The sequence below is a fragment of the Dendrobium catenatum genome, unplaced genomic scaffold (genome assembly GCF_001605985.2).
Source record: "Dendrobium catenatum unplaced genomic scaffold, ASM160598v2 fragScaff_scaffold_716, whole genome shotgun sequence".
NCBI lineage: Eukaryota > Viridiplantae > Streptophyta > Magnoliopsida > Asparagales > Orchidaceae > Dendrobium > Dendrobium catenatum.
The window spans coordinates 6444806-6500172 of NW_021319178.1; the positions used below are offsets into that span (position 1 = coordinate 6444806).

The 55367-nt window shown below is 32.4% G+C and overlaps 1 protein-coding gene across 7 annotated transcripts; it reads left to right on the top strand.

The window, feature by feature from the left end:
* The first annotated feature begins 29227 nt into the window (after positions 1–29227).
* On the top strand, positions 29228–44162 carry LOC110109624 (probable E3 ubiquitin-protein ligase ZFP1). 7 transcript variants are annotated; one of them, XM_028696046.1, is made up of 10 exons: positions 29228–29448; positions 29791–29855; positions 35512–37027; positions 41867–42008; positions 42134–42763; positions 42841–43008; positions 43090–43220; positions 43302–43400; positions 43489–43635; positions 43718–44162. In XM_028696046.1, the coding sequence occupies exons 3-10, from the start codon at positions 36938–36940 to the stop codon at positions 43877–43879; spliced, it is 1569 nt and encodes a 522-aa protein (XP_028551879.1). In that variant the 5' UTR covers positions 29228–29448; positions 29791–29855; positions 35512–36937; the 3' UTR covers positions 43880–44162. The 7 variants fall into 7 exon arrangements, with proteins under 7 accessions (XP_028551879.1, XP_028551880.1, XP_028551877.1 ...); XM_028696047.1 differs by having other exon boundaries at positions 29229–29448; positions 42134–42419; positions 42531–42763; positions 42841–43220; XM_028696044.1 differs by having other exon boundaries at positions 29229–29448; positions 42841–43220.
* The last annotated feature ends 11205 nt before the right edge of the window (positions 44163–55367 follow it).

A 55367-nucleotide genomic window follows, 5' to 3' on the forward strand; every position in this document is an offset into this window, starting at 1 on the left:
AGTTCATATTGGATGATGCCAGACTTTCTAAATGTCCGCTAAACATTCCCTAAGACGGGTCGATCCTCTCCTATTCAAAAATTTGTTATGATTCTCGTGCCTATGCTCAAGCACAACTTTAAAATCTTTTCTGTTAAAAAAATATAAGCATAACAAATAATATTAATATGTAATTTAATTAAAATATTTTAATTCATGCCATAATAAGTATACTTTGAAATTCTCTAAATCATATATTCCCTAACTTCTTTTGGGATCTTTTTCCATGATAGGTAAGGCAGCATCATATTTACTCCTTATGCATATCTTGAATCTTGGGGTAGGTGGACTTGAAGGCATTGAAGCCCAGCAGCGCCGTTAAAAATTTTCTGCGAATAACAGATAAAGATATCAAATCTATATAAACTTATTAAAAATAAATTGAACGTTATGTATCGGCCCTCAGCTCAATGTATTGACGCTTATCTGCTGCCCAACTGCTCAAATAAAATAATATAATAAATTATAGAAAATCACAATACAGTGAGATTATAAACATAAAGAATAATACATTAATAATCCAAACATAATTAATTATAGAATACACAATAAATAATGATTAACATCAGAATAGATTTGAAAGAGATAGTTACCATTGAATTGATAACTTTCAAAAAATATAATTCTACTACCTACAAAAACTACTAGAAATATTTAAAAACTATAATTTCTATAATTATAAAATATACAAAATCAATCTTAATTTCTAAATAAAACTATTCAGAATAGAAAATTTTATTGCTTCTTCAGGGTATCTTTTATTCATTCTTCGTTCTCACTTGCTAGCTAGTTAACTAATTCAATCTCTAACTGGCACATTCAATACTCAACTTAATTCTCGTCATCTTGAGTGCAGACTGCCACAATGTATTGGGCATGATAATTTCCGTGCTCTTTCATGCTTTTTTATAGATGCTAAGCAATTGTTTATCCTTATGCATTGAGATATTTGCTGAAATAAATTGTATTAATAGTCTTGACTGCTAACATAAAATGGATCAAACTGCCCATATCTTTACTACATTTTACATATACTAACCATACACAGGATGAACCCTTATGCCTCTATTATAGTATGTTTGATCATACCATTTGACATTTATAAACAAGCATTAAAAGTTTCATCTTTGTATGGGTACTCCACGAGTCAAGTAATCTCATTCAAAAATATAATATCATCATTATCTTCTTCATGGTTTTTCTCTAACCGTTACTCCATATTTTTTAGTTTTTCTCCTTCACTCCATACTTGCTATGAAATTGAACCCATTCACTTATATATATTGGTCAGATCTTTAGTCTTTCATATTGGGCCCCATGCTAGTGCTGTGCAAACCTTTATCGAAATAATGTTAATCGATTATGCACCTAATTTTTTTTAAAGTTTAGGGTTTTAATTATTAAATAGATTGTATTCAAATAATATTTTAAAATTTATGAACTCACATAGATAAAGCCAAGCTGGGAATTTCATTTGCCAATAACTTGCTCAATGATCCGTAGAATCTATAGAGACAAATTATTTTGAAATAACTGAACGACAAATCATTAAATATTACTTTGATATGTTCAAATTAAAATTTACCTACATTATGACCATTATGGAAATTACTCTAAATGATTGTAATTCTTCACAGTTCAGTATACATATAAATTTTGCGTTATTTTGATTTCTAATCGTTTGAAAAATCTTTCAAACACATTTGCCTGACTTTCCATGATTTTAAATGATTTATAGTGTGACAATTATGTGATTGATTCTTCTATATCAAAGTCCATGTTACGACAGTCTCTTGTTGTGTACTCCCTCTACATGGATCTCAAGTAGCAGAGCAGAAGGAGTGATTTCTTGCGACAAATATGCTCACGAGTCACATCTTGATTGTGCTTTATTCTTAACATATTTGTTTTAACTTGTATTAAAATACATATAAATAATTAACATATTATCAGGTAATAAAAAATATTTTTCAACTTTTTCAAAAATGAATAAAAACTTAATATAAAAACAGTTTTGACCCTTCGGAAAGGATACAGTCCAACGAATTCGTACAAGGTCCACCGAACTATAGCTGTCATAAGGGTAGTAGGACTGAAAAGATGTTCCAGAATCAAAATCTCGAAGCAAAGATTTGTGTTTTACTGTAGAGGATGATTGAACGATGTTGTCCTCGCTCCTCCGTTTAAAGCATCTTTGTTAGTATTAGATAAACATAGGTTTTAAGAAAATGCTAAGCCTGTCAACATATTGATATGTAAATTCTGTTGTTGAGACATAAATACTATGATCGTGAAGGAGACCTCATTAATTATGTGACAATCAGGACTTTTTAGTTTCAAATAACCTCGCAGATTTCAACTGTACGTGTTTTTACTTCGAATAAGTGTACTTTACTTAATGGAATTGCATTTCCATCAACCATCCAATAAATACACAAGACAATATAAATAAATTTATGTGTACAAAATGAAAACTAAATGGCTAATGACTACCTATTGCATGGAATTATTAGTTTTATTAGTTTTATTAGAAAGGAAGGGATGAAATAGGAAAATAAAAAAATGCATGAATTAAATTTATATTCCCTTATTCTATGTTAAAAAAAATGAGAAGATGTACACGAATAACTAAAAAAATATAAAACTAATTAAGAGAAAGAACAAATTGGAAACCAATCCTCCACTCTAGAATAAAAAGTAACTACACGGCCAAACATGGAATGCCGATCACCGCTAATTGCTTGATTGTTGTGGTGGAAAGTATTCCATAATTATTGAAGTGTGGATGAAGCTTGTGACTTATAGATCTTGCATTGTTGTAGTGTGAAAGTTTAGGATTATTTAGATTATTCTCTCAAAGCTGTGTTAAATAGTTGACATGTTTATAACTTGTTACTATTTTACCAAATAGATTCATAGATAAAACTATGGTGAAGAATTTGCAGTTGAAAGATTTGTTTAAAACATAATTTAGTTGGCTAGATGCATTTTTTATGAGATAGAATGTAATTACCTCAATATTTATTGTCATCCGACAAAATAGAATTAAATAGTGCATATTACTAGTAGCAGTAGTTGTCATAATACACCAGTTTCAGAATTTTTCCCTGATAATTATTTCTAACGAAATATTTTTAAGCCACATTCATTGCAAAATTAAGTGCATCATTGCCCTATCTTCAAATTATAAACACTACTTTTTTCCACAACATTATCTTACTTCTCTATGCAACAATTTTCACTACATAAATACACTACCAAAGGTGGTCCACTAGCTTCTAACTTGCATCTCCAACCCAATCATTCATCTATAAATTTAAATTCCTTTTTAGAAGAACTTTTAGATATAGCCAAGCTTTTCTTGAGTGTCAATCTTTGGGATGCCTCAGGATGTTGACACTAACTTCCATTGCGTTTTGCAGTAGTTCGTGTTATGCATTGGCTTACAATAATAAACATGAAAACTCAATGCCAAACAAGTGAGAAAGAGAGATGTTTCCTATAAGCAGTAGATCTTGACCTTATCAATAAGCATTCTTGGTAGTTATCACCTTTTTTTGTTGTTGGGTTCATGGATTTTTTGAGGCTGTATATCCAAACATTAATATTTTTTGGAACTAGATCAATAATATAATTTCTTTGGAAAAAAAACTATTTTATTTGCCACTTTCATACCAATGAAATTACCTTATCATCAAGCCATTGATCTTCAAATATTCTTTGATAGAAAAAATTCTAATCTGCATTAGCTATTACCTCAGAACTAATATATAGTATTAGAATCGTAAGAATTATTTTCCAATGACTAAGGATCAATTAATTTCTTTTTATTTTTTTACCGTGAGTAATGATAAAAAAGTTGCTACCTAAGATTGACACTAAAAGGATAATACCGTACCAAATTTTCAATTATTTAATAAATTCTCGAAACCAAAGACTGAAATATTACTCGAAGCCAATTATCGATTTTCTATGTTCGGCAGTAATGTTCGTATGAAGTGTCTTCTAATTTTTCACTAATAAATGAGATCATCATGTATATTTTTTCAACAATGACACCATTAAGAAAATCAATTTATGATTATAGAGATTCGAATTCCAAATTTGACCACAGAGAGAGAGAGAAAGAAAACTTGAATTATGTTGATTTGGAAACGGTAGAGAGTTTATAAAACAAGAAGGAACACATACATCAGCAAAAAACATACACTAGGTTAGTCAACGATTTTAAAATGTTAGTTGAGAATTTCATGACTAAATAAAAAAGCATATGGCTTAAGTCCCCCCCCCCCCCCCACATCCCGTTATGTAATCCACTGAAATTAAATGCAAAACTTAGATAAAAACTACCTAGCATTTTAACTAACAAAAGGATTTTACTACAGCGAGAGATCGGAATTAGCGAAGAGAGGTGAATGCAAGTCCGACGACTGGAGAAAGTTTGGGGCTAGCACTCAATGAGACCGGAGAGAGAAGGTTCGCTTTGGTGGTTAGAGTCTTCAGCGGAGGCGAGGTTGTCAGGCATCGGATTCCTGCATAGAGAGGCGTGCATCAGCGAGAAGGTTTTGGAGTTTTTGGGTAAATTCTGCAGTAGGTGAGAGCAAAACCAAAGAAGTGAGGAGGAAAGGCATGTGTGTGTGGTGATGTGTTAAGTTGTGAAGGTCTTTTCTGGTTGTGTATCTGAACAATTTAGACTGCCGAAAACTAAATACTTATTACCGCGAAGTATTAAAAGCAGCAGTTTAAGCACCTAAAGAGGTATTGAAGATTGAACAACCAGCGCCACAGCCAGCAGTTATTAAAAACGCATAATTTCGGTGGTGAAATGCTGGGTGTGTGTTTACCGGTGGTGCAAAACTGTGGCGGGTTTATTATCGGCGGGTCACCACACTGCCGGTGTAGCCGCGGTAATACTGACAGCTATAAGGACCGCCGGTGTTACTTTGACAGCCCTATAGGATACCTTGCCAGGAATACAGCCACGCGTAATAGGACTGAATTTCCTATAGTAAGAATAAATACATAAATATGTAATCTGGATTTAACCAATCTATTATGAAGCCACTCGCCAGCCTAAAGACTGACTTAACCAGCTCAGAGCGAAGCTTCAGGAGAAAATAGGTTCGATCATCACAACACTATTGTACGGATATAAGACAGTCCTCCTTGTAAATATCTAAAGGCTTTCCATACTCAATTGTCTTGACTGTTCATCCGCTGTTAACATGGGCATAGCATGCGGCCAAGCTTTCATCCAAGCGTGTCGGCTACTTCATTCAATGGAGAGCATCCAAAGAGGTGACCTTAGAATAATAGATCTTGGACACCCTAACATAAATTGAACTTATGTATCGCCCTCAAGCTCAATGTATTGACGCTTATCTGTTGCAACTGCAGGATCCCCAACACCAACCTTTGCTGGTGTAGATGGTCCACCATGTTATGGTTGCACTAGATATGGGTAATAATATGGGTAGAGTGGGGTAAGGAGAGTAAGGGATGGTTGATGGACCAGTTTGTGACATTGGTGGGGGATAATATGGATTGAATGGAGCTACATGTACCTGATTTAGAGAGGGAAAATAAGGATTGGTTGGTGGAGGAGGGAATAAAGTACCCAGAAAAGGGTTGTGGTACACCAACAACAGGTGGATCTGACTGGCCCTAACCCTACTCAATACTCAGGGACTGCTGCTGCTCCTAGGTGGTGGTGGTGATGATATAACTGGTGGAACTGATTTCTTCTCCGCACTATCATCAGGATGTGTAGGTCTGCTAGGTCCAATAGTCAACTTTTTTCGAGAAAACTTTGAGGAGAAGTATATACGAGGAGGATCGTCTCCTGAAGCCATCTGCATTAAAAAAATAATTAGTAAAGCATTATAACATATACACAATATAAATAATAATAAAATTATAGAAATCACAATAATGAATTATAAACATAAAGAATTACATAATACATTATAATTATAGAATACACAATAATATAATGATTAACATTCAGAATAGATTTGACAAGAGATATTACATGAATGATAAATTTCAAAAAATATAATCCTATAAGTACAAAAACTACTCAGAAATATTATAAAAACTATAATTTTATAATTATAAAATACAAAAACTATAATTCTAAATTATAAAAACTATTCAAAATCAGAAATATTTTTATTGCTCTTCAGGGTATCTTTACTTTCATTCTCGTTCTCACTTGCTGAGCTAGTTAACTATTCACATCTTCTAACTGCATTTCAATACTCAACTTAACATCTCATCATCTTGATGTGCAGATGCCACAATGTATTGTTGATCAATTATCCCCTGTGCTTTTATTTTTATGATAGCTAGCCAATCTTGTTTATCCTTATGACCATTGAGATATTTGCTGAAATAAACTTAAATAGCTTGACTTGCTAACATAAATGGATCAAACTTCCCATATCTTTTACTATGTTTTACATATACTAAACCTTACACAGGATGAACCCTTATGCCTCTATTATGTATTTGATCATACCATTGACATTTAAACAAGCATAAAAAGTTCTCATCTTTGTCTGGGTACTCCAGGTCAAGAATCTCATTCAAAATAACATAATAATCACACTCATATTCTTCATGAGTTTTTCCTCTAACACGTACTCCATATTTTTTAGTTTTTCTTCCTTCACTCCATGACTTGGTATGAAATTTGAACCCATTCACTATATATATTGGTCAGATCTTTACTTTTCATATTGGGCCCCATGCTAGTGCTTGCAAACCTTTATCGAAATAATTGTTATCAGGATTATGTACCTAATTTTTTTTTAAATGTTAGGGTTTTAATTATTAAATAAGATGTAATTCAAATAAATATTTTAAAATTTATGAACTCACATAAGATCAAAGCCAAGCTGGGAATTCATTTGCAATAACTTGCTAAATATCCATAGAATCTATAAGAGACAAATTATTTATTACCTGAAGACAAATCATTTAAATAATACTTTGATATTTCAAATAAATATTACTCATTATGCACATTATGGAAGAACTTACTCTAAGATTGATTGTACTTCTTCACAATTCAGTATTACATATAAATTTGCTATTTTGATTTCTAAATCATTAAAAAATCTTTCAACACATTTGCCACTGGTCTTTCCATGGCTTTTAATGATTGATAGTGAAATTTGTGATTGTTCTTCTATATCAAAGTCCATGTTACGACCAATCTTTGTTTGTGTACTCCTTACATGGAGCTCGAAGTAGCAGGAGCAGAAGTGAGTGGTTTCTTGCGACAAATATGCCTCACAGATCGATCATTTTGATTATGCTTTATTCTTAACATATTTTTTTTAACTTGTTTAAATATCTATTAAATAATTACAATTATCAGGTTAATAAACATATATTTTCAACTTATTCAAAATATTGAAAACTTAATAAAAACATGTTTTACCTCTCGAAAGAATACATCCAACGATATTGTACATGTCCACCAACTATAGCTTCATAAGGTAGATGGAATGAAAGATGTTTCATAGAATCAAAAAATCTCGGGGAAGATTTTTTTCTAACTTGTAGAGGATGATTGATATGTTGTCCTCGCTCCTCCGTAAAGCATCTTTGCTTAGTTTAGATAAACACAGGTCTTTGAAGAAAATGCTAAGCTCAGTCAACATATTTGATATGTAATACTATGATCGGAAGGAGAACCTTCATAATTATGTGACAATCATGACTTTTTAGTTCAAATAATCTTGCAGATTTCAAGTGTACGTGTTTTACTTTCGAACAAGCGTACTTTGCTTGAATTGGAATGCATTCATCAACCATCCAATAAATACAACAAGACAATATAAATAATTTATGTGACAAAATGAAAAACTTGGCTAATGACTACCTATTGCATGGGAATTATTATTATTATTATTATTATTATTAGAAAGAGAAGGGTTGAAATAGAAAATAAAAAATGCATGACTAAATTATATTCCCTTATTCTATGTTAAAAATAAGATGAGAAGATGTACACAAAAAACTAAAAAAATATAAAACTAATAAGGAAAGAAACAAAATTTGGAAACCAATCCTCTACTCTAGAATAAAAAAGTAACTACACAGCAAACATGGAATGCGATCACCCACTAATTGCTTGATTGTTGTGGTGGAAAGTTGATGTCCACTAAGTATTGGAATGTGTGATGAGAAGCTGCTGACTATAGATTATTGCATTGTTGTAGATAGAAAGGTTTTGGATGTGAATTTAGGATTATTCTCTCAAGCTGTGTTAAATGTTGACCACGTTTAACTTGTTACTTATTTTACCAAAATAGATTCTAGATAAAACTATGGTGAAAATATTTGCAGTTAGAAAGATTGTTAAAACATAATTTAGTTGGCTAGCGCATTTTTTATGAGATTAAATGTTAATATACCTCAATTTATTTATTATCATGACAAATAGAATTTTATGCAATATTTATAGCAGCATAGTTGTCATAATACACTTTACAAGAATTTTTCCCTTGATAATTTATTTCTAAAAATATTTTTAAGCACATTCATTTGCAAATATAAAGTGTCATTGCCCTATCTTCAATTTAAACACTACTTTTTTCATATACAATTTCTTACTTCTCTATGTAACTAAATTTTCACATACATAAATACAATAACCAAAGGTGGATCACTAGTCTAATGCATCTCCAACCCAATCATCATCTATGAAAATTTAAATTTCCTTTTTAGAAGACTTTTTATATAGCAAGCCTTTTCTTGGTGTCATTTTGGGATGCCTCAGGATGTTGACACTAACTTCCATATGGTTTTGAGTAGGTTCGTTTATGCATTGGCTTACAATACTAACATGAAACTCAATGCCAAGACAAGTGAGAAAGAGAGATGTTTTCCTATAAGGCTGTAGATCTTGACCTTATCAATAAGCATCTTGTAGTAGTTATCCCCTTTTTTTTGTTGTTGGGTTCATTGGATTTTTGAGGGCTTATATCCAAACATTAATATTTTTTTGACTAGATCAATAACATAATTTCTTTGGAAAAAAAAAACTATTTTGATTATGCCACTTTCATACCAAGAAATTACCTTACAATTCCCAAGCCATTGATCTCAAATTCTCTTGATTGAAAAACTTCTAATCTGATTAGCTATTACTCAAAGTAATATGTAAAAATAACATTTATGCATATACAACAAGAATTTCTTTTTATTTTTTACGTGAGTAATTGATAAAAAAAGTGTGATAAGATTGACACTAAGTATACCTACACTTTTCAATATATTTAAACAATTTCTCAAACCAAAGACGAAAAATTTACTCAAGGCCATATAGATTTTTCTATGTCGGCATATGTTATTGATGTTCTCTAATTTTTCACTATAAATGGGATCTTCATGTATATTTTTTCAACAAAGACACCATTAAGAAAATCATTCTTGATATAGAATTCAATCCAAATTTACCACAAGAGAGAGAGAGAGAGAGAGAAAAACTTGAATTATGTTGGGATTGGAAACTGGTGAGAGTTTATAAACAAGAAGAATACATCAGCAAAAAGCATACACTAGGTTACAACGTTTTAAAACGTCTAGTGAGAATATCAATGACTAAAATAAAAAAGATATGGGCTTAAGATCATGTAATCCAACTGAAATAAGAAAATACATAGTAAAACTACCTAGCATTTGAACACAAGGATTTTACCTACAAGAGGAGATCCAGTGATTAGCGAAGAGGAGGTGGACGAGTCCGACGACTGGAGAAAAAGTTTGGGGCGTGCGACTCAAGGAGACCGGAGAGGAGAAGGGTTCGGCTTGGGGTTGAGATCTTTAGCCGGAGGGAGGTTGTCGGCATCGGATTCCTGCATAGGAGGCGTGATCGCGAGAAGGGGTGAGTGTCTGCAGCAGTGAGAGGAAATGCAAAGAAGTGAGGAGGAAGGCATGAGATGGGTAATTTTAGGTCTTTTTCTGGTGGTGTTCTAGAAATTTAGACTGCCGAAAACTAAATACTTATTACTGGAAGTCTAAGCACCCGCTTAAGGCACCGATATTAAGTTAAACCAGCGCCACAACCCGCGGTTATTAAAACGCCACTAATTTCGGTGGTGAAATGCTGGTTATTACCGGCGGTCAAACTGTTAGTTATTACCGGCAGTCAAACTGCCGGTTTAGCCACTGGTAATACTGACAGCTATAGGACCGCCGGTAATAGCCACCGGAAATAGCTGAATTTCCTATAGTGAAATAAATCATAATATATGTAATCAGGACTTAACAATCTATTATGAAGCACTCGTCAGCCTAAAACTGACTTAACCACAATGACTTTAGAAGAAAATAAGTTGTCATCAACACTATTTGTACTCTAGCACCTCCTTGTGAAATATCTAAGCTTTCCATCTCAATGTCTTTGATTCATCCCTTAGCATGGCATAGGCACGGGCAAGCTCTTCATCCAAGGTGTGTACTCATTCAATGAGAGCATCCAAAGAAGGTGAACTTAGAATAAAGATCTCGACACCCTAACCACTTATACCAGGAGATGTCTCATAATTTGTTTCATAATTAATTGAGCTTTGAGGTTAGGCTGAGCAAAGATGTTATGCCTGACGCTTATGGGGTCGCTTCTATGGTACAGAGGGGAATGATTATAAAGGATTAATTATTTATTTAGGAGATTAAATTGAATCTCATATATCTTATTAAAAAGATTTATAGTTCTCATATACAAGCATAATGCTAATTTTGTCAGCACCAATTCTTTAAACTTGTTTGGGGGTAATCTAGAAGCTCGATTGACATTTGATGGACTGTTGGTTTGCTCAAGGACAGAGAACTCAACTTCTAGACTTAATTCTCTAAAAAAATGAATTGTTCTTACTATCACAGCCTGACTTAATAAGACCCACAAACTAGTCAGGCCATATTATGTATGTTTTCAATAGGCAAATCCCAATATCTAAGTTTTATAAATTATTGAAAAATTTCATCCAATTTTAACTTTAAAATAATAATAAACACATGACTATTAATAACATCCAATACAATGAAATTAAACTCATCCATAAAATTCTCTTTTCATTAATCATCAAAATGTTTGTATAACTAAAATGCATGACTATAGACTAAGCTGCAGAATATAATAATAAAAACTAACTATGATTATACATAATCAAAAGAAAGAAATACCTCTATAGACATAGATCATATCCTAATATTGCTACTTAACTAGCCTTTCCCCCTCTCAGATCCTCAAAATAGAAGGTGAAATAACTATGAGCTAACACAACTTAGTATGCCACAATTATCAATCTGAATTTTCAAATGAATACATTATTAAATATTTAATTGAGTGCTAAAAGTAATATATAGTAAATCACTATATAGAAAAATAGTAATTTGAGTTATCAAGAATTCAAATTTTGGTACTAGAAAAATAAATAAACAAGCACTTCTTATCAGAAAGAATTCAAAGAATCTGACATTATTCCTCCCAACAAGAAGAATTCAAAGATTTCTAACCCTTATGCCTCTCAATAGATTGAATTCAAAGAATTTTGACTATTATGCCTCCCAAAAGATAAAATTTAAATAATTTTGAGAACAGAATATGCTTATAGTACTAGAATGTGCCCTTGGCACAATAATAGAACTTCCTCCTTCCACCCCAGGACTCTTTAGAATCACATATTTCAACCAATTAAGTGCATAATATTCATTACATTATAGTAATTAAAATATAAATAAACTTATTTCAGATTTTCACAATATGTTATAATGGTAGGCAGCTAAATGTACTACTATATATAAATGTATTATTACATAACATAACCAAATTCTTAAAGATTATTCAGAACATTATCTTGAAGCTTTAACTATGATACAATATTAATTTTTAGTATCAAAATTATTTTTTAATAAATTAAAATAGCATAATTTTCAAATCCTTAGTGTGAAAATTTCAAAAAAAAAAACCTAAATATCTAGATTCATTGTTTCTATAATATAAAAAAAATTTACGCAATGAAAGTTTTTGTCGATACCAAGTTTTCCCCATTTTTTTCTAGCAAAGTTATTGTAACATCAATCTGCTCCAGGGTGTGTCTGTTTTTGTGAGTAATGTTTGGAAGAAAGTTCTGAAACAAATTCCAAAGCCAGATCCTGGAATCAGTTCAGTCAGTCTGAAAGTTCAGGCCCCACGACCCGATGCGAGCGGGACCCGTCCCGGCCGGGTTGGGTCGTGACAGTTATAATTTAAATAAGAAAAATACATAAACTTTTATATTTTTGAAAATTGAGATAGGCAAAATATCTCCTACATTGATTCCAGCAACTTCCTAAACTAGGTCAATAGCTAAAAAATATTTAAAGTAGCACAAAATAGACTTTCTATCTTTAAAAATCTCTCTCTATCTCCCTCTAGCTCACTGCCTTGAGTGACAAATAATATTTTAATAAAAATTTTGCTTAAGTGACACGGTGCTAAACCATGCCAGCACTATAATGCTAACTTTGGGTGCTTATAGAACATCGATGCCAAACCCCATGTTACTGCGCTAGTTTATTTTTTTAAAATTTAATAAAGCTTAGTGCCAGGGCCCCACCTTTCCTAGCATTGCGACAACCCGAGGGAAAAATTTTAGATCTTCATAACATGCAAACAAACTCATGTGAGCCACTTTAAAATACATGTAGACTCTCATATGCATATATTACATTCCCAAACAAATGTAGAAGAATTTAAATGAAGAAATTTAATGGATTGCCTTGAATTTAGCCTAGTCAAAATGAATTAAGCAGTACTACGATCCTAGAGGTGTCCCACTTACCTCGATCTAATAGTAGCTTATGATTTCCATAGTTGCTCTATCATGAGCTTTGGCTACCTATAGGCTCAACTAAGGATTGCATTACTGTCAAGGTAGAATGAAGAGCCACCTACAAGATGGTGAATAACACCATCGACACTTGGCAAGCACCCTGTTATATGGATAGCCATAGGGTATGCCTTGTGGTAAGTGGCATATTTTTAGAGCTTGAAAGGAGAAGAACTCTCTCCTAACTCTTTCTATCCATCATCTTCATACTCAGTTCAACTTTCATGGCCCTTTTAGGCACAACTACTATCACCTTGCTCGACTTCACAATGGGCCCACTGTCCTTAGTAGACACCACCTTCTTCTTACTCATGAGTGGGCAAGATTTATGCTCTTCACCTTCCATCAACTTATGTTTACCGATGAGAACCTTCTTTATCTTCTTTTTTGCCCATGTTAGGACACTTAGAAGGACTTAGATTGGCCATCTCAAGCCAATAAATAGCTAGCACTTGAGGTAGAAGGAAAGTAGTGAAACTTCAACATCACCGCTTCTATTTTCTATTTATAGCTAGAGTTAATGCAGGGGTCAAATCAATGATAAAATAAGAATCTTGAGGGACAGAGCATTGCTCAAGTAAATAGTAATAACAAGTTAATAATTCTTATTTACTCTCTCATTTACTATTTGGTAAAGATGATAAATGCTTATTGCCTTAAATTCACTTTTCTATTTTCATTGCTTTCCCTCAAAGGAACAAGTAAATTTAGGCATTAAATGTATACTCATACATGCTTACATAGGTAACTTGCACAAGATTTCAACTAGTGAGAATGCATGATTGAACATCACTCACCCAAAGGAAGCTTTATTGTATAAAGAAGTATCTAGCACTTGCTTGTGGGTAAGCAACCATTATCCATTGTGAAGATCACAATATCAATACTTTCCATCAATGATTAAACTACTGATGCAATCATCCATGACATGTTCCTCTAAAGGACTCACCCAAGTAGTTCTTTTCTCTAAGGGGAACTCGCCCAAATAGAACATGTTGTCTCATAACAATTGTCTGCAATTAAGGTCACCCACATATTGCAAATGTCCCTGATTAAGCCATGTAAACGTACACCTATGAAGCCTATGGACACAACTTCATTGATTGAACTTGTCCTTCACTTATAGCCACTTCCACTTAGAAGACCCGTCTCTCATTTTTAGGGACTTGTCTCTTGTTTATGGGGACTGACTTTCCCTGAATCACCCTACAGCTAGGTTTCGAAGAGCCGCCCAAGGCACTTGCCCTTAAAGACTTGCCTAAAAGTAGGGGACCACGCTAGAGACAAGGGTCCATATGCACATCATTTAGCTAGTCTATATATATTTGTGTGAGCATGTATTATTCACATCATGTAATTTTTTTTTCTATTTATTATAGATTTAATCTTTCCTATGACCCTCTTCATCTTATAAATAAGGGATAAAGAGGTCATATTTTGGACTACATGTTGTTAGGATTACTTATAGAGATATTATAGGTTCCCCCACACCCAAATAGCCCAAATAGAGCTTTTGTCGACACAATACATTCTTTAAGCTCTTTTTAGATGCTGGTAATTTGTATAATTACTTAAGGAAAACTTTCAAGTCATGCTATGTTAATTTAAACATAATCAGGACTATTGTTCTAATTATTAAATTCTTTTTTATTTGAATATAATATTATAATTTTTATATTAAATCATATATATATAACACTCATATTAAATTTGCGATGGCAAAGCCCATGTGGTCAAATAAATAAGAGGACCCATTCGTCCACCGGGCTTCTCCTGGTGTCACTATCCATGGTCAGGACATTTGACCAGTAAGTATTCAAAGGTTTTTTGAAGCTACTTATGCTTGGAATCTGTCGTCGATTCAGGCCAGCAAACTTGGGACGTTTCACCTGTTTTTAAGTTAATGCTGCTCACAATGTTCATTTGGTGGCAGATGAAACAGTTATGATGTCCGAAAAGCCTGTTAACCAATCATGTTTGAGTGAATTGAATAGAAAGTTTGGTTATATCATATTGTTCAATTACTTGAACTGCAATTGATTTTCTTAAAAAAATATAATAAAATAGATTTGATACAGTACTACAAGAAAAATAATAATAATTTGTCATTTATAAAACTATGAATAAACAATATGAGGGATTCACATAAGGCTGTCAAAATCGGGTAATTGGTTGGGTTTGGATTCAACCCAAAGTGGACCCGACATAAGTTGACCTGACCTGAACCCAACACGTTTTTGCAAATGGGTCACTTTTTCGGACCCGAAGCCGACCCACTTTGGACCCGGGTCAACCCAACACGATCCGCCAGCCTGAGTCAGCGATGGCAGAGGGTTGCTGGCAGAAGGAAGGGGGTGGCTGGTGGATGGCGGACGACATGAAGAAGGTGGAGGGAGGCTGAAGGTGGCATGAGGACGGTCTGGGAAAACAGTGGACGGCAGAGGGAAGTCGATGAAAGGCAGTTGACACGATTATGCAGATGATCTGCCGGGCTGAGGGTAGCATGCAGACGGTCTAGCGGACGGCGAAGGGAAACTGATGCAATGCGACGACATGAGATGATGCGAGAGACTTGACGTGAATGGCATGCTGACATGACACGACCCATTTTTTTTTAATTGACGGTTTTTCGAGTCAGTTTGGGTTAGCGGGTTGACCTGGACATTTTTTCGAACAAGTTGAATCCTGGAACCCAAACTTGACTCGTTTGACAAAACGAGTTGACCCTAACTCAAAATTTTATGGTTGTGGTTGGGTTGGGTTTTCAGGTCGTGTCAAATATTGACACCCCTAGATTTACATACATTTCATTTTATATTATACTATTTACATATCTAATACTTAAAACTTTAATATTTCATGTCTACTAATTATAGATCAAATATGAGTGCAATGAATGAAATATTAAATTTTATAGGATGATCTGGGTGTTGAGATCTTTATTCTAAGGTCACCTTTTTTGGATGCTCTCATTGAATGAGTACACACCTTGGATGAAGAGCTTGCCCATGCCCATGCCATGCTAAGGATGAATCAAAGCCATGGAGATGGAAAGCTTAGATATTTCACAGGGAGGTGCTATAGTACAAATAGTGTTGATGACAACTTATTATCTTCTAAAGTCATTGTGGTTAAGTTAGTTTTAGACTGGCGAGTGCTTCATAATAGATTGTTAAGTCCAAATTACATATATTATGATTTATTTCATTACAGGAAATTCAGCTATTACCAATGGCTATTACCGGCGGTCCTATAGATGCCGGTATTACCGGTGGCTAAACCGACAGTTTGACCGCTAGTAATAACCGGCGGTTCACTGCCAACATTAGTGGCATTTTAATAACCGCGGGCTGTGGCGCTGGTTTAACTTAATACCGGCGCCTTAAGCGGCGGCTTAGACCGCCGATAATAAGTATTTAGTTTTCGACAGTCTATATCGATTAGCAAATGAATAGAGTGCAGTTAGGTTGACTTGCTATGATTTTGCATTAGATAGAATTATTTGTTACAATATTTGGCTAATTATTTACATTAAAATTTTCTTTCAAGTAGGTTTACTTGCTACAAAATACAGTCATGATCTATTTTATTTTATCATAGAGGCCATATGTCCATAAGTTTTAAGCTTGTTTATTTTCTTATTGGTATTAGTTGTTTGTTTTGGTTAGAGGAAATATGTGTATAGTATCTGATCATGCTCCTATGTATTCTTACTTCTCATCATATACATTTAGTTTGGAAAGATTTATGAGTGTGATTGGGTATAAGCAAAGATTTTCAACAAGAATGTTTTTAGATTTAAGAGTGCATTCTAATCTAGATGATTCAATAGAGTCTAAGACAATTTTGTTGCAATGACAAGGAGCAAAAAAATCACAATACTTGTATCTTATGTCAAGCCTTAATTTTTGGCATTTATATTTGTGTATAGAATTAGGGTTGCTGATATTTATGCAGAGCCCACATATTATTTTATATTTTTATTGGGATTATATTTATAAACCCAACTTTACATAGTATTTTATCTATTATTTTATTAGGGTCCCTATGTTTCAGCTTCATTTATAGAATTAGATTAAATGTTGCCTATTTTCTTACTTTTTAAAAATTTTGCATGTGATTTGTCCATAAATCATACTCTATGGTAAGCTCTTAGAGAAAATCTTTTTTTTTTTTTATTTATCAAATTTAAATAATTAAGAATCAACTTTAAAATTGACTTTAAAAAATTGTCTTATAATAAAAATACATGGCCTAAGGTTTTTAAATTAACCTACTCTCTTTTCTCCTTGAGGAGGTATAAGGTAGAGCTTACCTACAATTAGCCCTAGCTTATGCATATATATAATAAGACCTATCCTAATGCATACAATTAAAAGCCATCATGTATGGACATGACTTTACTTACATTCAATTCACTTAAGAAAATTATTTCCGACATTTGTTGTCATTAAATTAAATAGGTCTAACTGGATGGCTTGTATGCTAATTAGTATGAGTTTTAATGAAGACAAGATTATAAGTCCAGTTGCGTATGTTAAAAATATGTATTCAAATTAAAATTTTTATATCTCTCAATATGCATTCGTAACACCATTAAGGACTCCAACTCCTACATCTTTCTAGATTGTTAAATGTACTTGTCTTTTTAGGAAATTGTATTTTCCTTTTTTCAATTAAGATCACAATAATCTTTTGGATGATGTAATTCATGATTGTTGATAGAATGTCTCATGGTCGGATTGGGTCAAATACCTCTGTGGCTAATGAGGTTGGGCTTGATGACTTAAGATAAAAATCTATGAAATATTGACCAAGTTTATACACTTTTTCTTATGTTCCTTTCCTCCAGCCATTACTCATCACCCTTTTGAGCACATTCTTTATGGTTGATTTTGATGATTTATTAATCATCATTGCATATGTTTTTTGATTTGAAAGATCCCATATACTTTATTACATTGAGTTATCCTCTATCTTGTGATTTGATTCATTTAGAAGCATAGACTGTCCTATTAGGATGATAATTTGTTAAGCAAAGCTTACTCCTTAATATCCACCCAATAAAATTAGAACATAGGTATATATATATATAACATAGGAGGGTAGATACTTTTACACATGAAACAAATAATCAATTAAAAAAATGATATTTGAGTTAAAAAAAATTCCATTTAAAAATATATACAAGGGGTTTTTACATACCTAATGCTTAAAACTCTCTTATTTCCTTACCTAACACTCAAAGTTCTCTATTTACACACTTATCCCCGAATACCATTCGGCTATCTAAATTCTAGTTTGTCTACCTCCATCAAAACATTGCCCTTGACCCTTCATGTTTGAGAACAAAATTCTTCTCCTTTATGTTGTTCGAGTGGCTCCCTTTCGCATTTGAACCCCATGCCCACGCCGCTCTCCTTCTCCATTATGTGTGAAAATCCTGATCAAGTTGAATCGATTGACATCTCATATGAACTTAATTCACATATCTTCGACCTACCATCGACTCTTCCTTGATCATTCAGGTTCTCATGTCGAACTCATCTCCCTTCTATTTTAGTATTTTTCTTTTTCTTTGTTGTTATGCATTTTCATCTTATCCATTTTCACGTTGTTGTCGCCAAGCTCGTTCCAAAAACCCCATTTATAGACCTGATATTTTTAACTTGAAAAAAGTATTTGGGAACCATCTTTAAGACCCAACTCCATATTTGCATCTAAAGTGAAACTGTTTAGCAATTTATCTTATGCTTGCATTTGCAAATCAAATGAAACTTATCTCATTAAAAACTTTTTTGTTTGATATGGATTTCAACAATTTGTGTTCTGTTGAATTCAAATATGGAAGAATTAGAGTGTATAGAAGGGCCAGAGTAGGATGAAATATGTTGGTGTAAGTTATAAAACTTTAAAGCTAACGAGAAGTGATGTTAATTTTTGTATTGAAAGAATGAACTGAAGCACTTTGCCCATATCTTAGGGGTCATGCCTAAGACCAACACTATCATATTAATGGAACATCACATAAAATTTACATGCCCATATCAGTGCTATAGATGTAATGGACATGCTTACATATTTTTGTGATGGCCATAAAATGGAGTTGGTTGTCATAGTGAAAGATCATGAAGAAAATATTGGCATTACTGATGAAAGTCAATGTGGTTATATGCATTATTTAATTACAATAGGGCGAATAATGACATAATAGTAGATAGTATGTCTGATGGTTCCTTCGTAGCCAGGATTTAGAAAAAAATTCTTTGTGTTGGATCACATTTTGAGAATTCATTATGTTTCAAACAAGCCATTCACTCCAATGCAATTTTACATTACTTTGCTATCAGGATTAATGCTAGTGGCAAATCAAGAGCTATTGTAGCTTACACATAACATGGTTGTCCATAAAGGATGCATGCTTCATTATGTTCGGATGGACACTTTTTTGAAGTGAAGATATTACATTCAATACATTTATGCCAAGGGGTAAACATAGATGGGAACAAGCAAGCTACTATAACCTGGGTTGTGCATGAAATCAAGGACAATGTGATAAGGAATCTCTATATTAAACCAAAGGACATCAATAATAACATGGACACTGCTTTTGGTTTGTCTTTACCATACATGAAAATATGGTGTTTAAGGGCATTAACAAGAGACCAAATGTTTGCATTAATAGATGATAACTACAAGTAGGTATCCCCACTAAGGTCTTAATTAGTCAACAAAAATCTTGGCTCTCATATAACATACCAATGTGACAACCATAACCAATCATTTAAATGATTCTTTGTTAGTTTCAAGGTTTGCATTAATGGCTTATTTACTGAGTGTAGATATTTAATCAACATTGATGTGTGTCATCTGAAATCAAAGGGTTTAGGTGTACTTCTTTTTGTGAATTATTTGGATGAGAATAATGGTCTCTTCACTATTGCATTCGTCATTATTGAATCTGAATCAAAGAAAAGTTTGGAGTGGTTTATGATAAATTTATCAAAAGCTTTTAATTGTGATATAGAATATTTACCCATCATATCAGATATGGAGAAAGGGCTACGTAAAATTGTTAAGGTTGTCTTTCCAAATGTCGAGCACAGGGTTTGCATGACACACCTTTTGAAGAACATTAAGAAATATTTTCATTATGATGATAACTACATATTGTAAAAGTTAGTGTGGACTGCCATAAATTGTTATAGTCTACACGATCAATGTCAAGTTAGAAGAAATCCTTAGCATTAGTTCAAGAGTATATTCTTACATAAATGCATAGACATGTAAGTGGTCTAAAGCCACTTTTTCTAAGCATATTAAAAACCATTACAACACAAACAAAATGGAAGAATCCTTCAATTCATGGGTGGTAGAGGCTAGGATAAGCATGTTGTGGATCTAATCAACATGATTAGAGGAATGCTAATGGAACAACATTCTCAGATGAAGTTAAATTGTACTTTTTTAAAGGGGCCTCTTGTTCGTTGCGTGTAAGAGTACATTAGAGATGTTACAATAAGGAAAGAGCACTTCTTTATTTGCCAGATTACTTCAACCAAAGCTGAGGTCGAAGGGAGTTATGATCATCATGAGGTGGACATAGAGAACCATATGTGTAGCTGTGTGTTCTGACAGTTATGTGGACTTCCATATATACATGGAGTTGTATTCATTGGAACAATACATAACATTCTATGGCACACATATGTGGATGAGCACTACTACAGTTATAGGTTTGCTTCCATTCTAGAATTAAACTTTTTTTATTAATAACACTAGTTTGGACATATATAAAATGGTGTACAATGGAGCTACTAAAACTCTTCCAGGGAAGGAACACTGGTTCATACTCACCGATGGCGAGGTCTTCTCTCCAGACCTTGTGGTAGACCAAAGAAAAGTTGAATAAAAAAACTTAGAAGTTGCAAAGAAAACAAAAATGAGTCATGACTGTGGTTGTTGTAACTCATGGGGGCACAATAGAAGCACTTGCAAGGACCTTTAAATATTGAAGGAGAAGATAATGAGCATGTGTTTCATATGATGACAACATCGAGTGTTCGTGCAAAAATACCAATTAGGCGTAGTCAATCTATTTGTAGTTGATAGATCAGAAAGTAATTCACACACAACATTTGTTAGTAATTCCTACTTTAATGTAAACATCTATAATTCTATTTGTTTTATAATCCAGATGCTTGATGCTAACTGATTGTTGCATAGTTTTATAATCTAGGAGAAAAATTTATTTTACATAATTTAATGTGCTACTACTAATATTCAAAATATATTTTGGAGATTGTCACAAATCAAAGTTGCAACTATTATCGAACATATATTGTAGAAATGCTAACGATCATTTTCTACTCATTGCATAACGACAGAAATCTCTACTATTGAACATATATTATAGAAATGCTAATGATCAATGAAATGACAAGCACACACAGCATACAAATGATCAGCTGTGCTTGCATTCCATTTGAAGGCTTCGATCCATTACTTTTAGATAGACTGCATTTTAACTTTAATAGTTATAGCCACATTTATCAATTGCAAAACTTCAATTCATATAAACCAATTTGTTCTTAATGTGATTCAATGTAATGAAGTTTAGCTGACTTCTATAATTATTTGCTAACGCTTATTTACTTAATGTGATTCAATAATTTGAGTTTAGCTGACTTCTATAGTTATTTGAATCAAACCAATTAACAAAAATTCAGTGACAAAACTTTATCAATAAAATTTCACTAACAGAACTAGTTTTCAGATATATATACAAAACTTTCAACTTCTATAGAATGCCACACAGACGTTTATAAAATTAAACACAAGAAAAATAAGGATTATGTTCATTTGCAATTACAACACTTTGATTTAGAATTCAAAACAATTACATCAAGCAAAATGAGGATCACCAATAACATTTTTAATTTGAAGAAACTCAGTTGTAATTGAGACAACATGATTGGAACGGATTTAAGGTGCATTGGCACTTTTAAATGATACATGTCTTATGATAAACCATTTTGTTCCTGATTGGGGGGAAGGGGGGGGGGGGGGTTGGCAGGTTGAAAGCTTTGTTTTCAAATTATGATAGAAATTGAGGGATAGTGACTCCTTTTATGATAATATCTTTCATACTAAATGCTATCTTAATACATATTCCTTGCTTATAAGAAAAAAATAACTACTTAATTTCTCCCTAACTTTAAAAATGATAGCTATTATTAATGAGGAAGTTGATGGGGTGCATATATTAAGGGCTGATGCTATATTGCGATATGATATATGAATTGAACTTTTTATTTTAGCTAATTTGCGTAGGGGCACTTACATGAATATTTATTACAATTATTTTTCCTTAAGAAACAAGTGGAATATAAGACATTATCTTAATTTATTATTTTTTAATGTTGTGAATATGATTATGAACATTTCTATTATACTAAAATCAATGATACTCTTTTTTAGAAGGATAATAAAGAAAATTAAAATTCATTCAAAACGAATTGGAGGACAATTAGACAAACAAAACTTCAAGTTATTTCTAAATATGTTTAGAATGTTGATATGTTACATATTTTTATGTGGTGTGCTCTTAAAGGCTTTACTTGTATTAATAAAGCCATGCAAATAAGGGAATTACTCTTACCCCCAAATGCCAATGATATTGCAACATTAGATATAATTGAATTTGTTTTTTTTTTTAAATAAATCTAGAAAAGTCTAAGACAACTTTGCAAAAATCCTTAGTATTGCTAATAATGTTATGATAACACTATTTTTTACTTCAAAAATATGCCAAAAAATCCATTTATCCTAGTTTCTACCTCCCTTTAATTTTTTATTTATTTGGTGGGAGAATATTTATCCAACTATAATAAAACTAACCTTGAGTGGATTGTCATTTTCTTAGGGTTTATAAAAAGATAATTTTTTTTATGGCTACTAACATTCTTAATCCTGTTCAATTATTGTAGTTTTAAATTTGCTAACCATATTAACTAATTGCATATCCTTTTAGTGGCACCAACAAAACATACATTAATTGTTAAAGCCTCCTTTAGGATTTTATAAACTTAATTATTAATGGCTATTCCAAAGGGTTTATGTGAGAGGGTCCCTTTTGTGTTATTAATAGGGATGTTAAAGAAATGTTATTCTCTTTTAAATGTATGATACATTGTATAACTATTATCATCACTTTACCATCAATTTTACTAAAGGAAATGATATTAAATGGAATGAATTTTTAATGTTGAATACAAAAGAAGGAAGCTCCTTTATAGTATCTATTTCAAATTTTATTTTATATATGTCATAGTTAGTCAACCAACTGACATGATTGCTAACTAGTGTTATATATATAAATGTTGTATGATCATGAAAGGCATGCTCCCATTTAATATTCTTGAGAGTGGAAATTATTTTGATGAATAGAGCTTCACTTATCTTAAATATTGAGTTTATTTTATTTTCTATTTAATTTTTGCATGATATTTAGTTTAACCGTAGTTTATAGCATAGACATCTAATTTTTTGTTCCCTTCAACATTTTAGTTGATGTATTTTGAGTTTTATTTTCATCTCATGATAGCTATCATTTAGATTTTGGATGTATACAATCTCAAACTTTTTATATGAATTTCTAGTTTCATATATATATTTTGGGCCATTAAATTAATATTTTGTGAGTCCTTCATACTTTAAGATAGTTATTTTATTAATTTTGTAGTGTTGTGCTTGTCATGATAAGCTTTAATTATTTTATATTATTGCATAACTAAGCTTATTATTTAAATAGAACCTCCATTGGCTTGATCAAGCTTAAAATTATAATTAGCTCAATCTAGTTGAATTTAACCCATTTCAGACTATTGGGGTTTACCCAAACTCAATTAACTTTAGATTGGCTTAAGCCCACCATTTTTGGGTTCATGGTGTTTTAGTGAACTTAAGAATCTATTGTACCTATCATAAGGTAGCCTAGGCCTAGCTTAGACCTAGACTAAACCAACCCTTTCCAGCTAAACTAATTATGGAATCATTGGTTTACTTAACTTGATGTAACTTAATCAAACCCAAGGATTCAATACCAAATTGACCCGCCTGGTGATAGAAACCTATAAAATATCGTAGGACCTATTAAATTAGGCTAATCAAGTGGTTAAATCAACATAGACCTAAGGTGGCTTAAAATGGTCAATTTAGGAAAATAGGAACAAGTAGCCTTGTCTAAGCATAATTGAGCCAATCACTACTCCCATCTTGGTCAGCCTAGCTTAAGCTAGGCTATGTTGTATCAGTTCACCAAAAGTGACTAAGTCCGCCTAAATGGTTAAACCTATGATTTTCTATATCACTTTGTTATCAAATCTATCTTTATACTTACTTTTCATTTCCCCTAAACTAAACTCAATAGCTTTCTAGTCCAAATTATGCTAGTGACCTTTACTAGTTGATGCTAGAATCTCCCATGTTGGCATGCAAACTTTAGTAGTGCAAATTGAACAACTTGAAGTATTACACTCAGAAAAGCCTCATTGGCTTGAGAAAATGATTCCCATGAGCTCTCAAAGCTATAAGAGACATCTTAGAGTGATCCTAAGCTTCATTTCCCTTTTTTTGATTTGCAAGAGTTAAAGGAGGAGGATATGTGAGTGTTTAATTACCATTAGTCCACTCCCTCCCAAAGCCATACTCTGTCTTCATATAGCTTTTGTGAGCTAAGGTGAAATATTTTAAAAAATTTGAGCTCATTAATTGGCTTGTAAACCCATCCTTGAATACCATTATTAGAGCTACTTAGTAAGCATTTTAGAAGGATATATAGGAGGAGATCACTTGTGCTAGGTTCATTTATACCCATGGAAGGAAGCTACACAAACCTTTTGGTATACTAGTATGATCTCCCACTTATGCATGCTTTTCTAACTATAATGCTTTTTTATGGTCGACTAACATGGCAAAATAAACCTTTATGGCCTTTCATTTTACTTCCACCCCAAGAGGTTCTCATAAGTCGTGTAATCTTACTTGATTTAATGGAATTAATAGAGAGAAAATATTTTTTAAAGCTTTAAGCTTAACATCAATTATATTTTCTTAGCCAAAGGTAGGAGACATTGGATCAAACTTTGATTTTAATGAGGTTTAAAATAGATTTTTAATTTTTTGAAAGTAATTTAGAAACATTTTTTTTAAAATATTGACATTGCCTAGTAATATAATATTATTTTTTAAGGTTTAAAGAAATTATTACTCATAAAGATGATTTTAAAAAAATTTCATAAAAGCAATTTAAGAGTTAGTTAGGATCCAAAGGCCTTTAATTTTAATCTTAGATTATACAAACCTTTAATATCCATAATCAGCTAATAAGACTTTTTTTTATGTATTTTTAATCATCTAAATATTAATTAAAATTAGAAAAATGATTCTTTGGTGTTGTGTATTATCCTTAAGCCAACTATTGCTAACCTAGATGTTTTGGTGGCTTAACCCATATGTCTAGTTAACCCATGTTTGGTTATGGTTTTAATATTTTGACCTATTTGAGTTTGGGGTTTCTATTAGATCCATCAAATATTTAACCTATTATAAATTATTTTAGATAGTTTAGTGACCTACCATGGTTTGCTTGGCGTAATCCCAAGTGGAGCATGGCTTTAAAATAAGTAAACCTAATTAATCTTAGGTAACCTTAATGTTCACTATATGTAATTAATTTAATATTATTTTTTCCTAATTTATTGTAAATGATTTGATAGCTTACCTTAGCCTTAAGGATGACTAATGGTTTGTCCTAAACTATTAAATAACTTATAGATTTTGCTATAAATTGGTTCTACTAATGTTGCGAGGGCTTGATAAATTCTTTAATTACTATTCTTCCCAACTTACTGTTGATGAATTTTTAACATGAAATATTAGAGGTTTTAACGTGCAACATTAATATTGACTCCTAGCTATCATTTTTGCACCAAATTAATAAAAATAAAAGAGTTTGAACGTAGAGTGTTACAGTGTTTATCCTTATACGTGGATGAGTGGTGTAGCATGAGGACCATCATAAACATAGGGTGATGAAAATGGTCTAACCATGAGGCCTCAATTTAGGAAAATTGTAGCTAAGCATTGCTAACCCATCACCAAGAGAAAGTTAAAACCCTAAGCGAGGTAATTTGATTTATATTTTCTATTTAATTATGAGTATGAAACTTCATGTGTAGGCCACCCATTTCCCCTTTCCTTTTTTTTTTTTCAAATTCAATTTTCTCTTATTATAACTTATATTTAAACATTATTGTCTGTGGAATCAAGTTCTTAGATATTTTTGTGATTGAAGTTGGAGTGAATTCCAAGTGTAAATAATTCTTTATGAGTTTATTGATTTTATTTACATATTTTGACTATACTCTTTTATTTTCCAAAAATATTTTCTCAAGAAAATCCAACAAAAATTCTCACTTAGATAAACTTTTTGTTATTATCAAAACCTTGTCTCAAATCTATCCTACAAACCACACCATCAACATGAATATGTTGAGCTTATCGATCCGGCCTTGACCTCACTGCTTATAGGTTAAATTATTAATGTTGAAGACTATTAAAATGATATTTAAGTGACATGACTAAATTATATAATTTATCTTACTAATGCTTGATGCAAAAATATCTAATAATTTTTTTGTTTAATAATTGTGAAGTACATGAAAACTCTTAATGAGTTCTAAGTTAGGGTTAACTTTAATGACTTGACCTTAGCAAGTATGGGCATATATTTATATTTTTTATGCTACTCCTATATAATCTTGTGTGTATAAACATATCAACATTTATATAGATTTAGACTTTATTTGGGACAATTTTCTTACTGCTTCTTAAAGCAGCTTTCTAGTAAAAAATCAAAATTTTTACAGTAGAAAGCTGCTTTAAGAAGCAATAAGAAAGGCGTCCTAAACAAATCCTTAAAAAAAGTTTGGATTATAAATTATCCCCTTCTTATTACAAATATTTTTGTGTCCATCACTAATTTAATTTGATATTTAACGCAATGAATTTTCATAAAAAGTTAGCTTAGCTTGCTTGGATTTAGTATTACATTGTAATTTAGTTTGCTTCACTTCCTAATTATGATATATATATATATATATATATCTAAAGAGGACATGATTTTATAATCTTGTATACAAAAAAAGGCCATAGAAATGGGATATCACTTCCTAATTATGTGTGCAATCAGTAGCAATTATCATTAAAGTTTCATTAAAGATTTGTGTAATCACCATACATTATTTATCTATTGTAGATCCACTTTTTATGAAACTGATTTTGTACTGTCGATATCGTTACTGGAGGAGAAATGATTCATCGTAGCTCGAGTTTGCAGTGTTTGCAAGATCTCACGGGGACTTAATGATGTTTAGCCATGAACGATGGTGAAAAATAATGGCTAAGAAGTCATCCTTACTGACGACAGATGGGTCGAACTGCAAAGAGGAACCTTATAGATTAGGGTTCTTATTAGGGGGTTTGAATATATTTGATCATTATCAATTTTATATAGACTATAAAAATAATAATGATCATTGAGCTGTCATAAATATTCGACTGGAGAATGCCATATATTTGGGACCTACATCATATTAGACTGAATTTATGTAACATGAGGACATTAGGATTTATTCAAGAAAAGAGATATGAGAATATGAAGGGATCTATTTTATTGTTGATACTTAATGCTTAAACTTTAATTTTGAAGAACTATAATTTTTTTAATAGTTAAATAGAAATAGAAGTATATATATAAAAGGAATGCAAGGCAAAAGATTAAAGTTACTTCTATTTTTAAAGAAATGCAAGGCAATAAAATAGATCCCTTGGAGTTGTTCGACTTAAAAAAATTAAAGAATTGCATTTAATTTAAAAGATTAAAAAAATTGCATTTCATTTTTATATGTAAAATGAAGTAGATATTGTTGCCCGAAAAAGAAATGCAAGGCAAAAGAATGCAATATAAAAGAAATGTGGTGTAAAATGAATACTTTGGAGTTGTTTGAATAATTATAATTCATGACATTACATTTTTTTTTGGTTTGGTTTGAAGTAAAGCGAATGCAACATAAGGTACAAAAACGTTGTGGCTGGCTAGTGGTTGGTAGCTGGAAGTGGTTGCTGGCCGAAGGTGGCCTTGGTGGTTGGCCGGAGGTAGTCGGCGGTGGAGGGTAGTGACCAGTGGTGGAAGCTGGTCAGAGGTGTTCGACTGTGGCATGTGGTGGCTTATGGTGGAGGGTAGTGGTCGACGATGGTGGCTGACCGGAGGTGTCCAACAACTGATGGAGGTGAAGGACAGTGGCTGGTGGTGGCGGCTGACCGACTATGGCACAGGCAGTGGCGGGCTATAATGGAGGTGGCCAATAGGTAGTGGCAATGACAGGGAAAATTATTACGTCCGGTGTCCGGATTCGTCTGGACATCAATCCAGACGCGCCACGTCACCTAGATACATCCGGGGCCTAGTATCCGGGTGACGTGGCGCATCTGGATTGGTGTCCGGACGGTCTGGTCACCGGGCGTAATAATTCGCCAAATGATAGTGAGTTTGCGATGGAAGGAATTCTAAATACATAAAAAATGAACTAGCTAATATATTTGAAATGCATTAAAATTTTACTCTAAATTCTTTTTATTTCAAATCAAATATTTAAAAATTTTTATATTTAAAATTCTTATATTTAAAATTCTTTAGTCTTTGCATTGAACACATCCGGGGCACAGTATCCGAGTGACGTGGTGCATCTGGATTGGTGTTCGGACGGTCTGATCACCGGGCGTAATAATTCACCCAATGATAGTGAGTTTGCGATGGAAGAAATTCTAAATACATAAAAAATGAACTAGCTAATATATTTCAAATGCATTAAAATTTTACTATAAATTATTTTTATTTCAAATCAAATATTTAAAAATTTTTATATTTAAAATTCTTTAGTCTTTGCATCGAACTAAACAATCCATTATATATAAAAAAAAACTAAACAATCCATTAGACAAAAAAAAAAAAGACATAACATGTCCCTCCACTAATGCTGCACGTCTCCTACTAATCCAAACGGAAGTAGAATTTCAACAATCACATGGATTCACGAATCTCGAGGTCGCTATTATCACACGAGTTTTTCCTTGCCTTGCATTGCCTTGCCACGTGGGAGCCGACTTCGGTAGACCGAAAACTGCAAATTGCGCGACCGGCCGACTCCCACTTTCTTTTATGTTAAATTGCCAAATGCCCCCGTAACAGAAAGGAAACTGCATCGGTTTCTTATTTCGTCAGGTTTTCCTCGTTTTCGTGTCGTGCCCTCAAGCGCTTGGATTGTCCCGTCTCCCATCCTTTTAGTTCTTCTTCCTCAGGGTAAAGGAATAGAGTAGTCCTAAAATCTGATCGGTTAATAGAAGTAATTGGGGCTGTTTGAGTCATTGGATCGGAGCTTCGGCGGTCTACTCGTCGCTTCGGGTAATTTCTCAAGAACATGAGCGATTCCATGGGTTTTCTTTTGTGTATTTGATGATCTTAATTTCGGGAATTCGGCGGGGTTGATCTCTTCATATTGCTTGGGGAGGGGATGAAACAGCAGCGATCGTTATTGAGTCTAGGTTTTTGGGTATTTGTGTTTTTGTTACTATTTACTTCCATATTTTGCAGAACATAATTACATCAAAATCAGTTTTATTAATATCTCAGCAACCGTAGTGGTGATGATGCTTTTGGATGTTGAAGTTTATCTGTTCCTAATAAAGTATGCACATGGTTTATGGAAAATGTCAATAATTCGTTACCTTTTTTCTTTTTTTCTAGGTTACTGCTGAATAACAAAGATTGACAGCGTTGATTTCTTTTGTCTACTTCGCATAACGAACGAGGTTTAGTATTCGTTATATTTTATGTTTCTTTTGGAAGGATTATTTCATCAACTTTTATTCATTTTATTATCCTTTTGATGCTTTTGGCATCGTTCCATACTTATACTTTGACATACATGCAGGCTCATATATGATTTTTTGTTTGCATTTCTCTCTAAGGACCTAATCTGCTTCTGAGGTCCATATAAATGATATTATCATAAACTTGATGAACAGGGTCCTCCTGTGTCCTTTAGTATTATATTAGAAATTGTGTTTGTGCAAATTGGCGAAGTGTGCTGGAATCAACTGAAATCTGTTTTTCAGTTCTGGTGGTGAGAAATAGGGAATGTGTATACTACATTAATTAGATTAGTTGGGGTTAATATGCAACATCAGGAATAGCAATTCTCAGCGTTTGCAAGAAATTTAGTTTGGGAATTTTGATAGTTTGGATTCTTTTATATCGAATTCAGTAAGGTCACAATTTGGATTCACTTTTTGTTTTGCACCTATGTTTTTTCTCCATTTTGAAAAATTGGTACTTGATAAAAAACAAGTTTGACAACCATATTTTTTTGTTTGTTGTTTTTGGAACAGAGTGTTATTTCATGAAATTGTGAAGACAACTGCATGGGTGTTTTTACATGTTTTGGAAAGTTGTTTTGCTGAATTAGGTTAATTAAGGATTAATTGGTGTCATAATTAAAATCATTGAGGACATTTTTTTTTTAAATTTTCCAACAATGAGGTTTATTTAATTAACTAGAATCATTAGTCAATAAATACCTGTTAAGGCCTATGATGCACCGACACTTCTCTTCGAAGAGGTATGCAGTGTTCGACATATATCAGACTCGACACTTGTTTAACACTCTTCTAACGCATGTCGGACATGCCAAAGTTGTGCTTGATTAAAAAAGTATTAAAAATAAATTGAACATGTGTGTCTTAAACATTTTATGGAATTGTTTTTAAATTATTTCTTTTATTTCAAAATTTTATTTATTAAAAAAGAAAAATTTTCTATTTCCTCTCAACAACCCCAAATTCATTGCCAATGCTTAATACTCCATTCCCCACACATTCCCATCTTCATTTCTCTATGATGGACTGCATCTAGTGTTTAACAATAACATCCAATGTCATCATGGCATCGACGCCTAACGTCATTGCAACATCCATATGTTTTAAAATCATCTCAAAATCAACATCAATGCCCGAGTCTTGATTGCATTGTCGTCTCCCCTCTCGATGCTTGTAACACGACATTCGCCCGACTAACGACATTCTAATATTAATCATTCTAAGAATAGATCTTAGTTAAATGAATTATTAATTTTCAATTATCCATAATATCTTGCTTACTCAAATTCTATGCACTATTTTAAAGATATACTAATTATAATACTTTGTCCAACCTATGTCCGTGTCATATATTTTCAATAATTGATGTATCTCGTGTTCGTATCATCGTGTCGGTGTCACCGTGTTCGTGTCTGTGCATCATAGGTTAAGGGTAATTAGAGATTCATTATTATTTTAATTAGTTTAGATCATAAACATTTAATTATTATTTAATTATAGTAACTTGTCTCAAAACAATTAGTTATTGAATCTTCAAGAGTAGTTGTTTGTTAACTTTTACTTGGGCTAAGTAAGGATTAATTAAGTTTTGGATATCATTGAATTTATTCTTATTAATTATTGTAACTAAGCATAGTATTTATAGGGATTAGATTTAGTAGATAATCAATTAGATTCTTAATGCTCATGATTTGAGCATCAAATTATGAAAAATGAAAGATATTATAATTAGTGCAATTTTAGCAATTCAATTTCTTGGTGAAGATTGCCAATTGTAGTGATTCTTCTTGTATCATATCATTGAGAATGAAGTGCCTCCCCTCAAAAAACTATGATTTCTATTTTTGATCTCCTGCCTTATTCAAAAAAAAAAAAAGTGTTTTTGTTGAATAGCCTAGCCGACCCAAAATTTTTTGCTCTTCTTCCATCTTGTACTCTCGTGGCTCGGCACTTGATCTCTCTGCCAAAAAGGAATGAGATGCATCTTCTGGAGTGGAAACCGTGATCAGGAAGGGAGTTCTTTCATAGCTTTGGGTTTTTGTTTTTTTTTTTACATTTTGCTTTGTACTTCTGTCAGAGTTCATGTATAGGAATGATTAAATTTTACATTACTTTGTTGGTTATATAATTTGTTTCCTTTATGATTAATGCACCTATATCTAATCCTAAAATAAAAAATAGTGATGTTATTGTCTCAATAAAGCACATTATTTAGATATCAAAGTCATTTGTGTTTATAAAACACTTTCTTTCAAAGCACTTTATTGTCTCAAATAGTGATGATAAGTTGTTGATATTATTGTTTTGTTTTACTATAGATAGATTGCCTAAATGCATCCTTGGTAGCCCACTTTTTTATACTATTGGTATTACATCGTTTTACATAGACAAATACAGAGTTACTTCTATGTATTGCTTGCTTGAATCCAAACAATTCCTTTTCTGCATTCAATAAAGAGAGAGTTCAACTAGCACATCTTTATCCATATGGTTTTAGCTCTATTGATTTGACAATCTTGATAATTAGTTGGAAAATTATATCATGAATATGCGATCTATCATAAAAAATTGATTACATAATAGAATTAGAAATCAGTGGATGAATGATACTTTAGTTTCAAACATTGTGAAAGAAATATTGAATTATATTGATAATAAAGTTTTTATTTAACTCTTCTAGAATGAGTAGCTGCTAAAAGTTGTAAGTTTTTTGTTTTCATCTTATATGTAATATTCTATCTTTTTAAACTAATAAAGTTAATAAGCAAAATTTTTAAAACTGCCAATATCGGTCCTAAGCCCATATGAAAAAAATTTAGGGAAAATAAAATAAAATAAATTATGCCCCCCTATCAAAATTCCTAGCTCCACCACTATTCTATCCCTTATCCTTTTCCTTTCTTATTGCCTCAGATTTCCTCTTTTGGGTCCAAATATCATTGTTCCATGATTTGCCTCCCGCAATATCTGCTACCATATCTCTTATTGCAACTTCTCGTTCCCCCAAGTTTACTCAGCTAAAATATTCTTCTTCTATCATTGTTTTTAAATTTAGGCTGGAGCTTGCCATGAAAGACAAGAGGCAAAAAAACGGAGTACTATATGTTGTTTTCGACAAAACACATCAGAAAAGTAGAAAGCCAGAGAAGGAAAACAACAAAATAGTTAGTGTCCAATATGTGGGAGTAACCGAATGCTTTCTAGCACAAGGAGTTAGGATTTGCTGTTTATAGTGAAATGGAGTGTAGTTTTTTACTGCGTATGGCAAGAAAGAGAGGGAAACAGTGAGAAACATTTTTCACAACTAAGAAAGACAGACAACAAGGTATATATAACTTGCTCCTTGGAATGCTAGAACTGTTAATTAAATTAAAAAAAAAAAACGACCTCTTCCTATACCTCTTAGATTTATAATTGTGGACTTAGGTCATAACGCTTGGAGGCTGTTTTTTCATCTTCTAGTCCATTGAAATAAGGCACAAAGCTTTTTCTAAATGTTTAACTTCTTAATAGATAATTAAAATTAGGAAAATTACACCGTACATAGCCCCTTCCCAAATATAATTTTGAAAATTAAGATTGTTTGCTTAATTTTAAGAAGATTATCTCTATATTAATGAATATTATGCCTTAAAAATTTTTGTTTTGGATGCACATCTTTATTGTGAATTCCCGAACATATGAAGTGAATTATCATTTTTTTTTATAAGAGTAATAGTTCTATTTTCTCTTAATGTTATGATCTAAGTCCGTAAAGATTTTAGGATTTATAGCAAGCAGTTCAGGTATTATTTTTAGAAGTCCTACTGTTCTATGGAACAAGTAAGATATACATTATTTTCTTTTACTTACTTTCAGCAACGATTGTTTTATGTTTTCCTTCTGTTTCTTGCTAAAAACAAGAAACAAATACTCTACGTTTTGAAGAAATTAAAATGATGCAGAAGAATTTACCCAAAGTAGGCATAGGGAACAATCATTTATTTATGTGGGTAGCAATGGAAACATGGGCCTATTATTTACTGGAGTGAAAAATAACCATTGCAAGTTTTCCTTTTGAAGCCTTTTTGTTCAGTCCTTTGATTTTTATTTTCTAACTTATATAGTAAGTGGAAGGGAAAAGAATTGGAGTGGTAAGTTAGCAATTGTATCACTTTTGAGGACAGAGAGATAAAACTTTGATGTACTTCAATATATCCCACTCTTCCGATCATCCTGCTATCTAGCCTCCTTGGTTGTGTATTCCATAGACAGATTTGATTATATGCTTAAAATGCTACGCAATTATAATTCGGACAACACTTTGTCTCTTCATGAAACAGAAGACAAAGCAATGAAGATGAATAGTTTTATAAGCAAAGGTTGGTGTTTTAAATTTCATAACTTTATTATTGAAGTGCCTTATCTTCATTTATTCTTAGTTATTCTAAATCATATTATTATTATTATTTTGAGCTTTTACAGTGCCCAGCCGGCAGGCAGTGATTAATTAATTGGCTGAAGTGGTTGATACTTGTTAATTTTTAGGAAAGTATGAATTAATTAAGGTTCTATTTTAGATCATTAATGTTTTATTAGTTTTTTTAAGAGAATTAAACTGGGACAATTAAATAATTCATTATTTAGCTCGTGCAATTGGTATTTAACTATACTTAGGCTAATTACACAATGTTTTTGTTTGTTCATTAAAATCTTTTAGTATTTAATCAAGAGGTCCGCATAGGATAAATAACTAAAGCAATTAAATATATATGTTAACTGGTAATGTACTATTTGTTGCGGTTAGTTTGGAATTAGATAGTATTTTAAGTAAATCGTGGTGGTTTAGTATTTTTTAATTATGATTATTTAAAGCTTTTATAATTAAAATACTATTCAAGTTCAAGTTGAAAAGTTAAATACATCAGTTTATGAAGATAAATATTATTATTAGAAGTTATTAATTAACCAGTAATTATGACGTAACTTAAAATAAAAAGGGCTAAATTTGATCTAATTAGGACAATTTTGTAAGATAGGATTAACTAAGGGCTTAATTAGGCTAGTTATATATAATTTTTTTCTACTATTTTTTGCTAACAATTTCTCTTAATTTCTACAAATCTGAAATAAGAAGAACATCAATGCACGTTTTCTTTCAATGGTCCATTTGGTTATTTGAAGTTAGAAACACGTTTTGAAAAACAATGGTGAAATTCCCAGGTGGAAGTTTGTTTTGGAAGAAGTCATTATTAACAAGTTCCATAAAATTCGTCAAACCCTGTTAAATGTAAGGATTTCATTTTAACAATCAAAGTGAATGAAAACAAAATAAGTATTTTTTAAAACATAATTTTTACCTACAAACGACCAAATGAGCCCCCTACCTAAGTGAAAAACAAAGAGAAAATCCAAACAAGGCCAACTTGTTCTTGCTTTCTTGGCAGTCTCCCAGTATTCTAATTATTGTCGTATAGAACATAGATACAAGATGCATTTAACGATTCATAGTCCATAATCTTCACTGACAACCATTAATCTAGGGTGGGTATTTGGTAGCAGGGAGCATTCTAATTGAATGTTTTCAACTGAATCATACATCGTGTTGCAGGCTTTTTTGGTGTCCTTCTGGAGCCATCGAGAAGATGGTTACATCTGTGATATTGAGTTTCTTGAAGATTATTAAGCATAAGCAGCTTGAATACGGACCTCTAATATGGTGTCCCTTTTTCTGGAGATTTTGGACATATCCTTTCTTGCCAATTCAAGAATTTTGGAAGAAAGCAATTGTGCTTCTTGAAAAAGATACCATGCCAACCCAGGGAATTTACTTTACATATCTGCAGCAACGATTATCTCAGTATTATCCTTCTGAAACTGCTGTAGGATGCTAGGGTTAAATCCTATGCATTGGGGTGTAGCTTAAATAATACACCAGCATTCCTTCCAATAGAATGATAACTGAATTATTCCATCGTAACCTAGCACACTCTCTGTGGAGGTCTGCATGAGGATTATGTTTGGTCACGTGCTTGGACCTTTTTCTATTTAATGGAGCCTTTCATTTTTGCTCTCAAGCTTTTATTAGAGAGTGGGCAGCCCATAGTTAACCAACGGTTTTGGTTTATGAAATTTTTATTCAACATGCCTTCATGCTATTAGAGCTTAATTCAATAGTGTGCGCACCCCCAATGGTGTAGAAGGCATGTTGCTCGATGGAGAGTTTGAAAGATCCCGATTTCTCAAAAAAGTAGCTTCTAGGTTAAGATCTGTGGTGGTCCTGAAGGAATATCGAACTTGAGTAAGTTCTATAAAATGCATACACACTTGCCTGCTGACATTCTCTGATTGGATAGGGCAACATTTGGGATCAACTCCTGCTTGTAAAGTTAGGCTGGCCATACCTGATACTTGGCAATGAAAAAGAATCATCTGTCACCAGCCTTGAACCCTTTTTGAACAATGATTTTGGGAGTGATCTATGGAAAGCCACATGGAGGAAGCTGCAGGATCTTGGGATATAGTGCAAGTTTGTATATACAGATAGGGAGGAAGATTGGGTTGTTTCTGGGGAATTTCAACTTCTCCACTGGGTTCAAGCACTTTAATTCAGGGGCTAGCATATCACCTGAAGGTTCATTTCTTTTCAGTGCAACCTCTTTTCTTTGAATTCATTGACTGTCCATTCACAGTATTTTATACAGTCCTTTGAATTTGGCATCCCCATGGCTAAGTCTCTCTCTCTCTCTCTCTCTCTCTCTCTCTCTCAATTTGGCATCCCCATGGCTAAATCTCAGTTTTGCTCTCGTATGCTTCTCCATCAGGCATCTAGTTTTGTCTTTGGTAACTCCTATAAATCTAAAAGATGATTTTTGATAAAGCAATAGTTGCCCCTAGTTCTAGACAGGTATTTCTGATGATGGTTGGGCAATATTTTCTGTTCTAGAAATGGAAGGAATGCATCCTCCATAACCTTAATATTGTTGTTGAGCACAATTTCAGCTATTGTGTGAAAGCTCCCGAGGAAGTTCTTCATTATGCGCATTCCGGTGGCCAGCATACTATTAGTTTTTCATAGTCTAATCTCTCTTTACATGGAATGGCCTCCTTTTACAATGGTTTCTCAGGTACCTTGAATTTGTGTTTTTTTTTTTAATTAAAACTTTTGTTTTTTAAATTTAAACTAGAGTCTTATTACCATTTTAACAAAAGTTACATGTGCAGCAATTTTGTTATTTTTGAAGAATCCCCAAAATTTTAAAAATATTTTGTTTATCATGTTTTCTACTTGGGTTTGTCATATGCTTGTGGAATGATAATAAAATATACAATTAGCAAAAATTTTGAGCATATTGTTCTTATGTAAACATTTTTGTTGCATGTTAGATATTACTTGGAATTTTAAATGCTATAATTAGATGTAGCAAGTTCTAATATTGTGGTAGAAGGCCCAAATTATATTTTTGGATTGTACAAAATACAAAAAAGGTAGGATCAAACTATTTGCAATTATATGATGATATCACAAGAAATATATGTAGAATAAAGAAAATAATGTTAAGACATAGAGAATACATAATTTATTGGGTTCAACCAACAATGGAAAACATACCCAGCATAGAGACACATAATAAATCCATTGTAAATAGATGGAGAAGTGCAAATAAGGGTATCATACAAATATATATGTAAACATCTACAGTAATCAACAAAAATGAAGGATTAGATCTCATTTAATCTTTGATCAAATTTTTGTTACTCGACCTCCAAGAATACAACAATAATTTATCTCTTTCTTGAAAAGTGGATTAATAAATTAAAACATGAATCATCATAACCTCTTTGATACCCAAATTTGTTAAAAGCATAATTAGTTGCAAATCTAAGATTTTACTTTTTGCTTTTTGCAAATCTAAATTGGGATCACCATAGTCACTTGGTTAGTAAGATTTTGCTTTTTTCAAATCTTTTAAACAAAAGTATCACCATCTTTAAGTTTACTTCTGATGAAGTGGTATCTTCTAACAATATGCTTGATTCTCTCATTGTCAAGCTATTTGAATGTCACTGTAATTACAAAATACAACGAAGCTATTATAGGGGCTATTTGGTTTGTTGTATTTAGAGTGTAAAGTAATTCAAATGCAGGGTTTTTGAAAATTTCAGTATTTGGTTAAAAGTAAAGTAAAATTTTGATGCAAAAAAGTGTATTCTAAATATCTCAGCTAGTGCATTTGCGGTGTATTCCAAACCCGCTCAAATCGGGCAAGTTCCGAATACTGAGCACGAAAGACTGAAATGCGGGAATGAGGCGCTAATGAGACTCTTCGTCTCTTGCAAAAGTCTAGCCTTCTCTGCCATTCTCGCGAATCTAGGGAAACTAAATCCATCTCGGTTGTTCATCCTCACGTAATCCAGCTCACGTCACGCGAGATATGCCATGATCGTCCTTCTTCCTCATGAAATCCAGTCTTCGGGGGTGTGTACTTTCTCTCTCGCGAAATCCATTCTGGAGGTGGTCACCAAGTCTGTGGGTGGAGGGGAATTTGGAGATTCTCCAAGGAGTCATCGGGCATTTCTATCTGGTTTAGGTCTGACATCTTAAGCAACTGCAAGCCTCAACTCCCCCTCTCATGTTAACACCCCTCTTTTGTTGTTGTGTGCGATCGACACACCCAAGTAGTAGCCCAATTCCACCCCCGAGCAGCCATACGACTTCGATTCGGACTCCATAGTAGCAGCCCTAGCCATCAATCTCCGACTCTAGGCCCGGCTAAGACCACCTCACACTGACTCTAGCATCCCTTACCAACCCAAGTACAAAAAATATTCAAAATATATTATTTTTAGTTTATGCTGCATATACCTAACCAAACTAGAAAAATAATTCCTCTGTATTTACTTTGTAGACAACCAAATATCTCCAAAGTATTTTAAAAATACTGCATTCACTTTACACTATATTTACTTTACAATGCCTTCCTTTTTTAGGCAACCAATCAGTCCCCTAGTGTAAATCAAAATCTCTATTCAAACATCCTAGCCAAATAATCTTTAAGAACTTCAATTAGTGCTATATATTCTATCTCTATAGTGAACAAGTAATTGTAGACTTAAGATATGCCTTCCAAGGAATAACTCTTCTTAAGATGGTGAAGATATACTCAGCTTGAGGTCGTCTACTATCAAGATCATTGGCATAATGAAAAATATAAAATCCCATATTTGTGCTTGGCATACATCAAACTATAACTTGTATGGCCATGGAGAAACCTTATAATTCATTTCATTTCCTTATAATGGGCCTTGCAATGCTAATCCATAAATCAATTAATTGGATTAACATGTGAAATATCCAAGTTAGCGCATTTGGGTACTTTAGCCATATTCTTCTTCTCTAATGATTGAGAGGAAGTTGTTGAGAATTGAAATTAATTTGCTAGTTGAGAAATTACAAGCTTCTCATTTTTAGCACCAAACTTCTCTAACACTTCAACATAATTTTATTTCATTAGAAATAAAGTTTGATAAGATAAGTTAGAGTTAACGGTATTCAAATACAACTTGGGATGAGATACACCATAAAGACTTATAGGTTACTAACTCTTAATGTTTGTAAAAATTAGCCACTTTTAATGTAAAAATAGCAATATACTTATTTTATTCAAAACAATAATGAAATAGTTGCAAAAATTTGAAATCTCAAAAGAAAATTGAGGGAAAATATAAAATTTCAATAAAAATTAAGATATATATAACAAAAAGGAATGTCATATTTCACACTAAAAAGTGGCTAATTTTGGATTAAAACTTAAATCATGCATATTCACCAATAATTAATTAAGTATATAGAAATAGAATGATAGAAATCACCCATTTGAAGTATTAGGCCTCAACCTAGTGTAAGGAGACTCACCCCTAGAAAGTAGTCATCATGACATGTGCATTCAAAAAATTCACTTCAACAATAATTAATAATTGAGAAAAGTTAAAATTTTATTTTATCATTCAATGGTTAATGGATTTTACTTGCATCCTGAGTCATATATAATATATATATAAACCAATGGAGGATCAAAAATAAGAAATTCTCATAATTCTCTTATCCATTTAAAAGTTTTAAGCTTCATTTCTCCTAGCATTAAGCAATAGGAGTTATGCTCATGTTTTTCAATATTACTCACTCTATATATCCCCAAAAGGAAAACCAATTAGTTTGCAATCTCATTGCATGCAAATTTCGTAACCGAGTAGTGTAAAGGAAACATTGTAGTCAACATTACATCAACAACAACAACAATAACATCAAGCCTTTGTCCCACTACAAGGGTCGGTTACATGAATCATTTTTCTCTATTGTGTCCTATTAAAATTCAAATTATCCTTTAATATTAAAGGAAATAATTTATGACAATCTATATAAAGAAGATAATAGCTTACTCTAAATAGCTCTCGGGACTATAATAATTAGAATTTCCTTCTATGGTTTTGGGACTATGCAATTAACGCATTCCATTAGTGCCTCCAGGCTTCAATGGCTCTTGGGATGACAATTAATTTTAATAAGTAATTAAAAGGAAATTGTAGGTGATTAGTATAGCAGGAAACCATAGGAACGAAAGTTGCATATGAAGATATTCCAAAATCTTGTAAAATATGAAAACTAAAACTATAGAATTTTCTTGATGCTGATTGAACTAGGACCCTTGCTATAATTGTAAGGCTTAAAACTAAATAAAAAATATGTGAGACAACCCATTCTCAGTAGGATGAACATCATAAACATGTTTTGTACTATAATGAATTAGAAAATGAAAATATAACAACCACAATACACTTGGTTCATATTTCCAACAAATAAAGACTTTTAGATTTGCATCATAAAATGTTAGGGTAATTAGGTAATCACAATCGTGAGAGGAAATAAAAAATTGCAGCCTACCAATTCCTTTAATAGCTGGTCTTTTGTAGGCTGGTTAAAACTACTCCCCCTTTTTTTAAATTTTTATTTTATTTTATTTTATTTTTTTAAGCTCTAAAGCTAATAAGTGCTCTCGACTCTTCCGAACTAAAAATAAAAAAAGATTGATTGAGGCAGTGCCTCAAACTGCCTCGAGGTGTTACACCTCAAGGCGTATGCATCAATGAAGAAAATTGTAAGCCTCGGCCAAATAAGAAAGGCTTAAGCCTCGGCCAAATAACAAAGGCTTAAGCCTTGAGGCGTCCTAGCTGTACCTCGAATTGAGGCACGCCTTAAGATGTATGCTTCAAACGCCTTTTTAAACCATAGTTGAGAGAGATTTCTTTTGATAATAATTGTTGGAATTAACTAGTTAGTCATATATTTTGCAAAGCGAACTTGGGATGAGGTGAATGAAAGATTTTGAAGTAATGAAGAATGGTTCTGTGGCTTGGCATAAAAGAAATGGCACCTAGGTTTTATTGAATCATTTTTGGTCGGGATTTGCAATTTCAAATCTAGCTTTGTTTAGATTAGAATTTAAGTACTTGTGGCTTATTGTTTTGGGCCTGGATAGCTAAAAATTATGAAAACTTAGAAATACTCCCCCAACTATTTGTATGTGGCTAGTTTAATCTCAGAGTATCATATTTTTTCGTTTTAGTCTCTGTACTATACAAAATTGATCGGATGGACTAAATTGTGATCAATTTTGTATAGTCTAGGGATTAATTGGGATCATTTGTATCATGATTTATATATTAGGGGTCATTTTGAGTCAATTTTATATAGTTGTGAAATTAAATTGGAGAAATATGATATTTGAGAACATAGATTGTCCAAGCACAAATAGTTGTGGGGCTATTTTGAAATTTAATTTTTTTATTTATGCTCGAATCACTTCATCACTACAGTGATTTATTGTTCTTTGGTTCATAAATCTAAAATATATATATATATATATATATATTCTGTGAATGATTGATGCTTAATCACCACTTGTCAGTGTTCTTTCAGACCTTGTTTTCATCGGATTAAAGTTGGCAAGATTATGGAACCAAGGAATATTTTCTATGCATCGCCACTGCCTGAATTCCACCACGTCCATCTCTTGAATCCTCCAAATGTTAATCCCCAGAGGCACATTGGTAACTTCTCTTTATCCTTTTTTTTTAAATGTTTTATGTTTATCCAAGCTAGTTCATTGATTTAGAAATGCCTTTGTCCTTTATTGGAACTCTGTTTTCTAAAAATGTTGATATTTGACTCGCAGGAAGTACTATGCTGGGATCAAATGAGCACACGATAATGAATTATAGTGTGAATTTTCGTCATCAAAATACTACTAATTCTGGAGCAATTTGTGACAACTATCAGCATCCCGTGTTTACTGTTAGCAGTAATCACAAAAATCCATGCCAAACTCAAAATGTGCCTTACTGCTACAATCAACTTGCTAATCAGACTGGGACAACCATAGTTTATCCACCAGCGGAGAGTTCTAGGATGGCATTTAAAAGGAAAACTCCTGCACACCCTGTTTATGAGAATCCCTATCGGTATCAGTTTACTGGAAGTTCTTCCAACTTTCCAGTTCCCCCTAATCATTTTCAGCTGGAGACTCTGCCAGTTTGTTCTAGGCCTCTACAACCTAATGGCAGTGTTTACGGGTATCATCAAGACGAGACTCGTTTATCTGTTGGTGAAGAATATCCGAGGAATGTAAGAATCCGGCACGGTAATGCTCCTCAAGCCGGCCTGAACCCTGCATGGCAATCATCATCTAGTAGACCAACACAGCGGTTCCACTCATCAACAAGCATTTCAGCTTCCACTGTTGCTGGTGGGCAATGGCACCACAATGCTCCACCAGGAACATATTCCCAGTGGAATCATCCTACAAGTTAGTATAATTTATACTGTTAATCCTTTTTTTTTGTTGGTCTTCCCTTACACAGCCTTGTCTTACTATTTCCTTAGCTGCAGATGCTGGCTGCTCCAATAATCTAATGAACCAGTATGTTTTAAGAAATTGTGTTTTTGGTGGCGATGCTGAACAGAATAGTACTTGGAACTCAGATAACGGTAGAAACTCATATGCAAGAGTACCTAATCCACAACCTTCTGACGCTCAAGACGCTTGGGCAGGTCCAACCAGTTATGAGCAAAGACTAGCTCTTAATAGGACCTCTTCAAATTACACTAACCTGGCTGCTACTGGTCCTTCAGGAAGTGTGTCTGTTTCATCGTCCAGTATTCCTCGGCTAAACATTCTTCAAAACAGCTCTACAAATCGAGTTCCGAGGAACTTTAATGCAACCTTCATCATGGGAAATGCACAGCGTGGATGGACATCTCAGGTCAGTGGAGCTAATCCAAATATACTATTTTGGAATCTATCTACAAAAACCTATCTTCATCATAATGAATTTATCCCTCAGAGTTTGCCTGTGATGGATGTTCCTCCCCCTGCTTATGCTTTCGATTCGTTGGATGAACATAGAGGTCTAAGACTCGACATAGACAACATGAGCTATGAGGTCTGTAAATCCCCCTCAACTATCCATTACCACCTCTGAAGCTTCTGATTTCAATATATCAATTACATAAGTTCTTTATTAACTACAGGAACTACTTATGCTAGAGGAAACAATTGGAAATGTCAACACCGGTTTGTCTGAAGATCAACTCTCCAGGTGCTTAACAGAGAGAATCCATTGTTCGTCAGCTTCAGCTCAGGATGATCAGGATGAAACCAGCTGCCCTATATGCTTGGTAAAATCATCCATATTTTCCTTCAATCTTGCAAGGTAATATCAAGCATTAATCTTCTATATCTCATTTCATTTGGGAACAGGAGGAGTTCAAGGATGAGGACAGCCAGGGAGTAATGAAGTGCCAGCATGTCTATCACGCCACCTGCATCAAGAAATGGTTAGGGTTAAAGAAAACCTGCCCAATTTGCAAAGCTCTGGCGGTAGATGATGATGTGAAACAGAAACAGAAGGTATCTTTATGATCAGCCATCTTAGCTTTTGCAATCTGCCTTTGATAATTGTAAATAAGATAGTAAATCGCACTATATTTTAAGGATCTAGAAATTGTCATTTGTTCAATTGCATCGTTAATTTCGTAGCAATTTATTGATTTGTGCATTCACTTATTTTTTCTTTTAATTTAATGCGATGAAAATAAATAGTGCAAATTAGTTCTCTCCAATATATGATTGGAGTGACTGAATGCCAAGATTGTATCCCATGATTCTTGTAATGCAAATTGCTTATTTAATCTTTCTTTTTTTATGAGCTGCGAGCTATTTATTCTTATAATTATGTTGAATCATATATTAAAATCATTTTATAGTACAAAAGAAGTAATAAGAAGCAATAAAAAAATCGTTTCAAATGAACCCAAAATCTCGGCTTCTGAGGTCGATACAATTACATTAATTTATATATATATTGTAAGCCTCTCATAGTCATAGTTTAATAAAAGCATCAACTTTTGAAACAAGATTCTTATCAAGAAATTGAAGGATGAAATTATCAAATTATCGAGCCTCATTTGGCTCATTTTTGTATTATTCGACATATAAATAATTGAAGAATATATTATATCAACATATATAAATCATCAATTATTATAATAAATTATTTTAGTTTAACTATCATTATTAACCTAAAATTAAATTTAACGCAATTGTTGCTCTGAGATAATGATATCTGTCATCATCCTCCGGTACTCAAATGTTGGCTAATTGGTTGTTGTGCCATTTATAAATTTCTCATTGAAGAATTCAGGCATGTTTGAGAACTCAATTTGCCTTGAAGGTGAAAATTGTTTTGTTATAGTTGCTTATATGACATGTTTATCTATTGAAAAAATTAAGATAAGCAAAATGTTTATTTTTTTTAACAAAACCAAATTTTATTCAATAAAGAAAGAGGGATACAACAACGATCGACCAACAGCCCGAAGTACAAATAGTAAGAACATAAACAACCATACAAAGAAAGAGAAGCAGCAAATAAGGACTCAAGAGTGGAGGTCCCCCACATCAACCTCGTAGCCAAACACGGACCATCCATAGGTGACAGAAGAACAAAAATAGTCCACATTCTACCAAGCAACAAAAAGAGGCACCCAAGTTGCCAACTAGCCCAGCCAGCCAGCGAAGCAGGGGGCCTCCTCATCCTCGTCCAGTCACAATCTAAAACCATCGACGAATTAACAAAAACCAAAGGCCACACCCTATTTCTTCTTGCCTTTGCTTTTAAGCTTCTTTCCACCCACATTAGAAAAGCCATGATCAATAGAGAGTTCATAATTTCCTCCTCAAACGATTCCTCCCCGTCAGAAACAAGAGAGTCCTCCAAAATCAACCAATCAGTTTGAAGCAAAACAGAGTTTTTCCCAATCTTAGCCATATGGACTTTCATTTCAACATCAGACATAACATATACAGGGATTTGAACAAAATTGTCATTGCTATCAACACCAACAATAGGACTTAAATCCGATTAGTCATGGACCTGTAAACTCGATGCCAGATTAATAGAAGAGAGACAACCTCCGGACTCTCGATAACCATCAAAGACAATTCCATACAACCTATCAAATTCTGACTGGGAGAAACAGGTGAACCAGAAAGCCCATCACCCACATCCAAACCGCATGGGGTAGACAAAGAATCCACACAAGATAAAACAATTTTATAATTCAAACCACATTTCAAAACACCAGGCTCACTCGAACATAACCGTGAAACCTGGGCTACAAGAGCCACTCCCTCCAAAACCACAATAGAGTCCTTCTTGATGAAATTATAATGAGAATTAACAGGACTAACCCCTTCACAAACCATAACATTCTCATCACTATTCACTGCATGGTCTTGTTCTAAAGGGACCAGAGCATTCGCGGAATCCCCAACTACAAGGATCAACACAACAAGGGCAGGGGGGGAGGAGGAATTGAAGCAGAATTCTCAAAAACCTTAATAGGAATCCTATTAAAGTTCGACAGAACAGCCACTTGAGGACGACAATTCCCTACCGCATGGCCAATACTTTTGCAAGAAGCACAAAAAGAGGGGAAATCACCCATAACCACTTGTTGGACATAGACAAACTTCTCAGAGCCTAACCACACCTTATCGGGGTATGATTTGGTGATATCCATCTCCACTAAAACATGAGCTAGAGACCGTATGGATCCAATAGATGTAGCATAATCTATTTTCAAAGGTTTGCCAAAGAGAGCGGCCAAAGCATGAAGAATTTGGGGGGAAAAGAGGTGAGGTCGCAGTTGTAGAAACGATATCCAAATAGAGATCACTGGCAACTCCACACCGACATCGACAAGGGGCGACCACTTAGTAACTTTAAATAACAATTAAAAACCAAATACGATATATGAAAGTAGACCCTACTGTAATCAAGGTCATTTGTGTGCTTAATAAAAATGTGCGTTGAATCCAACAGGGTAACCGAAACCTCCCCATTCAGCTTGAGATTGAAAAAACATCTATGGATGGTATCCAGAGAGGGTCATTTAGAAGGAAAAAAATCAACTAACGAGAACTGAAAAAGCTTAGCGAGAGCCTCAATTTCCTGGTCCGAGATGTAGAGGGAAGGCAAGCCATGGAAGGAGGAAGCCCTAAGTTCAGGAAAATCAGTGACAGAAGAGGAGCCCGTAAGAACATCAAAAAAAGAATGAGAAGAAGAACCCCCTAAAAAAATGAGGGTCGCAAAATTTTGTCGCCATCTGGCACATGTCAGAAGAGGAAAGAGAAAAACTAGCAAACCAAAATCAAAACCAGAAAAGAAAGGAGACTTCCCTGAAAAATACAGAGAAGACCGATGCCACCGAGGCGAGTAGCCCAGCAGCGCAGATAGCACCAGAGGAAGCTAGGGCAAAGCCCTAGCAGAGCGTGCAAAACAATAGAGAGTGAGGAACGTCTCTCGAAGAAAATGTACATTTACAGGAAAAGTAGTAAAACTTGGGAGGAGTTTCAAATTTACTGATAAGTTGAAACCTATAACACATCATCTCCTCGAAGAATGCAACGTTCTCCAAACTAGTCTCCATCTTCATGGCATGTTTCTTATTTTTCTTTCTCAATATCAAAGTTTTATTCCGCTAAAACTCTAAAATTTGTGGACTTTTCGCTGGTTATTTTTTTACAACGAGCACCAATTGTATTTGCTTGGCCGGGTCATCGGGTCATGAGCTATAAAATATATATTGAAAATTCACGTGCATAATCAACGTGTCATAATTTCATTGGATTCCATTTACAAAGCTACGCTCGGACTCTGCACGTAATAATTTCTCCAAATAAAGAGAGATGCGTGCAAAATCCAAGCAAGAGGAGGCTAGTTGAGGGGGTTTGTTCTAAGCCTAGAGTGAACTAGGTGCGGTTCCTAGAGAAGCCATAGGAGCGAGCTTCTTCCAGGATTAATGCTAGAGTGAGAAGAAGAATTGGAAGCCCTACTCATGCATGACTTAGGTGGTTCCAAGAAGAAGATATGAAAGGTTCTCCTAGCTGATTGATTATTGCTTATGATGGACGCTTGGTGCAGGGTTTACTTGAGTTAAGGGTTTTCTTCTTTTCTATTTAATCAAGATATAATCATGTGATTTCATTCCTTACATATTTAGATGAAAAAGTTTGCATTACGTTTTTGAATATCAACCTAGATCCAAAGCATGTTAAGAATTTGTAACTTGATGTACATCATAATAAAAGCTTAGCCATTTTTCTCCTTGTGGATGCAGGTATAAACATGACGAGCCACATAAATCCCTTATGTTCTTATTTTCTTGAGGCTGATTTCTGTTTTTTTTTCCATTAATCTTATTTGCAAGAAGGTTTAGATTATTGTTTAGGAATTTTGTGCTGGATGATTTTGGTGAGAAATGACTATTTGCAAGGTTACAACTATATATTTCTTATTAATTAAATGTTTAATCCTATTTATTTTACAAAATTCAATCAACTAATTTTTTGGTTGTTGCAAGAACCTCATAGTCATCTTGAGCATAATTTAGTGAAAAAGAGAGTTCTAATTAATTGGTAATTAATTAGATAACTTATTCTTTATTTATAGAAATCAATATTTTATTAGCTAATTTATCGTGTTCTAATTGTAGGCAAAAGAATTTTGAATCTAAATCTTTCATATAAGTGATTTGTGAGTGCTTATTTGCAACATAGAAATAACATATTCTTTTATATGATTCAAACACTTAGCTCAAAAAGTCTTAGTGATTGTCATTTTGAAAGATTCGATCCGAGGCAGTTGGGTTTACAACAATATTAACAATTATGATTTATAGGAAGATAAAAATTTTATATATTCAGAAAACTAAATGGGTTGGAGAGAAAATTAAAAAGATTGATAGTTTATAATTTAAACTATGTTATTCATATAGAAGTCATGATAGAAATAGTATAATTATAGATAAGAATTTGAAGGATAATATTGTAGAAAATAATATATAATTAGAGATTAAATTATAACTTTAAGGATTATTTTTGTTGTTAAGATTATTAATATTACAAGTATTTATACTCCTCAAATAGGTTTGGATATGCATTAAAAATTTAAAATTTTTAAATGACTTAAAAGAAATAATACAATGAATACCTCTTGAAGAATAAGTTTTTATTAGAGGAGATTTACATGAACATTTTTGTAGAGGTAGGAGATTTTAAAATATTTATGGTTGATAGGAGTTTGGAGAAACCATGAAACTAATGGCGGTGATAGGACCATATTAGATTTTGCTCAAGCCTATAATTTTGTATAATATCTAATTTAAGAAAAGAGATAAGTATCTCATCCCTTGTAATAATGGACATAATAAAATTTAAATTGATTATTTTCTTATTAGAAAATAGATCGTTTAGATAGCAAAGATTGTAAAGTTTTTTTAAGAGAGAGTTTATATACTAAATATCACTTATTAGTTTTAGACTTTAAGATGAATGGGAGAAATATGAAAATAAAGTAAAATATTATCCTAGGATTAGATTGGGGCATTTAAAGAATTCTAACATTTTTTTTAAAGTAAGATTAAAAATCTAAAGATTTTGATTGTGTATGAAGAAGTTAATGCTATGTAGCAAAAAATAACTAGTGATATTAAGAATGTTGAAAAGTATATACTTGGAGTATAAAAAAGAAAAGCTTTTAGTGATAAAAATAGTTAGTGATCAAATCAAAATATTTTAAAAAATATAAAAAATAAAAAGCATTATTATAAAGATTAGTTTAGATGTAAAAACTCAAGAAAATGGAAAAGATATAGAAGGGCCTCTAAAGAGTTTAAGAAAACAATATAAATAATTTAGCTTTTAATGATATATACAATAGATTAGATAATAAGGAAGGTGAAAAAATGAATGTATAAGTTTGTCAAGCAAAGAGAAAGGAAAAGTAAAAAACCATGCTCAATTGAAATGTATTAAGGATAAGGATAAAAAAGAGATTTTCTCAGATAAGACATTTAACATAGGTGGATGATATATTTAAATAAGCTTTTCAATATAAATTATGAGTATGATTGACTTTAGTGAACTTATTGCTCTAAATAAATTTTTTTTTTCTTTTTTGAATTGCCATAGTAATAAAATAGAATTTAGATTTTTAAAGAATAAAGTGTGAAACAATAATTGGACAAGGTGTATAAATGCTTAGGCGATGAAAGAATATCTTAGATTTACTAAAATTATTTTGAAGACTAAAAAAAATTTAGTGAGTGGAGAAGGAGTTTGTCGATTCCTATTTTTAAGAGTAAATGAAATTGACAAGAGTGTGCAAATTATAGGGAAATTAGGACATTCATACGACATGTATTAAAACTGGGTTAGGGAATTTGAGCAAAAGTTACTACATGTTACTATTTTCTGACAGTCAATTTGTTTACATGTTGGGTAGATCTACCATGGAAGCTATATATTTATTGTGAGATTTGATGGAGAAGTATATAGAGAATAAGAAGTCTTTACATATGATGTTTATTCATTTAGTGAAAGAATACAATAAAGTTTCATGAGAACTGCTCCAAAGAGTTCTTGAAAAGAACATAGTTAATAATGCTTATACTCAAGTCATTAATAATATATATGAATGAGCCATTACTTGTGTTCAAACAAAAGGTGGTTTAACCAAGTATTTTCCCATTTTAGTTAGATTACATTAAGAATCATCTTTAATCCCATATCTTTTTTGCTTTAGTCATGGATATTCTTACTAGACATTTGCAAGAGTTTGCTGATGATATTATTTTTATTTATAAGATTGGGGAGGGAGTTGATGTAAAATTTGATATATGGAGGTCCACGTTATAGTCTAAAGGTTTTCATTTGATTGGATAAAAAATTATATATATGGAGTGTAATTTTAGTAGCAATAGATCTAGTGGGAGATTTTGAATTTGGGTGATCAAGTCATTAAAAAGGAGTACAAATTTTAGATATCTCATGTCTATTATTCATAGTGATGGTGAACTAGATAGAAATATTATTAGTAGAATTTCAGTTAGATGGTTGAAGTGGAGGAATTCATTGGGTATTTTATGTGATAAAAAAGTACTTCCTTAAACTTAAGGAAAAAAATCCATAAGATGGTGAGACCTGCAATGCTTTGACTTAGATTATTGGAAAATAAAAAAAAAAAGAAAAAAAGAAGCATAAACTTAAGTTAAGTGTCACAGAGGTGAGGATGCTCAAGAGGAAGAGTGGATTAACACTTATAGATAGATTGTGAAATGAGTATGTACGTGAATAGGTTGGAGTAGATCTAGTGAGAGATAAGATTAGTGTGAGTCACCTTAGATGGTTTGGTCACACAAAATGTATGCCATCTGATGATTGGTTAAGAGAGTATATGAATTAGATCAAGCCCATGTTAAAAAAAGTAGAGGTATCTAGACCTAAAAAGTATCGATTAGAAAGTATTATAAATGATCTTTTTATTATATTTAAATGAAAAAAACTTAACTCTTAATAGGAAACAATGGAAAAAAAGGATTTATATAGCTAACCCCATATAGCGGGGTAAAGGCTTAATGATGATGTTGTTGTATTCCTTGAAAAGGCTTATTAATTATTAGTTTAGCTAACTAAAATTAAAAATGTAGAATATTTGGTGAATGGTCATTGTGGGAAACTTGTCATTGTCGAAATGATGATGTTAAGTTGAACTTGTGGTGAAATTTGAAATGATAAGCTAAAAAAATAATTATATTATATATATTATTCGAGCAAAACCTATTAAGGATGGCATAAACTTTTCCTAGGGTTTTAGGAAATGTACATTTATGGTAGAAATGTACCAATAATTTATGGAAGGAATAGGAAAGAATGCTAAAAAAAAAATAAAAGGTAACATAGATAGAAGCTTAGGCAAAACTACAAAAAGAAAGCCATAAGTTTTAAGAAAGATTTGCGCAAAATAAAGTGAACACCTTACACAAGACTAGAATTAAATAATTGAGAATGATGATTCACAAAAGTCGACCCTACATACAAAGTATAAGATTAGTAATGATTATGTTATAAGTTTTTTAATGTGGCCTATGGTTGGTGAATAGTGTAGGTTGGAATAAGGGCCAAGTTTTCTCCATTATGGCATGAATGCCATCTTTCTTAATTACATATATATCAATCTCTTGTCAAGTACCTCATAAATGGGAGCCTAATGCAATAGATACTCGCTTCTTTTCATGTAGTGAATGAAGGAGATAACAAAGTTTTTTTTATTACATTTTTTTATAGTGGTTGATGCTAATAGAAATATTCTATTGAGATTCTTATTGTCTATAGCAAGCATAGATATTAAATTTTTGTCAACATCATTAGGTATAGATTACATATAATTTGAGAAACTAAACAATCTAGTAAATATTCCAAGTTATGAGTAGGTCATATGAAGAAGACATTTAAGTCAGTTATTTAAAATCAATCTTGGAAGAATATATTTATAATGGAAGTAGAGGGTGCACTTTCCATATTACTAAGTATGTTTGGATTCAGATCAAGGATTTGTTCGTATCATTGAGTTTATGAATTAGTAATATGAGTTAATAATGATTGATTGACTTATAGATCATTTAAACAATTATTTCAGTTATTGTAAAGGGTTTAAAGGTAAAACTTCATTTTAAATTGAACAAGATTTAGATAATCAAATCATGATGGAGTCATCAATATAAAAAATGAGTTGAAACATTTTTAGATTTTGATAGTTAGAGCAAGAACATATCAGGAAAAATATTATGCTCATGTAAATCATGCATCAAAAGATATTTTCATTCAATGAAAAATATCATGGATCACGTAATCTCTAATGGATTCTTTACTGGAAATATTGCTTGTAATTAACATGATGAGGATCATCATGGAATAGGAAAAGAAGTTGTTGGTAGTACTGTTTTAAATCACAAATTGTCTAAATTGACAACAAAATCTGCATGATATGGAAGAATTTATGAGAGACACATTTGCCTCTAATCAATGACTTGATTGCATTAGCGAATCAGTAGTAAAAGTTTACTCAAGATTTAACTAACAATGAAAAAAACCCACAAAGTTATTGAAAAATGCGAGAAGAATTATATCTTAGATGTAAGATATTTTAAAGTTATCATTTAGATTTCACTTGTTTTGTTTGAAATGCCTAAACTCTTGGACTATAATATCTTTTAATATGTAGTTAGAGTTATTGATTGAAGCATTTCTTAAGGAGAATTATTTGCCCATACCCACATATAAGGCTATTAAAATTAATAAATGATTTTAAAATTAGTTATATAAAGATTCATGCATGCCTTAACAATTTCACATTTTTTTGGGGAGATAAGTTTGATTAGAATGTATGTGAAGCTTTTGGAGCCTCAAAATGAACTCCTAATTAGAAAAGTAATATTGCATAGGAAAAGAAGGCTCAAATAAAGGCTACTAAAATTGTTCGTTATTTTACTATTTAAACTAACAAATTTGCATAAGAAATGATTTGACATACTATGCAATGAACTAATGATGGTATGTTATGATACTCAAATAATGAAGAAGTGTGAAAATCATTCGATTTATCATATTTTTATTTTTCTTCAAATTCACATAATGTTTATCTTGGTTTAACTACTAATGGCTTTAATTCTTTCAAGATTTTGAGCAATTCATACACTATTTGGTCAATGCTTTTAGACTGATATAATATGCCCTTATGGAGTGAATTGATGCAATCTTGCTTTATTTCTCCAATGATTATATCATGTGAGAAAAGTATTAGAAATGTCATTCACATTTATCTCAAACCTTTAATTCATAAACTAAGACTATCATGGCAAGATGTTTAATGCTATGATGATGCAAGTGGACAAAATTTTATGATGTGTGCAGCATTAATATGGACTACTAATGAATTTCCTACCAACAATATGTTATATGGGTGGAGTACTAAACCAAGATTTTCTTACTTTTACTGTGTATAAAATATAGAGTCTCTATAGTTATATGAGAGTACAAAGTTAGCTTTTATGGGCCATCGACATTGTCTTACATTAACTCAATTATTTTATAAATAGAAGCGATACTTAGATAATACATATATATGAACTCATATTTGTGCCTATAAGGATTTCTAGTATTATAATTGTGTTAAAATTATAGAATTTTTAGTATGCTCTTGGGAAAATTAATAAAGATAGGATAAAAACCTTGAAGAGAGGTTATGAACTTATAACATCTTTACAAAAAAGTGTTGCTACTAAGTGGAAGAAAAAATATTTTTTTTATTTACTTTATTGACAATATAACACAATATTGCATAATTTGGATATTATGCATATAGTAAAAAGTTATTTGTAATAATTTCATTGCTACTTTACTAGAGCTTGATAATTTTTTTTTTAATTTACAAGTTTGAAATGATTTGGTTCAAATTAGAGTGAAGTTCAAACTACATCATCATTTTCTTGAGGATGTTGGTTACGTGTTACCACCAGGTCTTCTTACAATGTTCAAGAAGACAAATTGATGATCTGTGGAGTTCATAAAAATATTAAGTTACTTAAGGATATGCATCAAATGTTTTCAAATGTGTTAACATTAAAGGGTGCAAAATAGGGTCTTAAAATCATGATTATCATGTGATAATTGAGGACACTATATTTGTTGCATTAAGGCCATGTGCACCATCAAAAGAATTTGCAGCCATCATTGTTGGAAATTCACTATTTTAGAAATCAATTTGTGTAAAGGTGATCAATCCAAATGACTTGTAGGAGATTATGAAGGTTATCCCCATAGGAGTTGACTAAGCATAGTGGTGTTAGCTAGTTAATTAGTAGTCATAATAACAAAATAAAATAAATTAGCAAGACTAAAAGTGTTCAGGAATTCTTTAAAAAATTTTATAAATAATATGAAAAATATGTGTTGCAGGGATGGGTAGAAAAATGTTGAAAATACAAAAAAAAAAAAAAAAACATGAAAAAAAAAAAAAAAAAAAAAAACATGACCTCACACGTGGGTCGAGTGAACTTTTTTAGGAGACAACAAGAGTTGACATGAACTTCATTTTCCTTTATTACTATTTCTAGAAAGTAAAAAATTTAATCATCATCTTTTCCAGTATTTATGCATGATCACTTGCTATCATGGAAAATCAATTGGATATGCATAAAGATGGTTCTTGGTCATCTAAGGATGTCAGGTTAGGATGGGTAATATTAGTTAATTTCACAAGCTATTAGCAAGTCGAGTATATTGAACTCAAACTATATTTCTTTGAATATAGGCATATGTTTGCAGTGGCAGAGCAAAAAAAAAAAATTACAGAGGGCCTAAATTAAAATAATTATGTTTTCCATCCCATTTGGAAGGTTAGAATATATTAAAATAGTTTTGTTTTCTGTCTCATTACTGGAGCCAAGAGAAGCTATAAGATCATAATTAAGAATGCAAATAATATGACCCTTAGAGCTTAGAAGACATAAAGATCTTCCACAAACAGCCTTCATTTGGGGCAAGAGAGGATCGAAAGAGAAAACAAAAGCCATGTTTGAGGTCGTGACTCATGAGTCGTGAGAGAGGAATAAAGAGAAAAACGAACCATTGATGCTTTTCATGTGTCTAGAAAAAAAATATTGGTGGCTTCTCTGGATTAATAAATAACTTTAAAAGGAAGAGTTACACAAGTTAGAGCCACCAAAACAATCAACTTTAAGCCCCTTTAGGCTTTCAGTTTTAGCTTTAGCCAAATCCTTTAGAGGAGTCTCTCATACTAAGTAATGAGTGTGCATCCGCAGCATTTCTGTTGCGCAAAAAAGAGTGAGGAGAAGCAAAACATACCCTTTGTAGTAATTAATTAGATTATTAGCTATGCAAAAAAATTAAATAATTAGGTGGTAATTTAATATTTAATAATTATTATTACATAATGAATAGTTAGTTAACGATAAAGTTTTTAATAAAATCATATTTAAATAGTTAA

Bases quoted from the DNA above. Each gene is read 5' to 3' on its own strand.
- LOC110109624 (XM_028696044.1), top strand. From the start codon at position 36,938: ATGCGCATTCCGGTGGCCAGCATACTATTAGTTTTTCATAGTCTAATC. The intron at 43,221-43,301 runs GTCAGTGGAGCT...TTTATCCCTCAG, and splicing joins AGCGTGGATGGACATCTCAG to AGTTTGCCTGTGATGGATGT. The intron at 43,636-43,717 runs GTAAAATCATCC...ATTTGGGAACAG, and splicing joins CCAGCTGCCCTATATGCTTG to GAGGAGTTCAAGGATGAGGA.